Source organism: Gopherus flavomarginatus, chromosome 7, assembly GCF_025201925.1.
Source record: "Gopherus flavomarginatus isolate rGopFla2 chromosome 7, rGopFla2.mat.asm, whole genome shotgun sequence".
NCBI lineage: Eukaryota > Metazoa > Chordata > Testudines > Testudinidae > Gopherus > Gopherus flavomarginatus.
The window spans coordinates 41,027,012-41,097,253 of record NC_066623.1 but is presented as its reverse complement, the minus strand read 5'-3'; the positions used below and the strand labels follow the sequence as shown (position 1 = coordinate 41,097,253).

The following is a 70,242-nucleotide window of genomic DNA, read 5'->3' as shown; positions in this document are numbered from 1 at the left end:
GACTAGATGATCATAATGGTTCCTTCTGACCTTAAAGTCTATGAGTCTATGAGTCTACTCCTTCCCTTTCTGCCACCATCAGCCATTCTATACCTGGTGCTGCATCCAGTGGGGTCAAAAAAAATACGGCCATATCGGAAGAGTCAGTTGGGTTCTATGCGATTGCCCCTCCATTCCCCTCGGGCCTGATCTGCCCTCCAGCTTAGCCGCCACTGAAAATTGAAACACAAAAAAGTAGAGCCGTACAAGGCTTCAAAGCCCACCAGCCCCAACCCCCCTTCTAATACGGTAGAAAAGCTGCACTTCTCCTGACTAGGTAGGGGCGTCCAATTGCCCCACAAGAGGTGGAAGGCCATTGTATTCGGTCTCAGCAGCACTCATGGAGCAGGGGAAACACATGGCTGAGGAAATTCCCCACAGATGGGTCTTGAGCATCACAACCTTGTAGGTAATGACAAGGTCCACTTACGCCTCCGGCCAAACCATTCCTCACAGGCCAGCAACCATTTCTCCCAGTTTGCGTTCTCCACCTCATCCCTAACCGAATGGTAGAAGGCCCAGCTCATCAACCTGCCCACTCTTACAACCCTCCTCTTCCGCCCTGACTGATGGGGGGGTATTGTTCCTCCCTCCCTTAGGCCCTTCAGCATTCCTGGGGAACACCAACACTGCCCAGGTGACTTTGGGCCAGTAGGTCAACCAATAGGGCTTCCTCCTAGGCCAGGCTGCAGCCCAGCTTCAGGACTCAGAGGAAAAGCAGCTCGCATCCCTACCTACAGGACTCCAGGCACGATCAGGCTTCTGGACCAGATGTCCCCTCTTGTGCTCAAGTCACAACAGCTAGCGGGCAAAAGACAGGCTTTCATGGCCTTTGAGAAAGCAAGACAGAGCCTTGGAAGACCCAGCAGGGTTTGTGGCACAGGAATTGTCCTAAGATCCCACCAAGACTTCAATTCAGATTGCAAGATTCAAAGTCCCGAGTGCTGGCCCTTACACCATTGGACCAATAGGGAACACCCAGACCTCTGCTGAGTACTGGTGTGGATGACCCTGTGTGGGCAGCCCTGCATTTACTCACCAAGTTGGCATGCAGCAGTTTGCTGCAGCTCCCAGAGGCCTTTCTTAATCCAGACTGAGAGGCCAATGGGCATGTGAAGAAGTTGCCCCTTCAGTCCCAGGCAGTACACTGCCCTTCCTAGGAAATGCCAAGTCCTGGGGGAAAAAGGTGATGTCGAATAACACCTGGAGAGACGCCTTCTTTTTCCATTTTGAGGAGAATGGTTCCCTCTTTATTTGAGCAAGGACTTGAAACCTGGACCCTCAGATTAAAAGCTGGATGCTCTACCAACTGAGCTAGCCAGGCTCACATATGAGAGGAACAAATTTCATGCAGAATAGAAACTAGTCATGAAAATGAGGGCAGGAAATAATACAGAAAACCTGCTACTCTCCCTCTCTTAGCAGTCCTAGCCCCAGCCTGCTCTTCAATCCGGCGCCCTGAGGTCTTATTCTTCCTTTAGTTAAATATCAAATCCAGGAGAAAACACAGTTATACAAAGCAGAAAGAAATCACAAACAGAAATGTCATTGGAAATACAAAAATAAAAAAGGAAAATGCAATCCCCACCACTTTATCATGTCTGGGCCATTTCTGTATCGAGAGTACCCGCGAAGGTCCCTGTGTGCTTACGAGAAACCTGGAGGAACTCATACCACAGCCTGAACATGAAACTCAACTGCTCCCAGGTGCTGCAGTAAAACCCTTTCCCAGCTGTGAAGTTGCACGCTACAGGATTTTATGAAAATATGCTAATGAGTGTGAATATAATGTAACTGGATTATGCTCCATGCAAAAGGTCTCTTGTAAGGTATCATGACAAAGCTTATATTCTACTGAGTGTGTTCATCCTATTTGTATGAACCGATCATTCCTGTATCTGAAACTAGAAATAGGAAGTATAACTCTGAGGTCCTGTTGTAAAGATGCAAAGTGTGGGCCGTTAATAGTGGTTTGGACTCTTGATGGCTCCCATTAACCAGGACAATTGACTGCAGATGGCTCTGTCCTGCACCATCTGTGAGTCAGGCCAGGAAGAATGAAGGCTTGGGGTCTCACAGAACATGTGACCGTGTCACCTGGTACAGGAATCCATCTTAAACCTGGGGCTCTTCCCCAGGAGAGAGACAAAAGATTACTGCCTTGTACCAAAGTTTTGTAAGGGGGTGGAACAGAAGAAAGGTGGCTGCAGTCATGAGACATCCCCTAGCTACCACCTGAGCTGGAACAGGAACTATACCTGGCGAAAAGATTGGGCCCAGACAAGAAATAAGTCTAGTCTGCAAAAGAAGCTTATTGGAAGATCTCTGAGGGTGAAATTTGATCTGTATTGAGTTTCATCCTGTATTAGGCTTGGACTTGCATATTTTTGTTTTATTTTGCTCTGTGAAGAATACAAGCTCCATAAAGAAGGAAAAGGTAATGCCCTAGAAAAGTCTGTATGTGTGTAGAAACCACTCTCCTATAGTTTCTTTTCTCTGATTTCCTGTAGAAAACCTGAAGCAGGGAGTGAAACCCACTGTTTTCTTTGAGGCTTGAACTCAGGACCTTTGGAGTATGAGACTGATACACTGCTAACTGGGCTAAGAATGCTTGCATAAGCTTTAGGCTCAGTATATATAGGGCACTCCTACAGCAGTGACTGGGGCAGCAAAGGAGCCAGAGACGTGCTGGAAGAAGCAGGGAGCTCTGGTGACCAGAGACTTTTCCTGGCAGCTTTCACAGCAGCAAAGAAATCAATTCATGCTGCTAGTGAACAATCTAGTGGAACTAATGGCAGCACAGGGGGGATGTTTCCAAGCTATGCGCTTTTCGGAACTTACTCTCCTTTACCTAGTATGGCACTTTCCAGGTGAATTAAGCAAAGCAGGATGGGGAAATTACAGAAGGAATAGAAACCAGTGCTTCAGATAAGGGTTGAATTCATAACCCCAGCAGTATCCCCCTCTGCACTAACCAGTTGCACCACTGCAGGTGCTTCTTAGACAAAGCTGGGAAGCAGGAGGTTATCAGTCTCTGTGGGTCACACCTTTGCATGGTAATTGAAAGGCTGATGCATCAAATCTAACTCAAGATGCGGCTTTTCAGACATGAGACTCCAGTACATTTTAACAAGAAGAAAATCTCCTCTATTCTGGTTTAGCGCCATTTGACTCCTTCTGCTTGTCTTCTCTCACCCCTCCCCCAGTCTCTTTCCTTCCCCATTGGGGCTATGCAGAGAGGAGCCCCATTCAGTCTCTGTCACAGAGTCTGTATTCCATAAAGGGAGGGAGGCGTCACTCTAAAACACTGATATCGGGGAGGGGAGGGGTGTCTGTGATTAGGGGGAGAAAGGATGGAGAACTAACAGTGGGGCCCAGAGAGATTCCGCCAGACTGGGAAGATCCCCTGCTGCTCCCCATCAGCCAGCTGTGGGAAGAACAACTTGGGATTGCTTGGGGAAGCCACCTTTAAAAACACAAGTGAAACATGCTAGTTACATTTTAATAAGACCAAAGCCTCCTCAAACCCAGGGTCACGATCACTGGAATGATTTTCCTTTGATATTTTACTGGCTGCAGACACAAAGTGAGTCAAATTACAGTTTCTGTTTGGAGTCAGTGCACACACATGAATCCGGAGGCTTTTAATTCCTTAGGTTCTGCTACCATTTCATTTCTGCCCTGTTCCAAGATTTATTGTTGTGCAAAGCAATGTTAGGCCCTTGGGAGTGTCCCCTCTGGTCCCGCCTGCCACTCCTGGGCAATTTAAAAGGGCCCGGGGACCCCTGCCACCAGCAGCAGCAGCACAAGGGGACTAAGGCGGCATCCTGCCCATCCTTGCTCCATGTGGCACACCGCTCCCGGAAGCGGCTGGTACGTCCCTGCAGCCCCTAGGGTGGGGGGGTCTCCACGTGCTGCCCCCACCCCAAGTGCCAACTCTGCCAACTGTGCCAATGGGAGTTGCAAGGGTGGAGTCTGCGGGCAGCCATGCTCAGAGATGCCCTCAGCCCTCCTGCTTAGGGGCTGCTGCCAGAGGGGGGTGCAGGTTGCTTTCGGGAGATGCCCGAGGTAAATGCTGCACCCCTCACCCTCTCCTGCACTTCCAACCCCCTGCCCCAACCCAGACCCCAAACCTGCACCCAAACTCCCTCCAAGAGCCTGCCCTCCGCATCCCCTCCTGTACCTCCCTCCAAGAGCCTGCCCTCCCAACCCCCTGACTGAGCCCATACCCTGCACCCAAACTCTCCCAGAGCCCAACCCCTCTCCCTCCCACACCCAAACGTCCTCCCAGAGCCTTAGGCAGGGGTGGGTAGGTTGGGCAGGACTTGTTCCCATTCTGGACACCACCAAAAATTGTACAAACCTGCTGCCGATGCACCTCAGCCCACACTCGTGCAGGGTTTGAAGCTTCCATTGCTTAAATTCCAGGACACTGAGGGATTTCAGCTCCACTTTGCCCAGAGGGAACCTTCAACCCCACTCCCAACAAGGTTCTTGTCCATGGGATCACTGTAGGGGGGCTGGGTCCCTCATTGTCTTTTCTCTCTCTATGACAGGCCAGGGCACAATAATTGGGGCATTTGAGCGCCCAGGACCTTCTGTGGGGCTGCCATTCCCCTTCCCTGGTTTCATCTGTTATTGACTCCAACCTTTTTTCTGTCCATCACCAGCACCATCCCAAGCCAGTTGCACTTGCCTCAGAAAGGCAGTATCCCCTGGTGGGTGTAAATCACTGACCTCTCTCCTCTCCAAGCACTGACTGCCCCTCCTTTTCCTTGCCTCTCAGTCTGTGCAGATGGGACCTTTCCTTCCAGTGCTGGAGGATTCGCCCTTCTCATCTACCCTTGTCCCAAGCAGGTGGGAATCTTGAATGTACAGGTACAGAGGAGACTTAGGAACAGAATCCCCTCCCCCCAGACCTTCCCAGCAATTGGCACTTGCCCCTCACTCAGCAGGATTGAAGCTTCTGAAGGGCAACATCCCCCTCTGGGCATGAGCAAAGCAGCAGAGTGAAAAGAACCTGGAGATGCTAAGGATTGAACCCAGGACCTTCTACATGCAAAGCATGTGCTCTACCACTGAGCTACATCCCCTGACAGGAGGTAGGTGCTATAGGTTACACTCAGAGCCCTCCTGTTTCCAGAGCATCCAGTGGCCTAGGAGCAGCATGGGGGAACACATTCCCTCCTCTGAGGGCCAAACCTGCTTTCCTGGAGGCTGCTGGTTCTTAGGGTCACTTTGCAGCAGGGCCAGATTCTATGTGTGGGGCAGAGAGAGTGGGTGCCCTGGACTCAGAGAGCAGAGATACACTCAGCTCTCTCCCCTGCATTGGATGGGGGCTGCGGCCACCTCCTGCTGGAAGGTAATGGGAGGGGAGGGGCGCTGTGAGTCGCTCAACACCTGACCCTGGTGGCAGAATTGCTGTGGGGAGCTCCAAGTGTTTTCAGGATCTGCTATTTCCACCTGCCTGTAAAGTCCAGCTTTCCCCAGCACATTCACTGCAGTGCAATTGGGTCACTGTTTCCATGGCTGCACAGCAAAGAATCACTCCCAGTTTCCCTTCTAGCTGCAGCAGGATTAGCCTGTGTCAATTGTTAATGAAGTGGATCTAGTTGTAGATTGTTATTCATTCCCCACCTTGACAATTCACACAGTCCCTTTCCTACTCAAATCCCCAGCACCTCAGTGATCCTGGTAGCAGGGGTTGGGTCCTGAGACTTTGAGGGTCCTTTTTACCCTCCACCTGGAGTGAACTCAGCTTTTCCCCCATCCCAGACAATCCATGAAATAACAACAGGAGCATAAAGAAAGAGGGGAGGGAACATCTCACTGCCAGGGCTGGATGTGCCCAGGGCCCCAACTCATCCATTGTTTCCATGGAATTTGGCCCCCTGCTTTGCACAAGGGACAGAGAAAGATCTTGCTGTTCCTGTGGCTGTGCAAGGAAAATTGTGCTTCTGTATGAAAGAGAGGAGGGAAATGGCTCCATGATGGGACAATATCCTCAGGATTAAGACCTAAGGACTCAGGCTGAGAACTGATAGAACTCCACTCATCTGGGATTTAACAAATTGTCTCCATGGAGCAGGGCCAGATCTAGCATTTTTGCCATCCCAAGTGGGAAAAAAAAATAAAAAAGCTGCAATCAGCGGCAGCTCTACCTCTGCCACTTTTGGCGGCAAGTCTTTCCCTCCAAGAGGGAGTGAGAAGGCCCAACTGCCGCAGAAGCCTGCCCATTCCATTGGCCGTCCCAGGCACCTGCTTGCTGCGGTAGTGCCTGGAGCCAGCCCTGCCCTGGAGACACTGGGAAGATGGGGGAATCAGGAAAAAACCACAGGCTTGTTTACATTGCAAGTGAAAAATAACTGAAGCTTCTTTGGTTTAAAGTTACTTTTTCCTGACTGGGAATCAAACCCAGGCCATGGCAGTGAAAGTGTCAAATCCTAAACACTAGACCACTAATCTTTTTTTTTTTCCCATTTATACTACACTTTCTTAGGCTACTTTCTATCCACTTTCTGAAACCACTCCATTGTCCACTCCCTGAGGGGTTAAGAACAGAGAGTGCAGGAACCCCTGTACTCAGGATCACAACCTCAGCCCTACACAAGCCACTGAAACAAACTCTAATGATGCTTCCTCCAGCAGGATCACAGAAATACACAAAAAAAACCCCGTGAGGAACAATCCTCCTCTGCTTTCATTTACCCCATCGCAACCCTCTCAGCAGCTGACTCTTGCAGGAAAGACTCTGAGCTGATAGGAGCTCTGGCATAGAGACCAAGGAAAGGGTGTTGCTTCCCCTCGCTGTGAGCTGATCACAGTCTGACTCCATGTAATAGGGCTCTGAACTTTGCCATCTTGTGAATTCTGAGAGGAGAGCTCCCCGGACCCTTCTGCTGAGAGCATGGTGATTGCACAACAGCTGCAAGGCCTTTTTCCCTCTCCTTGGCTTCCCCAGACTTTCCCCACAAATGGTTCTATCAGGTGCTGGAGGGATCTAAGGACCTGCAGGTTTCCCTCACCCATCTCTTAAAGCAAACAGTGATTCTCTTCTCTGACGCTCCTGGCTCTGGGCTTCTTTTGAGTTTTTTCCCAAGGGGGGGCCTGATTCCCAGTGAAAATGTGTGTGTGGCACCAGCTTGTCTGTCCCCTCTCTGGGAACTGAGAAACTTTTTCAGACTCTCCCCCACTAGATGAGTCCAACAGCACCTCCCCTTGGTGGGAGAGTCCTAAATTCCGACCTCCCGCCCTGGTTACTCTGACCAGCTGATGGCAGCAGCATGCTAAATCAACCCCAGCTCTCTGGTCTAGAAAGCAGCATCTAACCAGCCTTGTGACAGCTCCAGTTTGCTCGCTGGAGACATAACAAACCAGGAAAGAAGACAAATGTCAGACAGGGAACCTCAGCTCACAAATAAACACCCTCAGGCTCCTTCTACACTGTAACTGGGCAATTGACTGACTTTAAATCTAGTTAGCTCTGTTGGTAGAGCATGATGCTCTTAATCTCACCATCATAAATTCAAGCCCCACGTGGGTGGTCGCAACAAACCTTAGGCATCACTCTTCTGCTAATAGTCACAGATCAAAATGAAACAAACTCTCTATTCTCTTCGGCAGGTCATGTTTTTTCCTCTCTCTGAGCTTCAGTAAAACATGAAGAGAGAACAAACTGACATTTGCATCCTCTGTTAAGAGGGTATTTTCTCCTCTTCCATTGTACCCTAGGCAAGAAGAGAGGATAGTAACCAGTTAACGGATGATTGCAGAGGGAAAAGTTTGGTCTTTATAAATAGGACAATGATCAATTGGTCTCCATGTCCACTGATGGTAGGACAAGAAGTAATGGGCTTAATCTGCAGCCAGGGAGATTCACATTAGATGTTGGGAACAGCTTTCTAACTCTGAGGGTCGTTAAGCTCTGGAATAGGCTCCCAAGGGTGTCTGTGGAGACTCTGTCCTAGGAGGCTTTTAAGAACAGGTTGAACAAACCTCTGTCAAGGATACTCTGCATATACTTGGTCCTATAGACAACCTGCTCTGGCTCTGGTTCCCTCCTTCTGCTCCCTGCCTGGGCCAACTGCTGTGGGCACTTGATCCCACATGCTCCCGATGCATCGTCTCTACTTGGCCCTGCCTCAGAAGAGAGGGCAGGATTTCATGACCTCTCCAGGGCCCTTGCAGCCATACAGCTCTATATTTCGATGCCATCACAATGTAATATAAACAAGAACAAAAGTGGAAACACCACAATCTAACATCTAACGATTCACTGTGAAATGACATTCCACAGCACAAAGAGACAACACGTAGGAGTGCAAAGCCTGGCAATTCAGCACCATGCAAATGAACGTCCCATAGGGCAAAATGACGCACTGCAAAAGAGCTCAGCTCAAACCAACGCAACACAAGCCAGTTAAAAAACCATACAACATGAAACAATGCATCAGAGTGCAAAGTGACACTGTGCAAAACAGCTCAGTGTGGGACAACAACACAGCACAAACCCACACAATAGAATCATATAGAAAGGTAGGGAAGGGAGGGACCCTGAGAGTCAGGACCAAGTCTCCCTAGGCCATCCCTGACAGGTGTTTGAAGAACAGGGAAACAAAGGGCACCACACACTTATGTTTTTTGGATGAGTCAAGAAAATGGAGTAGAATTGTCCTCCTCGGGTAGCCCCTGGTCAGAAAACAAAACTCTTCTGCAAGAATATCCAAAAAATGTTGTGTTTCACTTCACTTCATAAGTACAGTTGTGTGGCAATTAAATGATGACTCTAAAGTTTCATAACAGTGTGGGAAATACGGATGTATTTGAGAAAATGGCTTGGAATGAAGGAAGACAAAAAACTGATGGCTCGAGAGAACAAGCACTGTTTCTCCTGCTTTGGAGCTTCTCTCACAGCTACTGGAATAGAAAAGCTAAGCAAATGGTGTTCTATTGTTCCAAAGGAGACTGAAGTGAGGCCATATTCTCCAGATAGAATTAATGATAGTATCAGGAGTGGGATGTGAAACCACGTCTCCATGCAGAGACCAGAACACCCAAGGGATTAGGAAAAAAAAGAGTGTAATAACTAGCACTTTAGACCATTCCACCATCCTGATATTACAAAGAATATGACTTATCAACCCTAGTTTTCATTAATAGTTGATAAACTCTGCCAGGGGACGGGGGAGTGGCCGTGCCTGCGGGGGCAGAGTGCTGCCTTCCCTCCCCAGCTCTGAGGGGGGAATGGGGAGTGATCGTTCCTGCGGGGGCCAGGTGTTGTGTTCCCTCCCCAGCTCTGCCAGGAGACTGGGGAGCTGCCGTTCCTACAGGGGCAGGGCACTGGGTTCCCTCTCCAGTTCTGCGAGGGGACTGGGGAGCGGCCTTTCGTGCGGGAGCCAGGCGTTGTGTTCCCTCCCAAGCTTTGCCAGGAGACTGTGGAGTGGCCATTTCTGCAGGGGCAGGGTGCTGAGTTCCCTCTCCAGCTCTGCAAGGGGACTGGGCAGTGGCCGTTCCTGTGGTGGTGGGTCACTGCCTTCCCGCCCCTGCTGTGCGAGGGGACTGGGAAGCGGCTGTTCCAGTTGGGGCGGGGTGCTTCCTTCCCTCCCCAGCTCTGCCAGGGGAATTGGGAGCGGCCAATCCTGCGGGGACAGAGCGCTGCCTTCCTTCCCCAGCTCTGCGATGGGACTGGGAAGCGGCCGTTTCAGTGGGTGAGGGCCGCTGCCTTCCCACCCCAGCTCTGCCAGAGGTCTGGGGAGGGGCTGTTCCTGCAGGAGCGAGGCGCTGGGTTCCCTTCCTAGCTCTGCGAGGGGACTGGGGAGTGGCCGTTTCTGCGGGGGCGGGGTGCTGCCTTCCCTACCCAGCTCTGCGAGGGGACTGGGCAGCTGTTGTTCCTCTGGGGGTGGGGCACTGGGTTCCATTCCCAATTCTGGGATGGGACTGGGAAGTGACCGTTCCAGCGGGGGCTGGGTGCTGCCTTCTCTCCCCAGCTCTGCCAGGGAACTGGCCAGCGGCAGTTCAAATGGGGGCAGGACGCTGTTTTCCCTTTCCGGCTCTGCAAGGGTATGGGGAGCGGCCATTCCAGCAGGGGCGGGGCGCTGACTTCCCTCCCCAGCTCTGCCAGGGGACTGGGGAGTGGCCATTCTTGTGGGGGCTGGTTGCTGGGTTCCTTCCCAGCTCTGTCAGGTGACTGGGGAGCAGCCATTCCTGCTGGGGCGGGATGCTGCCTTCCCTTCCCAGCTCTGCGAGGGGACTGGGGAGCGGCCGTTCCAGCGGGGGTGGGGCACTGGGTTCCCTCCTCATCTCTGTGAAGGGACTGGGGTTCGGCCATTCCTGTAGGGGCAAGGCGCTGTGTTCCCTCCCCCGCTCTGTGAGGGGACTGGGCAGCTGTTGTTCCTCCGGGAGTGGGGTGCTGGGTTCCCTCTCTGGCTCTGCGAAGGGACTGGGGAGCTGCCATTCCAGGGGAGCGGGGCGCTGCCTTCCCTCCCCAGCTCTGCGAGGAATTAGGGAGGCAAAGGAATTATTTAGGGAGGGAGAGGAATTAATTAGGGAGGGAGATGAATTATTTAAGCTTAGTACCAATGTAGACACAAGTACAAATGGATATAAACTGGACACTAGGAAGTTTAGACTTGAAATTAGATGAAAGTTTCTAACCATTAGAGGAGTGAAGTTCTGGAACAGCCTTCCAAGGGGAGTAGTGGGGGCAAAAGACATATCTGGCTTTAAGACTAAGTTTGATATGTTTATGGAAGGGATGGTATGATAGGATAGCTTAATTTTGGCAATTGATCTTTGATTATCACCGGATAAGTATGCCCAGTGGTCTGTGATGGGATGTTGGATGGGATGGGATCTGAGTTACTGCAGAGAATTCTTTTCTGAGTGCTGGCTGGTGAGTCTTGCCCACATGCTCAGGGTTTAGCTGATCGCCATATTTGGGGTCGGGAAGGAATTTTCCTCTGGGGCAGATTGGCGGAAGCCCTGGAGGTTTTTCGTCTTCCTCTGCAGCATGAGGCATGGGTCACTTGCTAGTGGATTCTCTGCAGCTTGATATCTTCAAACCACAATTTGAAGACTTCAGTAACTCGGACATAGGTTAGGGGTTTGTTATAGAAGTGGATGAGTAGGGTTCTGTGGCCTGCTTTGTGCAGGAGGTCAGACTAGATGATCATATTGGTCCATTCTGACCCTAAAGTGTATGAGTCTATAAGATTGGAGAGCGGCCGTTCCTGGTCGGGCGGGGCTCTGGATTCCCTCCCAGCTCTGTGAGGGGAGTGAGGAGCGGCCGTTCCTGCGGGGACGGGGCGCTGCCTTCCCTCCCTACCTCTGCGAGGGGACTGGGGAGCGGCCACTCCTGTGGGGGTGGGGCATTGTGTTCCCTCCCCAGCTCTGACAGGAGAATGGGGAGCAGCCGTTCCTGTGGGGGCGGGGCGCTGGGCTCCCTTCCCAGCTCTGTGAGGGGACTGAGGAGCGCCAGTTCAAGCGAGGGAGAGGCGCAGCCTTCCCTGCCCAGCTCTGTGAGAGGACTGGGGAGTGGTCATTCTTGCAGGGGTGGGGCGCTGTGTTGCCTCCCCAGCTCTGTGAGGGGAATGGGGAGCAGCCGTTCCTGCGGGGGCGGGGTGCTGCCTTCCCTCCCCACTTCTGCAAGGGGACTGTGGGGCCGCCATTCCATGGGGGCGGGGTGCTGCTCTTCCCCCCCGAGCTCTGCGATGGGACCGGGGAATGGCCATTCCTGCAGGGATGGGGCACTGGGATCCCTCCCAGCTCTGAGAGGGGAGTGGGGAGCCACGGTTCCTGCGGGGGCGGAACGCTGGGTTCCCTCCCCAGCTCTGTGAGGGGACTGGATAGCGGCCATTCCTGCAGGGCAGGGCGCTGCTTTCCCTCTCCACCTCTGCCAGGGGACTGGGGAGCGGCCGTTTCTGCGGGAGCGGGGCGCTGGGTTCCGATTCCAGCTCTGAGGGGACTGGACAGCTGTCGTTCCTCCGGGGGTGGGGCGCTGGGTTCCCTTCCCAGCTCTGCGATGGAACTGGGGAGTGTCCGTTTGTCACTGAACTGAGCAGGGTCACTCTGCCCAGTGACCTGGGGAAGTTCAGGGCCCCCTTTCTGGGACAACGCGTCCACTATAAGGTTGGCACTTCCCTTCACATGGACCACGTCCATGTCATAGTCCTGCAGGAGAAGGATCCACCTCAGGAGCTTGGCGTTGGCTCCTTTCATCTGGTGCAGCCAGGTCAGGGGAGAGTGGTCGGTGTACACAGTGAAGTGTCACCCAAAGAGACATCGCTCCAGTTTCTTAAGGGCTCACACCATGGCCAGGCATTCCTTCTCGATGGCCACTTAGTTCTGCTCCCGGGGTAGCAACTTCTTGCTCAGGTACACGATGGGGTGTCTCTCCCCCTTTTCATCCTCCTGCATTAACACCGCCCCCAGTCCCATGTCTGAGTCGTCAGTGAACACCATAAAGGGCTTGTTAAAATCTGGGTTTGCCAGAACTGGGCCACTCACCAGAGCCTTCTTCAGCGCCCGGACAGCCTGCTTGCACTGCTCGGTCCAGACCAGCTTGTCTGGCTTCCCCTTCTTGCACAGCTCAGTGATGGGGGCGGTTATGGCGCTAAAGTGGGGCATGAACCTTCGATAGTACCCCGCCATCCCAATAAAGGCCTGGACCTGCTTTTTGGTTTGGGAAGCGGGCCAGTTTCTGATCCACCTCCACGTTGGCTGGTTCCGGCTTTAGGCAGCCACTCCCCACCCGATGGCCCAGGTAAGATACTTCAGCCATCCCCACCTTGCACTTCTCAGCCTTTACGGTTAACCCAGCCTCCTGGAGTCCCCCCAGCACTTGTTTAACCTGGGTCAAGTGGTCCTCTCAGGTCTGGCTGAAGACGCAGATGTCGTCAATATACGCCACTGCAAAACTCTCCATCCCCCTCAGTAGCTGGTCTACCAGGCACTGGAAGGTGGCTGGTGCTCCCTTGAGGCCGAAGGGCAGGGTCAGAAACTCGTAGAGCCCCAGAGCCTGTCATCTGCATCCAGCGGCACTTGCCAGTTGCCCTTTGTAAGATCCATGGTGGTCAGGTACCAAGCACCTCCCAGCTTGTCTAGGAGCTCGTCAGGCCTGGGCCTGAGGTAGGCATCAGATACGGTGATTGCATTGAGCTTTCGATAGTCCACACAGAACTGGATTGACCCGTCCTTTTTGGGGACTAGCAGCACTGGCAAGGCCAAAGGGCTGGCAGACGGCTGGATCACCCCCAAAGCCAGCATGTCCCTGACCTCTCTCTCTAGGTCCTGAGCAGTTTTCCTAGTGACCCGAAAAGGGGAGCATCTTATAGGAGGAAGTGGCCCAGTCTCCACCCGGTGGACAGTCAAATTAGTGCGTTCAGGCTGGTTGGAAAACAGCTGTTGGTATAGATGCAGCACCCCTCTCATCTCAGCGTGCTGGGCCAGGGTCAGCAGATCAGAGAGGGGAATCGCCTCCAGGGGGGAACCAGCTTTTGTCCCAGGGAATAGATCCACTAAAGGGTCATCTCCCTGTTCCTCCCAATGTCCACACACGGCCAACACCACATTCCCCCTGTCATAGTATGGCTTCATCATGTTCACATGGTACACTCGACGGTGATGTGACCTGGTCAACAGCTCCACCACATAGTTTACCTCATTTAGTTGCTTGATAACCTTGAAGGGCCCTTCCCAGGCAGCCTGAAGTTTGTTTTTCCTCACGGGGATGAGAACCATCACTTGATATCTGGTGGCGAAGGCGCGGGCCTGCGCCGTGCGGTCATACCAGACCTTCTGCTTCCTCTGGGCTCGGGCCAGATTCTCCTTGGCCAGGCCCATGAGCTCGACCAGTGTTTTCTGGAATGTCAGGACATACTCCACCACCAACTCTCCCTCAGGTGTGGCCTTCCCCTCCCATTCGTCTCTCATCAGGTCCAGGGGCCCCCTTACCCGCCTTCCATACAACAGTTTGGAAGGCGAAAACCCGGCAGATTTCTGGGGTACCTCCCTGTACGCGAACAGCAGGTGAGGTAAGTACTTGTCCCACTCCTTTGGGTGCTGGTTCGTAAATGTTTTTAGAATCATCTTCAGCGTCCCGTTGAATCTTTCCACCAGCCAGTTGGACTGGGGGTGATTTGCTGAGGCCCAGTTATGCCGGACCCCACATTTTTCCCACAAGCACTGGAGCAGGGCCGACATGAAGTTGGACCCGTGGTCCGTTAAGACTTCCTTGGGGAACCCCATCCGGCTGAAAATGGTCAGCAGCGCAGCTCCCACGGTGTCTGCTTTGATAGAGGACAAGGCCACCGCCTCAGGGTAGCGAGTGGCGAAATCCACCGCCACCAGGATGTATTTCTTCCCCGACCAGGTCGTCTTGCTGAGAGGTCTGACTATGTCCATGGTCACCTTCTGGAAAGGTTTTTCTGTGATGGGTAAAGGCCTCAAAGCCTTTCCCCTTGTCCTGGGCCTTCCCCATTCTCTGGCAGGGATCACAGGTTTGGCAGTACTGTCGGACCTGGGTAAAGACCCCAGGCCAGTAAAAGTTCTGTAGCAGCCTCTGCCTGGTGCGCCAGATTCCCTGTGCCCTGCAAGAGGGATGTCATGGGCCAGGTACAGTAGCTTGTGGCTAAACTTCTGGGGAACCACCAGCTGCCTCCAGATCCCCCATGACTCTACTTCCCCTGGGGGAGCCCATTCTCGGTACAGGAACCCCTTCTCCCACAGGAACATCTCCTTGCAACCTCTCCTCATGGTCTGTACCGCATTGAGATTAGCCCGGTCCCTGGGCTTCCGCAAGGAGGGATCTTTCTGCAACTCGGCCTGGAACTCAGCAGCTGGGACAGGGATGGGGACCTCCTCTCTCTCGCTGGCTGGGTCTGAGGCGGCAGCCTCTCTGAGCCGTGTCCCTGGGCGGTCCCTCCCCTAGGTTAGGGTCCTGCACCTCAGGCAGAGTCCCTTCCTTGTTGTTGGGGTGCAGTGCCCTTCGCTGACTCTGACTGCCAGTCACGACCAGGGCACTCTGGGTGTTACTTGGCCAGTCCTCGAGGTCCCCTCCCATTAACACATCCGTGGACAAATGTGGGTGTACCCTCACATCGTTGGGGCCCTCCCTGGCTCCCCACTTCAGGTGTACCCCCGCCACGGGCATCTTGAATGAGGTCCCGCCCACGCCCTTCAGGGTCAGGTAGGTGTCGGACACCATCCAATCTGAGGTCACCACCTCGGGCCGGGCGAGCGTCACCTCTGCGCCCATGTCCCAGTACCCAGTGACCTTACTCCCATCTACCTCCAGGGAAACAAGGCACTCTTTCCGGAGGCGCAGCCCTGCGCCCACCCTGAAAACCAAAAACCCAGAGCCTGGAGCATCCAGCCCCCCAGAGGGTCTGACTTGGGGACCTCCTCCCTCCTTCACAGGTTGCATGCTGCCAACCCCCCTTTCCTGGGAACGTTGCCCCTCCTCCGACTGGGTCTTTACTCAGTCAACCCTCTGCGGGTTGGGTCTGCTCGGTCTGTCCCTGAGCTTGGGGCACTGGGCCTGTATGTGGCCTCGTTGGCCACAGTGATAGCAGCCCATGTCTCGTGGTTCCCCTAGAGTGGGTCGGATGGACCTGACGCTGGATGTTCCCCTTTGGTGGGGGTTCTCCATAGGCCCCCACTGCGAGGTCCCATGGTGACTCTCTCTCTGCGTTGAGGCAGGCCTGCTCCTTCGAGACTCCTTCCTGTTGTCCCCTGCTCGACTGTCCACAAATTGGTCGGCCAGCTGGCCTGTGTGCTGCGGGTTCTCCGGCTTCTGGCCCATCAACCACAGCCTCAGGTCGGACGGGCACTGCTCTTACAGGTGCTCTAGTATGAATAGGTCAAGCAGGTCCTCTTTAGTTTGGGCCCCAGGTGTCCACTTGCGGGCATACCCCTGCTCCCGATTGACCAGTTGTAAGTATGTGACTTTACGGGTTTTACGCTGATTCTGGAACTTTTTCCGGTGCATCTCTGGAGTCATCCCAAACTCCCGGAGCAGGGCCTGTTTGAACAGCTCGTAGTCCCCTGCCTCCGCCCCTTTCAGTCAGCTGTACACTTCTACGGCTGTGGAGTCCAGTAAGGGGGTGAGAAATTAGATCCTGTCTGAAGGGTCAACCCTGTGCAGCTCACAGGCATTCTCAAAGGCCCTCAGGAAGGTATCTATGTCCTCTCCCTCCCTCCTTACGCTGGGCCAGCAAGCCTTTATCAAAGCTCTTTGTAGGCTTGGGTCCCCCTTCACTCACCGCAGCCGGGGCCCCACTGCTTGCCAGCCGGGCCAGCTCCAGCTCATGTTTACACTGTTTCTCCTTCTCCTCCAGCTCACACTGGCGCTGGTTCTCCTCACGCTGGCGCTGGTTCGCCTCATGTTTACGCTGGATCCCCCGTTCCTTCAGTTCTTGCCTCCATAACTCAAGCTCTTCCCGTCTCAGCTCCCTGTCATATTCCAGCCAAATCCGCTCCACGGATGCCGTGCGCCACTGGGAGGATCCCCTGCTGGCCGGGGGGGTCACGGTGCCCTCGGTATTCACTGGGCTCCTCCTGACCCTTCCCCTAGGCATAGGAATGGGGGGTCTCAGGAAGCCCTCAGCCGCCGGCTGACCACTCCCAGTGGGGACAGACACTGGTGCCTGTGCTGCATCTGCCCAGCTGCTTCCCTCCGAGACAGGGCTCCGTCCATTCAAGCGGTCTCCCTCCTCCAGCCGGGCAATCAGCTGGTCTTTCATGAGTCTCCCACTGCGCAGCCCCCTCTGCTTGCACAGCTCCACCAGGTCGCACTTGCGCCGCTGGACATACATCTACCTGCTGGCCACTCACAGGCCGGGGTGCTCGCCACTCCCTACAGTTTCCAGGGAGACCCCCAGTGCACCAGCCCTTCTTGAGGTCACCACCTCTCTGCCAGGGTCAAGCTGCAGACTCCTCCGCCCCTGGGACCACTCACTGCAATCCCCCGGGGGACCCTGTTACTGCAAAGTCCTTCTCACTGGGCACACACTCCCAGGGGTTAATCACCCCTAAAATAGTCCCTTCATTTTACTGCTCCCCAATCACTTACTGAAGAAAGCGCCGTCCAAGGGGGTGCAGTATCTCCCGCCGCTGCCACCAGTTGTCATGGAGTGTGGGGGAGTCCGTTCTGGCACCCCTCTTCCTGGGACCCACAGTGACTCTCAGCCAGCCAGTAAAACAGAAGGTTTATTGGATAACAGGAATGCAGGTTACAGCAGAGCTTGCAGCCACAGTCAGGACCTCTCATTCGAGTCATTCTGGAGTTTCAGGGTGCTTGGGTCCAGCATAGGATCCCCTGAATTCCCCTCACCCAGCCCAAAACCAAAACTGAACTACCCCTCCTCCAGCTGGCCGATTCCTTTGTTCAACTTCCCAGGCCAAGGTGCTAACCTCCTCCCTCCTACCTGGCTCAGGTTACAGGCTTTAAGATCCTTTCCCTCACCTAAAGACATCCTCGGCTCTCCCATCCCATCCCCCACACAGACAGGGGAATGGTGAGTGGCCGTTCCTTTGGAGGCGGGGCGCTGCTTTCCCTCATCAGCTCTGCGATGGGACTGGGGTGCAGCCGTTCCTGCGGGGGCATGGCGCTGGCTACCCTCCCCAGCTCTGCCAGGGGACTGGGGAGCGGCCGTTCCTGCAGGGATGGGGCGATGCCTTACCTCCCCAGCTCTGCGTGTGGACTGTAGGGCCGCCATACCAGCGGGGGCATGGCGCTTTGTTCCCTCCCCAGCTCTGAGAGGAAACTGGGGAGCGACCATTCCAGCGATGGTGGGGCACTGGGTTCCCTCCCCAACTCTGCCAGGGGACTGAAGAGTAGCCATTCCTGCAGGGATGGAGGGCTGCCTTCCCTCCCCACCTCTGCGAGGGGACTGGGGAGCGGCCATTCCAGCGGGGCGGTGCGCTGCCTTCCCTCCCCACCTCTGTGAGGGGACTGGGGAGCGGCCATTCCAGCGGGGCGGTGCACTGCCTTCCCTCCCCACCTCTGCGAGGGGACTGTCGGGCTGCTATTCCAGCGGGGGCGGGGCACTGCTTACCCTCTCCAGCTCTGCAAAGAGACTGGGGAGCGGCCGTTGCTCTGAGGGCAAGGCGCTGGGTTCCCTCCCTAGCTCTGCCAGGGGACTGGGAAGCGGCCGTTCCTGCGGGGATGGAGCTCTGGCATCCCACTCCACCTCTACGAGGGGACTGTGGGGCCGTTATTCCAGCGGGGGCGGGGCTCTGCTTTCCCTTCCCAGCTCTGTAAGGGGACTGGGGACCGACCATTCCTGCTGGGGCGGGGTGCTGGGTACTGTCCCCAGCTCTGCGAAGGGACTGGGGAGCGGCCGTTCCTTCGGGGTTAGGGCACTGCCTCCCTTCCCCACCTCTGCGAGGGGACTGGAGAGTGGCCGTTCCAGAGGGGTGGAACACTTGGTTCCCTCCCCAGCTCTGCGAGAAGCCTGGGGAGCGGACATTCCTGCGGGAGCAGGGTGCTGTGTTCCCTTCCCAGCTTTGCGAGGGGACTGGGGAGCAGCCGTTCCTGTGGAGGCGGAGCGCTGCCTTCCCTCTCCAGCTCTGGGAGGGAACTGGGGAGCGTCCACCCCTCCGGGGGTGGGGCACTACTTTCCCTCCCCAGCTCTGCCAAGGCACTGGGGAGCAGCCGTTTCTGCGGGGGTGGGGCACTGTGTTCCCTCCCCAGCTCTGCCAGGAGACTAGGGAGCGGCCGTTCATGCGGGAGTGGGGTGCTGGGTTTCCCTCCCAGCTCTGTGAAGGGACTGGACAGCTGACGTTTCTGCTGGGATGGGGCGCTGGGTTCCCTTCCCAGCTCTGCATTGGGACTGGGGAGTGGCTGTTCCTTTGGGAGTTGGTGCACTGCCTCCCCTCTTCAGCTCTGTGAGGGGACCAGAGAGTGGCCATTCCTGCGGGGGAAGGGCGCTGCTTTCCCTCCCCAGCTTTGAGAGCGGACTGGGGAGCGGATATTCCTGGGCGGGCGGGGCGCTGGGTTTCCTTCCTGCTCTTCGAGGGGACTGGGGAGTGGCCGTTACTGCAGTATCGAGGCGCTGGGTTTTCTCCCCAGCTCTGCGATTGGACTGGGGAGCCGCCGTTCCTGCTGGGGTGGGGCACTGCGTTCTCTCCCCAGCTCTACGAGGATACTGGGGAGTGGCAATTCCTGCGGGAACGGGGCGCTTTGTTCCCTCCCCACCTTTCCCAGGGGACTGGGGAGTGGCCGTTCCTGTGGGTGTGGGGCGCTGGGTTCCCTCCCCAGGTCTGCGTGGGGACTGGGGAGCTGCCGTTCCTGTGGTGGTGGGGCGCTGCCTTCACTCCCCAGCTCTGCCAGGGGACAGGGGAGTGGCCGTTCCAGCGGGGGCGGGGTGCTGCCTTCCCTCCACAGCTCTGCGAGAGGACTGTGGAGTGGCCGTTCCTGTGGGGGTAGAGCACTGCCTTCCCTACCCAGCTCTGCCAGGGGACCGGACAGCAGCCATTCCAGCAGGGTCGGGCACTGCCTTCCCTTCCCACCTTTGTGAGGGGAATGAAGAGCGGCTGTTCCTGCAGAGGCAGGGCCCTGCCTTCCCTCCCCAGCTCTGTGAGGGGACTTGGGAGCGGCCGTTCAAATGAGGGCGAAGTGCTGGGTTCCCTCCCTAGCTCTGCAAGGGGACTATGGAGCGGCTTTCCTGCGGGGGTGGGGCACTATTTTCCCTCCCCAGCTCTGCGAGGGGACTCAGGAGTGGCCGTAGCTGTGGGGTTGGGGCGCTGCCTCCCCTTCCCAGCTCTGCCAGGGAACTGGGGAGTGGCCGTTACTGCAGTATCGGGGCACTGGGTTTTCTCCCCAGCTCTGCGATTGGACTGGGGAGCCGCCGTTCCTGCTGGGGTGGGGCACTGCGTTCTCTCCCCAGCTCTACGAGGATACTGGGGAGCGGCAATTCCTGCGGGAACGGGGCGCTTTGTTCCCTCCCCACCTTTCCCAGGGGACTGGGGAGTGGCCGTTCCTGTGGGTGTGGGGCGCTGGGTTCCCTCCCCAGATCTGCGCGGGGACTGGGGAGCTGCTGTTCCTGTGGTGGTGGGGCGCTGCCTTCACTCCCCAGCTCTGCCAGGGCACTGGGGAGCTGCCGTTCCAGCGGGGGCTGGGCACTGCCGTCCCTCCACAGCTCTGCGAGAGGACTGTGGAGTGGCCGTTCCTGTGGGGGTAGAGCACTGCCTTCCCTACCCAGCTCTGCCAGGGGACCGGACAGCAGCCATTCCAGCAGGGTCGGGCACTGCCTTCCCTTCCCACCTTTGTGAGGGGAATGGAGAGCGGCCGTTCCTGCAGAGGCAGGGCCCTGCCTTCCCTCCCCAGCTCTGTGAGGGGCCTTGAGAGCGGCCGTTCAAATGAGGGCGAAGTGCTGGGTTCCCTCCCTAGTTCTGCAAGGGGACTATGGAGCGGCTTTCCTGCGGGGGTGGGGCACTATTTTCCCTCCCAGCTCTGCGAGGGGACTCAGGAGTGGCCGTAGCTGTGGGATTGGGGGGCTGCCTCCCCTTCCCAGCTCTGCCAGAGAACTGGGGAGGAACCATTCCAGCAGGGGTGGGGCGCTGCCTTTCCTCCCCAGCTCTTCGAGGGAACTGGGGAGCAGCCATTCCAGCGGGGGCGGGGCGCTGCCTTCCCTCCCCAGCTCTGCAAGGGGTACGGGGAGTGGTCGTTCGTGCGGGGGCATGGCACTGCGTTCCCTCCCCAGCTCTTCCAAGGGACTGGGCAGCGGCAGTTCAAGCGGGGGCGAGGCACTGGGTTCCCTCCCCAGCTCTGTTAGGAGACTGGGGAGCGCCCTTTCTTGCGGGGGCGGGGCGCTGCCTTCCCTCCCCAGCTCTGCAAGGGGTATGGGGAGTGGCCGTTCCTGCTGGGACGGGGCGCTAGGTTCCCTTTCCAGCTCTGCGAGGGGAATAGGGAGTAGCCGTTGCTGCAGGGGCGTGGCCCTGCCTTCCCTCCCCAACTGTGCAAGGGGATTGGGGAGCATCCGTTCCGACGGGGGCAGGGTGCTGCCTTCCCTCCCCAGCTCTGCTAGAGGACTGGGGAGCGACCATTCCAGTGGGGGCGGGGCGCTGGTTTCCGTCCCCAGCTCTGCGATGGGACTGAGGAGCATCCGTTCCTGCGGCAACGGGGCTCTGCATTCCCTCCCCAGCTCTTCCAGGGGAGTGGGGACTGTTCATTCCTATGAGGGCTGGGAGCTGCCTTCCCTCCCCGGCTCTGCGATGGGACTGGACAGTGGCTGTTCGAGCCAGGTGGGGCACTGGGTTCCCTCCCCACCTGTGCCAATGGACTGGGCACTAAGTTCCCAGACCATCTTTGCTAGGGGACTGTGGAGCCGCCTCTCCAGCGGGGTGGGGCGCTGCCTTCCCTCCCTGGCTCTGCAGGGGAATGAGGAGAGACCGTTCCAGCGGGGGCGGGGTGCTGCCTTCTCTCCCCAGCTCTGGGAGGGTACTAGGGTGCGGCCATTGCAGTGGGCTCTGGGTTCCCTCCCCAGCTCTGCCAATGGGGGCGGCGTGCTGCCTTCCCTCCCCAGCTCTGCGAGGGGACAGGGGATCGGCCGTTCCAGCAGGGGCGGGGCTCTGCCTTCACTGCCCGGCTCCGCGATGCGACTGGGGAGCCGTCATTCCTGCAGGAGCCGGGCGCTGGGTTTCCTCCCCTGCTCTGCGAGGGGACTGGGGAGCAGCAGAAGGTGCCCGGGGCAAGCAACAGTGGTTCATGCCCAGAGTGCGAAGCCCCAAAGAACACACACCTGGGTGGAGAAGCAAGCAAAGTTTATTTGAGATCTCAAAGCAGTGCAAGGAGACGAACGCCTCAAATCATGCACCACTACACATGCAGCTTGAACCTTTTTATAATTTTTTTCCTCTTTCTTCTTTCTTCCCCGCCCCTCCTCCTCCTCCTTCCTCCGCTGTAGCATTAGGTAAGCGCAGGTGCATTAAGTAATCTTGGCCGGGGCAGGTCGTTAGTAAGTTTTCCTTCTGCAAGTTACCTTGTCCTTCTACTAAAGGTGCACAGGCCTTATCACTACTGCTTTAGACTAGTTTTAGCTGTGCTGCAACTGATAACTTACTGTTACACATTTCATTTCACAGCTGCTAGCTTTCTAGATTCATAGATTCATAGATTCTAGGGTCAGAAGGGACCAATGTGATCATCTAGTCCGACCCCATGCACAAAGCAGGCCACAGAACCCTACCCATTCACTTCTATAACAAACCCCTAACCTATGCCTGAGTTATTGAAGTCTTCAAATTGTGGTTTGAAGACCTCAAGCTGCAGAGAATCCACCAGCAAATGACCCATGCCCCATGCTGCAGAGGAAGGCGAAAAGCCTCCAGGGCCTCTGCCAATCTGCCCTGGAGGAAAATTCCTTCCTGACCCCAAATATGGTGATCAGCTAAACCCTGAGCATGTGGTCAAGACTCACCAGCCAGCACTCAGAAAAGAATTCTCTGCAGTAACTCAGATCCCATCCCATCCAACATCCCATCACCAACCACTGGGCATACTTATCCGGCGATAATCAAAGATCAATTGCCAAAATTAGGCTCTCCCATCATACCATCCCTTCCAGAAACTTATCAAGCTTAATCTTAAAGCCAGATATGTCTTTTGCCCCCACTACTCCCCTTGGAAGGCTGTTCCAGAACTTCACTCCTCTAATGGTTAGAAACTTTCATCTAATTTCAAGTCTAAACTTCCTAGTGTCCAGTTTATACCCATTTGTTCTTGTATCTACATTGGTACTAAACTTAAATAATTCCTCTCCCTCCCTAATATTAATCCCTCTGATATATTTATAAAGAGCAAGCAAACCCCCCCTCAGCCTTCTTTTGGCTAGACTAAATAAGCCAAGCTCTTTGAGTCTCCTTTCATATGACAGGTTTTCCATTCCTCGGATCATCCTAGTGTCCGTCCCTAATGCAGGTTCGGTGAATTGTTTAATCGAGGGAGGAAAATTAAAACCAGACAAATGTAAACTTCAAAACACCACGTGGCCGTTTATTAACAGGGAAAAAAATCACAACTTGGGCTGGGGAGGAGCACTTTTATCAACTAACAGTACTATTGGAACCAGAAACCTTTAGATAACCTGAAGCAATCTATTTACATTCATCAACAAGGAACCAAATGATTCAAAATTAAATGCCCTTTAGAAAAAGGTAAACGAATACACCAAATAAAATAAACTGTGTGCACACTAACCAAGTACTACTATGAAATACACCAATTAACTTCAATAACAGTCAATACAATAACTCAGTTCTTACATATCATATATATACAACTTCACATTAGATAGCAATATATGCAGTTCTGTACCAAACAAGAGAGGGGAAAGGAGAAGAGACTAAGCAAAGCACAGAAAGGAAAAATTAGAAAGCAAGTACCATATTCCAGGCGCAGCTGACCAGCAGAACAGACACCAGGAGCATACCGAATCCGTAGAAGATGACGTTGAAAAACAATAAAACGACACGTCTCGAGCTGGCAATATCCGGAGGAGACCCCTGGCCAAAGGGTTGATCAGGTCCTTCAGTCAGTACATGGATACTCCTGCAGATCCTGGCACGAGGCATGGTTTTATTCAAAGGCCCTTTTTACACTTGTCAGGATCTGATTGGTCCCTAGCTCCTACGCCCTCCAGGTTCCGAGCTGTTGCCCCCTACGTAGATGGAATTTGCACACGGCACACTAGAAGCTGCTAGAAGCTGCACTCAGCACACTAGCATAGTTTTGCACACAACCCTAATCTGACCATTTGAACTGAATTATGATTGGTCAGATTGGGTCCCTTTGCCCACAGCACGCTGGTGTTATGCACACAGCACTAACCTGACCTTCGGGTTACCAGGCAGAAGAGCAGGAGACTGCACACGACACCAGCCTGACCCCTAGGTGACCAGGAAAAAGAGCGGAAAAATGCACACGGCACTCTAATGTGCACAATGCACCACGGTGTTGCACACAGTACCAGTGTGACCTCTAGATGACCGGCAATTGGCCATACAGACACCATGTTGGGAAAAGACCTTAGGGCTGCGACACCTAGTAGCCCGTCTCTGAACCTGTTCCAGTTTGAATTCATCCTTCGTAAACATGGGAGACCAGAACTGCACACAGTATTCCAGGTGGGGTCTCACCAGTGCCTTATATAACGGTACTAACACCTCCTTATCTTTGCAGGAAATACCTCTCCTGATGCATCCTAAAACCGCATTAGCTTTTTTCAGGGCCATATCACATTGGCGGCTCATAGTCATCCTGTGATCTACCAATACCCCAAGGTCCTTCTCCTCTTCTGTTGCTTCCAACTGATGCATCCCCAATCTATATCTAAAGTTCTTATTATTAATCCCTAAGTGCATGACCTTGCACTTTTCACTATTAAATTTCATCCTATTACTATTACTCCAGTTTACAAGGTCATCCAGATCTTTCTGTATGATATCCCGGTCCTTCTCTGTGTTAGCAATACACCCCAGCTTGGTGTCATCTGCGAACTTTATTAGCACATTCCCGCTTTTTGTGCCAAGGTCGGTAATAAAAAGGTTAAATAAGATTGGTCCCAGAACCGATCCTTGAGGAACTCCACTAGTAACCTCCTTCCAGCCTGATAGTTCACCCTTCAGTACAACTCGTTGTAGTCTCCCCTTTAACCAGTTCCTTATCCACCTTTCAATTTTCATATTGATCCCCATCTTTTCCAATTTGACTAATAATTTCACATGTGGAACCGTGTCAAATGCCTTACTGAAATCGAGGTAAATTAGGTCTACTGCATTTCCTTTGTCTAAATAGTCTGTCACCTTCTCAAAGAAGGAGATTAGGTTGGTTTGGCACAATCTACCTTTAGTAAAACCATGTTGAACTTTGTCCCAATTACCATTGACCTCAATGTCCTTAACTACTTTCTCCTTCAAAATTTTTTCCAAGACCTTACATACTACAGATGTCAAACTAACAGGCCTATAGTTACTCGGATCACTCTTTCTCCCTTTCTTAAAGATAGGAACTACATTAGCAATTCCCCAGTTGTACGGTACAACCCCTGAGTTTACTGATTCATTAAAAATTCTTGCTAACGGGCTTGCAATTTCATGTGCCAGTTCCTTTAATATTCTCGGATGAAGAGTGTCCGGGCCCTCTGATTTTGTCCCATTAAGCTGTTCAAGTATGGCTTCTCCCTCAGATGTGGTAATATCCACCTCCATATCCTCATTTCCGTTTGTCATCCTTCCATTACCCCTAAGCTCCCCATTAGCCTTATTAAAGACAGAGGCAAAGTACTTATTTAGATATTGGGCCATGCCTAGGTTATCCTTAACCTCCTTTCCATCCTCAGTGTGTAGCGGTCCCACTTCTTCTTTCTTCATTTTCTTCTTATTTATATGGCTATAGAACCTTTTACTATTGGTTTTAATTCCCTTTGCAAGGTTCAACTCTACTTGACTTTTAGCCTTTCTCACTTTATCCCTACATGTTCTGACCTCACTAAGATAGCTTCCCGTGCTAATCCCACCCTTCTTCCACTCCTTGTAGGCTTTCTGCTTTTTCTTAATCACCTCTCTGAGATGCTTGCTCATCCAGCTTGGTTTATAACTCCTGCCTATGGTTTTTTTCCCCTTTCTTGGGATGCAGGCTTCCGATAGTTTCTGCAGCTGCGACTTAAAGTAATTCCAGGCCTCTTCTGCATTTAGATCCACAAGTTCTTCAGTCCAATCCACTTCCCTAACTAATTTCCTTAATTCTTTAAAGTTAGCCCTTTTGAAATAAAAAACCCTAGTCCCAGATCTATTTTTGTTTATCCTTCCATCTAGTTTGAATTGAATTAGCTCATGATCACTCGAACCAAGGTTGTCTCCTACAACCATTTCTTCTATGAGGTCCTCACTGCTCACCAAAACCAAATCTAAAATGGCATCCCCTCTTGTCAGTTTTTCAACTACTTGGTGAAGGAATCCATCAGCTATCATATCCAGAAGAATCTGAGCCCTACTATTCTTGCTAGCACTTGTACTCCAGTCTATATCTGGGAAGTTAAAGTCTCCCATGATCACACATTTCCCATTAGTGTTTACTTCCTTAAAAACAGTAAAGAGGTCTCTATCCATACCCAAATCAGATCCCGGCGGTCTGTAGCACACCCCAAGCACTATCTGAGGGGAGGCTCTGGTAGCTTTCTTTCCCAGTGTGATTTTTGCCCAGACAGACTCTGTCTTGTCCATTCCATCACTTCTTATTTCTTTACAGTTAACCTCCTCATTGATGTACAATGCTACTCCACCACCTTTGCCTTTATTTCTATCTTTCTTAAACAGCACATAGCCTTCAATACCTTTACTCCAGTCATGACTACTATTCCACCACGTTTCTGTTATCCCTGTAATATCTGGTTTCATTTCCTGCACCAGTAGGTATAGTTCCTCCATTTTGTTCCCTAGGCTCCTCGCAGTAGTGTACAGACATCTTAATTTTTACCGTTTGGCTTCACTCACATTCTGTACCCTGTTAGGCACAGACATTCCACCACCAACATCACCTGTTAGTCTGTTATCTACACTACCCTTCCTCCTTATGCCAATTCTTCTGTCCATGGCTGTATCCCCTCTTACTTTGTTTACTTCCCTCTCAAGGTTAAATTCCGGCGTGGAGATCTCCTGAACATCTCCCAACCATCTCCCCCAAATTTCTAGTTTAAAGCTCTCTTAATCAGGTCGGCGAGCCTCCATCCTAGAAGTCTATTTCCCTCCTTGCTCAGGTGAAGCCCATCCCGAGAGAACAGTCTTCTGTCCTTAAATGCTTCCCAGTGGCCGTACATCCCAAAGCCCTCCTTATAGCACCACTGCCTGAGCCATCTGTTGATCTCCATAATCTTGTCACACCTTTGTCGCCCTTCTCTAGGAACCGGCAGGATCCCACTGAAGATCACCTCAGCCTCGATTTCCTTAAGCGTCTTCCCCAGTCTGGCATAGTCTCCCTTGATACATTCCAGAGAGTATCTAGCCGTATCATTCGTTCCCACATGAAGGACAATCAACGGATTCTTCCCTGCTCCCGCTAGTATCCTTTTCAGCTGCAGGTCCACATCCTGTATCTTAGCTCCCGGCATACAGCACACCCTTCTGTTCCCCCATCAGCTCTAGTCACAGGCCTGTCTATTCTTCTCAGTAAGGAGTCTCCAATCACGTAGACCTGCCTATTCCTGGTGACAATGCGCTTCTCCGGTCTATCTCCCGCACCCACCGGCTGCAAGTCCTCTCGATTCCTATTCCCCCTTGCAATCCTCTTGGGGCTTATATTTGGTGTTGCCTCCATTGACTCCACCCCTCCTCTTGCAGGACTATCAGCTCTTCTATTTTTCCTTGCCCTCTCTCCTTCAGCGACCACCTGCTGTGCACCTTCTTCATTTTCCAACTCCGCAAACCTGTTCCTGAGTTCTATTTCTCCTTTACTGGCCCGTCTTTTCCTCTGCCTGGTTCTCTTAGTCACATGTTTCCACCGTCCACTTTCCTCACCCAGCAGTCTCTCCTCTGAATTCTTTGATCTTGCTTCCATCTGCACATCTGAGCTTATCCCTTCAGCCCCCTCGTGTCTGTGCTCCACCATCTGCTCAAACCCCCTTCTGAACTCAACCAGAGTTTGCACCTGCATCTCCAGTCCTCGGATCTTCTCTTCCATCAGCTCTATTAGGCGGCACTTCATGCAGACAAAGCTCTTCTCAGGCGCCCCCTCCAGGATCATGTACATGCCGCAGCTCCCACACCCAGTCATCCTCATTGTGTCTTTCACTGCTGCCTCTGTATCAGTCATGGCCTTCCAACCTGACGCCTGGTAGTCAACACAACACAAGCCCCCAGCAGGCACCAGACCACCACCCTATCCCTTGACTTGCTTGTCGGTTCCTCTGTCTTAGTCTCTCCTGCAACCTGCCCCTGGAAACTCCCACTGAAACTCCCCTGTTTACAGCTCTGTTTGCTGGCTCCTGTGCTGCTGCAGATCAAGTAGAGTTCAACATGGAGGAGCTTTGGTTCACTAAGGCTTAGATTTACGCCTAGTGACACCAACACTGGGGAGCGGCTGTTCCTGCAGGAGTGGGGCACTGCCTTCCCTCTCCAACTCTGCGAGGGGAATGGGGAGTGACCGTTCCTGCAGGGGTGGGGCGCTGCCTTCCTTCCCCAGCTCTGTGAGGGGACCTTGGAGTGGCTGTATCTGCGGGGGCGGGGCGCTGCCTTCCCTCCCCAGGTCTGTGAGGGGACCAGGAAGCGGCCTTTCCTGCAGGGGCGAGGCTCTGGGTTCCCTCCCTATCTCTGTGAGGGGACTGGGGAGCGGTCGTTCCTGCGGAGGCGAGGCACTGGGTTCCCTCCTCAGCTCTGCCAGGAGACTGAGGAGCGGCTGTCCCTGCGGGGGTTGGGCGCTGGGTTCCCTTTCCAGTTCTGCAAGGGGACTAGGGAGTGGCCGTTCCTGCGGGGGTGGGGCGCTTTATTCCCTCCCCAGCTCTACCAGGGGACTGGGGAGCGGCCGTTCCTGCGGAGGCAGGGCACTGAGTTCCCCTTCCAGCTCTGCAAGGGGACTTGGACGTTGTTTTTCCTGCGGAGGCGGGGCGCTGGGTTCCCTTCACAGCTCTGCCAGGGGACTGGGGAGTGGCCGTTCCAGCAGCAGTGGGGCGTTGCCTTCCCTTCCCAGCTCTGTGAGGGGACCGGGAAGAGTCCATTCCAGCAGTGGTGGGGTGCTGCTTTCCCTCCCCAGCTATGTGAGGGAAAAGAGGAGAGGCCATTCCTGCGGGGGTGAGGCACTGCCTTCCCTCCCCAGCTGTGAGAGGGGACTGGGGAGTGGCCGTTCCTGCGGGGGTGAGGTGCTCCCTTCCCTTCCCAACTCTGCAAGGGGACTGGGAAGCGTCCGTTCCAGCCGCGGAGGGGAGCTGCATTCCCTGCCCAGCTATGCAAGGGGAAAGGGAAATGGCCATTCCTGCGAGGGCGGGGAGCTGCCTTCCCTCCTCAGCTCTGCGAGGGGACTGAGGAGCGGCCGTTCCAGCAGGGGCGGGGCGCTGCCTTCCCTCCGCAGCTCTACAAGGCCACTGGGGATCGGACGTTCGTGCGGGGGTGGAGCGCATTCTTTTCTCTCCAGCTCTGCCAGGGGTCTGGGAAGCGTCCATTCCTACGAGGCGGGGTGCTGTCTATCCTCCCCAGCTCTGCAAGGGGAATGGGGAGCGGCTGTTCCTGAGGGGGCAGGGGGCTGGATTCCCTTCTCAGCTGTGCCAGGTGACTAGGGAGCTGTCGTTCCTGCGGGGGTGGGGCTCTGCCTTCCCTCCCCATCTCTGTGAGGGGAATGGGTAGCGGCCGTTCCTGAGGGGGAGTGGCACTGGGTTCCCCTCCCAGCTCTGTGAGGAGACTGGGTAGCAGCTGTTCCTGCGGGGGTGGGGTGCTGCCTTCCCTCCCCAGCTCTGCCAGGAGACTGCAGAGCGGCCTTTCCTGTGGGGGCGGGGTGCTGCCTTCCCTCCCTAGCTCTGCCAGGGGACTGAGAAGCAGCCTTTCCTGTGGGGGCGGGGCACTGGGTTACCTCCCCAGATCTGTGAGGGGACTAGAGAGCAGCCGTTCCAGTGGCAGAGGGGTGCTGCCTTCCTTCAGCAGCTCTGCGAGGGGGAATGGGGAGCGGCTTTCCTGCAGGGGCGGGGCGCTAGGTTCCCTCCCCAGCTCTGCAAGTGGACTGGGGAGCAGCTGTTGAAGCGGGGGCGAGCCGCTGCCTTCCCTCCCCAGCTCTGACAGGGGACTGAATAGCAGCCTTTCCTGTGGGGGGCAGGGCACTGGGTTATCTCCTCAGCTCTGCAAGGGGACTGGGCAGCGGCCGTTTTTGCAGGAGAGGGGCGCTGGGTTCCCTCCCAAGCTCTGTGAGGGAACTTGGACATTGTCTTTCCTGCAGGGGCGGGGTGCTGGGTTCCCTCCCCAGCTCTGCAAGGGGACGGGGAAGCGGCCGTTCCTGCGGGGCTGGGGCACTGCCTTCCATCCCCAGCTCTGCGAGGGGACTGGGTCACGGCCAATCTGTGGAGAAGATACTATCAAATCTTGGTGGAGGGAAGTCTTTGTTGTGCTGTTTGTTTTGTTCTTTGTTCACTCTTGGGGCTAAGAGGGACCAGACGTGCAACCAGGTTTTCTCCAATCTTTCTGAATCAGTCTTTCATGTTTCAAAGTAGTAGGTATAGCCAGGAAACGTGGATCAATCTTATGTTTGTTTTCTTTACTTGTAAATGTGGCTTTTGCTGGAAGGATTTTTACCTCTGTTTGCTGTAACTTTGAATCTCAGGCTAAGTGAGGCAGGGAGGTCCCTCTAGGCTATATAAATCTGAATACCCTGTAAAACGTTTTCCATCCTGATTTTAAAGAGATAATTTTTACCTTTTCTTTCTTTAATTAAAAGCTTTCTATTTTAAGAATCTGATTGATTTTTTTCCTTCTTTTAAGACCCAAGGGGATTGGGTCCGAACGCACCAGAGATTGGTGGGGTGTAAAGGACGGGGGGGGGGAGGTTAATTCCTCTTTGTTTTAAGATCCAAGGAGTTTGGATCAGTGTAGCCTCTCAGGGTAAACCAGGGAGGGGAAAGTCTCGGGGGAAAAAGAGGGGAGGGAAGGCTAATTTCTCCTTGTGTTCAGATCCAAGGGGTTTGAGTCTTGGATTCCCCAGGGAAGGCTTTGGGGGAACAGGAAGTGTGCCAAACACTATATTTTTGGCTGGTGGCAGCATACCAAATTTAAGCTGGTAATAAAGATTAAAAGTGATCATGCAGATCCCCACTTTTTGGACGTTAAATTTCAAAGTGGGGAAAAACCTTGATACTCCGCCAGAATGGACCTTGCGTGGGCGGACTCCCTGTGGGAAGTGCACGAAGGGTCAGAGGATGCTGAATGCTCCAAGGAGAGACCCAGGAGGTAAAGACTTGTGAGCCTCTTGCCCTAAAAACTTCTGCTTCAAGGGAGAGGAGGCTCCTCAAAGTCCTGACTGGTTTTGTGGGGAGCAGTTCCAGAGCATTGCCCATGGTCTCCGTGACACCTGGTGGTAGAAGTGGGATATACTGCACCCCGTGAATGGCACTGCTTGCAGTAAGTGACTGGGGAGCAGTAAAACAAAGGAGGGATAATGAGAACCAGGCGTGCTGAAGGCTCAGAGAGGGACAGTTTCAGGGAGCGGTTAACCTCTGGGAGTGTGTGACCAGCAAGAAGGACTGTTGGAGTAACAGGGTCCCCCTGAGGACTGCAGCCAGCAGTCTCAGGGACGGAGAAGCTTGCCGCTTGCCCTGGGAGAGAGGATTTTTGCAGTAGCAGGTTCCCCTGGGGATGGCAGCTCGACCCTGGCAAAGAGGTGGTGACCACGAGAAGGGGCTGCCACACCAGGGGTTCTTCCTGAAAACCATGGGGGAGCCAAGAGCACACAGGCCTGTCAGTCCAGAGCCACTTGGGAATGGTGAAATGATGGCCTATCACCATCTCCTTGAGAAGGACATTGTGATCCTGTGTACAAAGAGGGTTACGCACGGGGAAGTTCACCAAGGCACAGTTAATCATGAGTGGGAAGAGAAGGACACGTCTGAGGAGCAGATTCCTGACCCAGATGGGGCTACAAAAGTAGCTGGGAGCAGCTGGAGCAGCAGCCAGACATCCCCGAGAGTCTGGTCTCCAAATAGATGATGGTTTTCACGATCGGGTTCCCCATCAGGGGATCGAAGACATATGGGATGGGAGCAGAGCCTGAGAGTGCAAGAGGATTGTGAGACCAAGAGCCTGAGGAAAAGCTGCAGGAGAAGCAGCACCAGCATGGACTGGGATGGTGGAGCAGAGAGACATAGGGGGCTGCTCAAGGGTCAGTGGGGAAACATGCATGTGGTGGCAAGACCCTGGGACAGAGAGAACTGTGGTGGTGCAGCCGCAGATGCTGAGGGGCTGTGGGACCTAGGTGAAGGTCCCCAGGGTGAAGCCCCCTGTCCTGCATATGGCTTGGATCCGTGTGCAGACCAAGGAGGGCTCTGGCTGGCTGGTCGTTGGGGTTCTCCAGGATATTGGCTGGGAGGCCCTGTTGGGAGGTGACTGTGTCTCTTTGGGACAGGATCCAGGCCCTGCTCCAGTAACGGCCGAGGATTTGAATTCAAATCCAGGGAACCAATTGGGTAAGACGGAAATGATCTGTGAAAATGCAAATGACGTGGCTGGCAGGGGGGAGGGGCTGTTGGGCTCAGGGTACCTGCCTACCTGTAACCAGCCCTCTGGGGCTGAGTGGGAGGGAGAGATGCTCCCCACCCCCCCTGCACACCGGAGAGGGGCCTCACGCTGGCTCTGAGGCTGTGACTAAAGCAAGGAGCTCGCTGCCTGCCCCCACTCGAACCGCCACTCCCCAGGCCCCTCCCACAGCTGGGGAGGGAAGCCAGCGCCCTGCCCCCGCTTGAGCAGCCACACCCCACGCCCCTCTCAGAGCTGGGGAGGGAAGCCAGTGCCGCGCCCCCGCTCGAGCGGCGCACCCCACGCCTCTCCCAGGGCTGGGGAGGGAGGCCACTGCCCCGTCCTCACTTGAACGGCCACTCCCCAGTCCCCATCCAAAGCTGGGGAGCGAAGCTAGCGCCCCACCCTTGCTGGAACCGCCACTCCCCAGGCCCCTCCCAGAGCTGGGGAGGGAAGGCAACGCCCCTCCCCCGCTCGAACCGCCACTCCCTGCTCCCCTCCCAGAGCTGGGGAGGGAAGCCCCGCGCCCGCACGAACGGCCACTCCTCAGTCCCCTGGCGGAGCTGGGAAGGGAACCTAGCGCCCCGCCCCCGCAGGAAAGACTGTGTCCCAGTCCCCTCTCAGAGCTGGGGAGGGGAGGTAGCACCCTGCCCCCGCAGGAACTGCCGCTCCCCTGTCGCCTCGCAGAGCTGGGGAGAGAACACAGTGCCCCACCCGCGCAGGAATGGCCTCTCCCCAGTTACCTGGCAGAGCTGGGAAGGGAACCCAGCGCCCCAACCCCACAGGAACAGCTGCTCCCCACTCCCGTCGCAGAGCTAGGAAGGAACCTAGCGCCCCACGCGCCCAGGAACGGCCGCTCTCCAGTCCCCTCGCAGAGCCGGGGAGACAACCAAGCGCCCTGCCCCTGCTAATACTGCCGCTGCCCAGTCCTCTGGCAGAGCTAGGGAGGGATGGCAGCGCCTTACTCCCGCAGGAATGGCTGCTCCCCATTCCCCTCGCAGAGCTGAGGATGGAAGGCAGGACCCCAACCCCGTTGGAACAGCCGTTCCCCAATCTCCTGGCAGAGGTGGAGAGTAAAGCAGCGGCCCGTTCCCGCTGGAATGGTGTCTCCACTGTCCCCTCGCAGAGGTGACGAGGGAAGGCAGCGCCCCGCCCCCGCAGGAACAGCCGCTCCCCAGTTCCCTGGCATAGCAGAAGAGGGAACCCAGTGCCCCGCCCCCACAGGAACAGCTGCTCCCCACTCCCACTGCAGAGCTGGGAGGGCCCCCAGTACCCCAGTACCCTCGCAGAGCCGGGGAGGGAACCCAGCTCCCCACCCCCTCAGGAACAGCCACTTCACATTCCCTTTGCAGACCTGGAGAGGGAAGGCAGCGCCCCTCCCCCGCAGGTTTGCACACTGGCCATGGCCATGGCCAGGAGCGCAGCGCGGAAGCTGCTCCAGCCCTCCAGCCCTGCGGGGAAGCGTAGTGGAGCTGGGGGCAGCACAGAGCAGGCAGGGCCCAGGTGGGCGGGGGGCGGAGAGACAAGTGGGGTGGACACACTCCTGCCAGGAGCTGCCTGATTCACCCCTTGACCGGGAGCTGCAGGAGGAGCCCGGATCATGGCTCGGCTGCAGAGCTTGGAGCCCAAGCTGGGCCCAGGAGTGAGAGGATGGAGGAGCTGGGTGTGTAGAATCATAGAATCATAGACTATTAGGGTTGGAAGGGACCTCAGGAGGTCATCTAGTCCAACTCCCTGCTCCAAGCAGGACCAATCCCCAGATTTTTACCCCAGTTCCCTTAATGGCCCCCTCAGGGATTGAACTCACAACCCTGGGTTTAGTAGGCCAATGCTCAAACCCCTGAGCTATCCCTCCCCCCAGAGGAGTGTAGCAGAGAGTGTAGCAGAGGTTGGAGCCGAGAATTGGTTGGAGATGGGGTTGTACCACTTCCGCTTGGCGGCAGGGGGGGCCCTCCGCCTTATTTTTCTTTGCTCCGCCCCCCACATCCCAATATTTCATCTTGACATCTGGTCACCCTAGCCTGATATGAAGGAGGATGTCTGGACCAAGGGGCCAGGGACTGGCCTTTGCTAGAGAAACCACTGTCAAGTTTTAACCAATTAGGACAAGTCAGCAAATAAGAACAACTTCAGGTATCAGTAACTGCTACAGGTTGCAAATTCCTACATGCAGCAGTTTCTGGCACTACACCTGCACAGCTCTGCTCCCCGGCTCTTCTCGGGCTCCTGCTCTCTCCTTGGCTCTGCCCCACTCTCGCCCAGGCAGTTCCAGCTCACATGGAGGATGGGACCCCCTGGCCTGGTGACTCTCTCATTACACTGCCTGGCTTGTCAGTGCGGCTAACTTGGAGCTTTGGCCTCTCTCCATTGTCCCTGGGGACTGTCAGTCTCAGGGTTCTGATTTCCCATTGATCCTTAAGCCTTCTATTGGTGCTGGGAACTAGCCAACCAACCCCCTCCCACACACACTAAGTTTTAGTAAAGGTCCAAGAGCCCCCTTACACAAGCCAGCCCCATGAGGGTCACTGATGTGCAGAGAAGGCAGCCTAAGCTGGTCCCATGGTGTAATGGGCAGCACTCAGGACTCTGAATCCCGTAATCTGAGTTCAAATCTCAGTGGGATCTTGTGTTGGCTTGTGGTCATAGGCAGCAGGTTATATACATGTGTGATGCTCGGGCTCCAGGAATATTCAGGGATGGGGGCCCTGCTCCAGGAATATTTGGAGTTGGGTCTTTTCCCCTGGGCCCTGGCACCCCTCCCCCTGCCTGACAAAAAGCAGCATGGGCCTTGCTCCTGCTGCTGGAGTAGAGAGATTCTGGGCAGAACTGCTGCCCCAGAGTCCTACTGCAGGCTGCCCTGAGCCTCTCCAACACCCCCAACCCTGAGCTCCCTCTGAACCCTGATACTCTGCCCCAGTCCTGAGTCCCCTCCTGCATCATGAATCCCTCATCCTCAGCCCTACGCTCCCTCCCAGAGGGTGCACTCCTTCCCACCCTCAGAGCCTGCACCTCTCACCCCTTCCTACAACCTTGCCAGAGAATGCAACCAGCACCCAAACTCCATCCTAAAGCCTGAACCTTGCACCCCTCCTGCACCCTAATCCCCAGCCCAGGATCTGAAGCCTAGACCTCCCCCCTAAATCCCCTCCCAGAGCCTTAGGCAGGTGGGGGTGGAGTTTGGGAGGCGGAGTTGGGGGTCGGGTTTAGGGCACAACCAAAATTTCTTCAAACTTGCTACCGATGCTTATGGTAATGCCCCAGAGCTCAACTTCCCTGCCTCCAGCTGTGTAAGAGTGAATCTTTCCCCTCCTGCTGGGTGAGTCACACCTCCTAGAGCCAGGTCTTTGGCTGGGATGGCCACAATGGGTTAGGGCTCTAGAACTTGCTACCCTGATAGTTGGGATTCTTGCTGCTGCACCTGATGTTCACAAGCTTGGCCCTTGTGCTTCCTACCACACTTTTCCTCTGGCCCACATGGCGCTTGAAGAAAGGAGTGCCAGGGCTGGGATTAATAGTCAGGGATTGGCAGGAGGGAGGAAGAGTCCCAGGCTGGAGCCCCACACACCTTCCCTCCTCCATGCACCTAGAGCAGAGGCAGCCCAGCTCTGTCCGCTGGATACCTCAGCAGAGTAGGTGAGTTCATGTAAATACAGTCTGGTCCCAAAGCCTCCTCCCAACCCTAGTCCTCAGTAGCTGTCAGGGGAGAGTACATTCACACCTCGCTTACAAATCATCATTTGAATTTCTAAGGTTGGCCAATACTGCCGAAGCCAATGCACCGACATTGTCAGCAAACACAATAGCTGGGTGAAGAAACCCGGCTTTGTCCAGACTTTCCAAACCTATTTTACTTTCTCAGGTACAAGTAGTTTTCATACGTTGTATCTGCTTTTAAAGTGTGTGTTAACGTTTCAATTTCCTTTCAAATTTGCAACCAATGACAATATTGGCAACGCTGCATGTAACTACCTGACCACTGAGGGAGGGGGTGTTGGGGAAATTCGGGGAAGGGGGTGCACAGCCCCCCGATTGGGGAGGCGTATAGGGAATGCCCAGTTTCACTGAATTGTCTCCTACTGCAGCACCTGAGTAGGTTACATCAGAGAGGAGCTGCAGTGTCTAGGCAGTGGGATGCCTGTGCCTTTAAGAGCCTAGCCCTGGTAAGCCCATGCTGAGAGGTGCTGCCTGTGGGAGGGGAAATAAAAAAGCCCTCTGCTCCCCCCACCCATGTTTGCAAACACTGGAGTCTCAGCCCACTGGGATAACTGTTACCCCTCTGCCCCGCCTGTGCCAGGGTTTAACCCTCTGGCAGGGCCTCCCTCCGGGCTTAACTCCGGTTCCTTCCCCCCTCCCTGACTTTGCCTTCAGTCCCTCTCCTAACTCTGCCTCCAGCTGCTTGACCCCGCGACCAGTCAATTTCCACCCCCTGCTCAGACCCTGGCCACCCACTCCTCTGATTTGCCCTCCTTTGCCCCTTTTTAATCCCTGTAAAAAGTAGGGAGTGCTGGGTCCCATTCTCTGGAGGGAGGGCTGGGCGCCTGGCCTCTGCCTGCCCAGTGCTCAAAGTGCCCTATGATCTTGTGGATGTTTGCTGAGTGCTGCAGGGTCACCCGAAGGGGGAGAGAGACGTGGTTAGGAGGTGATGCAGCCAAGCGTGAGATGCAGCCACCTCTGGGTTACATGGTGGGGCTGTTTACAGGACAGTGGGGAGAGCCCCCCTGTTCCAGGAAATAGGGGAAAGTCCAGTGTTCGGGGCAGAGCGCTCCACCTGCTATTGAACTGTGATGCTCTGACCACCTTTCCCCTGCATGAAGAAGACCCTGTGTGACTCCAAAGCTGGTCCAGTAACAGGTATCACCTCACCTGCCTTGTCTCTCTGGTACTCTGGCCAGTGTCCAACTTCCCCTTCACTGTTGGTCTTCAAACCTCCTCCAAGGCCTCCCCCCACAGTCCCTTAAGATGCCAAACCTCCCCTGGAGCCCAACCCGGGGGGGGCACCCCACCTGAAAACCCTACAGCACCATGGCAGTGGTAGTGTCCACTGCCTCCATTTCCCACCAGCCAGGACGGACCCCACAGCACAACGGGAGTGGTCATGTCTCCTGCTTCCATTTTCTGACAGCTGCTGCCAGGCCTGGCCCAGACTTCCCATTTCTGGTGCGAGTCTGGAAGCAGATGCTGCCATGAGGCGGTGCCGGGAAGGGTGGTGCTGGTGTCAGGAGAAAGCAGGAGGAGTAGGTGGCTCTGTGCTACTGCGGGGAGGTGCTGCCCTTGCTGTGAAAGGGTCCCGCTATTAGCCGAGATGTCATCTCCCTGCCCTGCCATGCTCTGCACCAGCCCCTGCTTGTCACGGGAGCAGGGCTGGCTCCAGGCACCAGCATGGCAAGCAGGTGCCTGGAGCAGCCAATTCAAAGGGACAGCCCGTCCGGTATTGGGGCAGCATGTCTGGGTCTTTAGCGGAAATTCAGCGGCAGGTCCCCCATTCCCTGTCTTACTCCTTGAGCTGCTGCCAAATGTCTACCAAAGAGGAAGGGAGGGAGGACTCACCGCTGAACTGCCGCAGAAGAAGCAGTGTGGTTGAGCTGCCGCCAAAGAGCCACAGCTTTTTTTTCTTTCTTATTTACTTACTCTACATCCTCTGGCAAAGAGTTCCACAGATTGACTGTGTGGTGCATGAAGAAATACTTCCTTCTGTTTGTTTTAAACCTGCTGCCTATTAATTTCATTGGGTGACCCCCTAGTTCATGTGTTATGAGAAGGAGTACATAACTCTTCCTTATTTACTTTTTCCACACCGGTCATAGTTTTATAGACCTCCGTCGTATCCCCCTTTAGTCGTCTCTTTTCCAAGATGAAAAGTCCGAATCTTAAGAATCTCTTCTTAGACGGAAGCTGGTACATATCCCCTCATCATCTTTGTTGTCCTTTTAGGAATCTTTCCCATTCCAACAGATCTTTTTTGAGATTGAGTCGACTGCATCAGCACACAGTATTCAAGATGTGGGCGTACCATGGATTGATATTGAGGCGATATGATAGTTTCTATCTTCTTACCTATCCCTGTCTTAATGATTCCCAACACTCCACTGCACATTGAGTGGATGTTTTCAGAGAACTATCCACAACGACTCCCAGATCTCTTTCTCGAGTGGTAACAGCAAATTTAGACCCCATCGTTTTATAGGGATAGCTGGGATTATGTTTTCCAACGTGCATTACTTTGCACTTAACAGCACCGATGTTCATCTGCCATTTGGTTGTCCCGTCACCCAGTTTTGTCAGATCTCTTTGCGGCTCTTCGCAGTCTGCCTGGGACTTAACTATCTTGAGCAATTTTGTATCATATGCAAATTTTGCCACCTCACTGTTTTCCCCTTTCCCCAGATCATTTATGAATAAGTTGAACAGTACTGCTCCCAGTACAGACACCTGGGGATAAGAGAGGGAAGATCCTCTTCTGACACTGGCAGACCAGGTGCCAACTCACGCCAAGGCCCCTAGGCCTTACTGAAAAATGACAAACGCATGGCTGGAATCTAGTCTTGCTCACCTGTTTGTTACTGTTGTTAAAACAGGCATTAGATTCGTAAAAATGTGTTTGGAGTTTATGACTAGCTCGTGAGTTGCTGCATGCATTCTTCTCACCTATAATAGCCATAGCCCATGTTGTAAGGTGATATATAAGCGTTGGCACTAAAGCTGTAAACCCCTTTGCTGCCACCCCACCACCAGTCAGGAGAGAAGCATTACCAAGTGTGAAACGCTAGTTTACCAGACGACATGTCATCTCCTTTCCAACAAGAGAAGGCCCTGACTGAGACATGAGACAGGCCACTGTGGATCATCCGTGGACAAAAGACCTGGTTGATTGCTCCCCCTCACACATCCACAAGGGGGCGGAGACCTGCACAAATACTTGCCCCCATCAGCTTGAGCTCTGGGGAAATGGAATAAAAATCTCTGTCAGGAAGAAACTGTTGTCCCCACTCCCGATGCTGCTTGGACTTCAGGGAGACGGCACGCCTTCTAAGCATAAGCAAGGGATCCCGGCTGTTTGGCTAGGGTTAGCCCTAAAGGACATACAGAGTTTGCGTGTTACAGCAGCTTCTACTACACCTGGGTGGCAAGCTAGAGTCAGGGTGCCCAAGGGGGCTGTCTGTGACTCCATGTTAAGGCTGTTCTAGTGCCTGAGGAGATCACACTTGATGCTTGGTGGGTGAGATCAAAGTGTGGAATACACAACCGTGAGGAACCCCACTGCCTGCCCGCCCCAGGCGCCGGGGGCTCCTGCTCTCTGGGGCTCTTGCTGCACTAGAAAGGTAAGTTTCTAGCTTGCCTGGTTCAGAAAACCGGAAGGGAAAGATAGAGAACCCACATTACATTTTTTAAACAAAGAATTCTCATGATTTGTAAGTCACTGTTGTGATTTTGGGGATTTTCCAATAGTGAGGGTGGCAATAATGAGAAGTTAAGGGTTATTATTTAGCATTTAGATTACAGTCGGTTTGGGGGGAAAAAAATCAGGCTTGGGGCCCCTGTGTGCCGGGTGCAGCACGACACCTAGTGCCTTGTCTCGATCTTACGAACCAAGATACATAGAACGTCGGTCGGGTAGGGAGAAGTCTGTGTAACTCATGCAGTTGTTGATGTACACGTAATCTCAAATATTACCAAGCCCCCACCCCAAGAAAAACAAAAACAAAAAAACAACCATCTCCCCAACAGACCCAGAGTCTGGAAAGCATTTGTCCCTCATACTGTTGAAAAGACTCACAGCAGAAAGAAGGAGTCCAGACTCTTAAATAATTCTCTAGCAAGACAAAGAAGAACCTCTCACATCTGCAGACTCACAAAACACTTCCAAGAAAGCATAAGTGTTTTGTGTTTATCATAAAGAAACAAAAACACTAAAGACACCAGATTTTTCTGCTATTTCAAAAAAATCTGCTTGAAAGAAAGATCATCACAGTTTAATTCTTTTCTGTTTTTCTAACCAGAAGGTTCTCCCCTAAAGAAGATATACCCTTCCTGGAGGCACTGCAATACCAGATCCATGCATGGGGTAGACAAAGCAAGCTTCTCTTCTAACTAATCCTCTTCTTTCAAAAATCAAGCTAATATACAGTTCTCACATCAAAGACATATCACAGATTGTACTGAGAAGAACAGACACTATGTTTTGATCTCAGCTCCAGGGAGCCAAAAAATAATGCTGACTGTCTGCCACGCACACCCCCCCCCCCTGCGCCCACCCATATCTACCTCACCAGGACCAGCTCCCAGACACGCAACAAACACCATAACTAGGGAACTCTACGGGAGACTGATTCAGTTCCCCGAAATGACTCCAGTAGAAGAATTCAAAGCAAGAACCCTTAACACACAATTCTGTTCAAAGACAGGCAAGTCTTGCAGATGCCTTCCTCTCGCTGGTTTCCCCTCTAGACGACTAATTTCCATAAACCCACCCACTGACCTGTGACTACCAATCTCTCACTGTTAACTTTTACAGCAAACCAGGGAAAAGAAAGCCTATGCAAGCGCTATTCCGCAGCCCCGATGCTCTTTTCTGCTCCTTTCCACGCAACTATCTCAAACATACAGTCAATTGCATCAAAGCAGTTCCTCGCTATTTGGGGCATTGGTGCCCCTTAGTCCCTCTGAGGTGATCGGCTGGTTCCTTTTGGCCTTAAACGCTAGGTAGGAATCTGACTCAAAGGGCCACAACCGTCCTCCTCTTCTGCTCCTATGAACTATCCCTCATCTGGGCAAAACCTTTGAAAAAACTGCTGTTTTCGCAACAGGAAAGGGATGGACAATTTCTCTTCTGTGGGGAGACGAGGGAAACCATGCAATCACCTTCTGGAAGGTATATTAAGGAGGGCGGCGTAAGAATCCTCATGGACTAGATTAAGAAAGCAGCTCTTTAACTGACCTTCCAACAATGACAAACTGAAATCTGCAAGAGCAGCCTTTCAACTTAGGGACCCAAAAATAAGCTGTTGACAATAACTAACCCAAGAGTTACAAATGACTCCAAACCATACACTCTTAGGACAGACCAAACGTTAACACAAACAACAACGCAATTCTTTGCTGCTCTTCAGCTGTGATAACCAAAAACTTATGAAACCAAAGAGCCAGCAGAATACACATCACAAAACAGTCCCCTGCTAGCTAGGAAGCCATCTCACTAACACAATGAGCTCAAAAAAAAAAGGCAAAAAAACCCACACAGTTATTTTCAGAGCTCTCAGTTGTTTTCATACACTAATAGAAAAGCTTGAGCTACTGACACCAGTTGAGGTAGTATCCTTCTGTTTTTTTCACAACAGGGAATACCCTTGCCAAACAAAGCCTCAAAAAAATTGAGTACAAACTCATAAATGCTCCTCTCCACAGAAATCTGTAGTAAAAGGCAAAATATTTATACGAAAAGAAAATAAAAGAAGAGTTTCTGCCAGGACAGCCGCCTAGGCTACCACAAGTCAGGGTGACTACTCTCACAGCCCGCTAAAATGCTAGCTTTTAGAGGAAATGGAATTGAACCGATTGACAGCCTGAGTTGGATCATGGGAACCAGAGACACATGGAGCAAAACCAGCCCCTTGACCAGGGACTCGCTTCGCTTCCAGCAAAGCACTGTGTTTTTGCAAATAAGATGCTCCAGCCGTCTCCTGCAGTCAGGGGACAGGCAGCGGTTGGATAGGCATGGGAGTCCCAGAGGTTTGTTAGGGGACAGGTAGGGGGTGGGGTCCTGGGGGGGAAGTTAGGGGGGTGTCAGGAGGGGGCTGTTGGGGACAAGGAGAAGGGAGGCTTAGATAGTGGCTGAGGTTCCAAGGGACAGTTAGGAGCAGGGGTTCCGGGAGGGGGCAATCAGGGGACAAGGACCAGTGGTGCTTAGATAGGGGTGGGGTTCCTGGGGGGCAGTTAGGGGCAGGGGTCCTGGGAGGGGGCAATCAGGGGACAAGGACCAGTGGCGCTTAAATAGGGGGTGGGGTCCTGGTGGGCAGTTGGGGCAAGGCTCCCAGGAGGGGGTGATCAAGGGACAGGGAGCAGGGGGAGGCGGAGTCTTTTCTCCGGGCTGCCTCTACTCCTTCCCCAGCTGGGCGGAGATTGGGATGCGGCAGGGGTGGGGAAGCTGCTCTCCTGAGACAGTCCCGCTGATGGCCAGGCGCATGGAGGATGGAGCCCGGACGAGAAGTCAGAGGCACTTGGCCCACAGCTCAAATCCGGAGCAAAAGCACACACTTTGCAAAGGAACAGGAGCCAGGATCTCGGACATGAGATTCTATCTGCCGGCCGGGGTGCGACCCCGCATTGTACCTGCTGCTTAGTCTGCCTCTGCTGCAAAGTAGCTCAGGAGGTCATCTAGTCCAACCCAATCCCCAACTAAATCATCCCAGCCAGGGCTTTGTCAAGCCTGACCTTAAAAATCTCTAAAGAAGGAGATTCCAGCACCTCCCTAGGGAACCCATTCCAATGCTTCACCACCCTCCTCGGTGAAAAAGAGTTTCCCTAATATCCAACCTAAACTTCCCCATCGAACTTGGGACCATTGCTCCTTGTTCTGTCATCTGTTACCACGGAGAACAGTCTAGATCCATCCTCTTTGGAACCCCCTTTCAGGTAGTTGAAAGCAGCGATCAAATCCCCCCTCATTTTTCTCTTCTGCAGACTAAACAATCCCAGTTCCCTCAGCCTCTCCTCATAAGTCATGTCTTCCAGCCCCCTAATCAAGGGGTCAGGGCCGGCTCTAGGTTTTTTGCCTCCCCAAGCAAAAAAAAGTCTGCCCCCCCGTCCCAGCCCTAGGTTCCCCCCACCCCGCACCTGCCTGCTGCCCCAGGCCTGGGCTTCCACCTTTCCCCTCCACCAGTGCCCTCCCCCCACCCCGCTGCTGCCCCAGCCCTGGGCTCCTCCCCAGCAGTGCCCCCCCAACTTCCTGCCACCCCAGCCCTAGGCTCTCCCCCATCTCCACCTGCACCCTCCTTCCGCCACAGCCCTGGATCACTGGTAATTCGCTCCCAGGGCAGGTCATTCAGCAGGAATTTTGGATGTGCAAAAACACAGACAGGATTGGTTCCCACATGGTTATAGAAGTGCAGTAAAGTGGAACAATTTTCACCTTGTGTGACTGGAAGATATCTGGATGCATATTATAAGACTATCCTCCACAAACGAGGAAAAGTTGAGATGCCTTTATTATTCTTTTGTTCCACTCTTTCTTTCTACGGGGAATTTCCCAATGCAATATCACTGTCTTCCTTTTAAACAAACAAACAAACAAAAAAAGGCAATGGCTGTTGAAAATAGCAATTCCAGTCCTAATAATCACTGGGAAGCATTTCTTGCTCAATTTTATCCTACTTTTTCTACAGTAAGTTACAGTGGATCAGTATATTTGATTTGGGAGAAATGAAGTACCAGCTGCCCAAACTGAGCTTGAGCATTTCTGATTTTTGAGGTGTTCAAATCTGGAAGGCAGGTGCTGGGTGTGTGTGTGTCGGGGGGGGGGTGCTGTGGGCTCTGCGGGGGAGAATGGCAGAAGGTAGGCAGCAGCGTGTCTGGAGCTGCATGGAGCCAGACAAGCTGGTCTGAGTGGCACAGTAAGGGGGCTAGGGTGTTGGAGAAGCGGTATGAGGTTCCAGGGGAGCAGTCAAGGAGCAGGGGGTGTTGGATGGGGCAGAGGTTCCGGGGGGCAGTCAGGGGCAGGGAGAAAGGGGGGTTAGATGGGTCAGAGCTTTGGTGGGGCAGTCAGGGGACAGGTCGGTTGGATAGGCATGGGAGTCCCAGAGGTTTGTTAGGGGACAGGTAGGGGGTGGGGTCCTGGGAGGGAAGTTAGGAGGCTCTCAGGAGGGGGCTGTTGGGGACAAGGAGAAGGGAGGCTTAGATAGGGGCTGAGGTTCCAAGGGACAGTTAGGGGCAGGGGTCCCGGGAGGGGGCAATCAGGGGACAAGGACCAGTGGCGCTTAGATAAGGGGTGGGGTCCTGGTGAGCAGCTGGGGCAAGGCTCCCAGGAGGGGGTGATCAGGGGACAGGGAGCAGGGGGATTGGATGGGTTGGGGTTTCTGGGGGGGGGCAGTCGGAGGGAGTGGATGGTGGCAGGATGGGACTTCCCTCCCCCTGGAGTGTCCTGTTTTTGGAATGTTAAAATATGGTCTTCCTACCATTCACAGTGCAACTCTCCACTCACAGCACGCTGCCGCATGAGGCCCCCGCTCCTTCTTTTCCAGTTGGTAGTGGCCAAGGGAATGCTGGGAAATGTAGTTCTTTTCCTGCTCCAGGGCTTGCTCTATAGGCAGGGAGTTAACCAAAGAACTACAGCTCCCAGAGCCCCCTATTGATTCTCAGCTCCCATGCTGCCCTTGCAAATGGGCTGCCCCAAGCAGGTGCTTGCTTTGCTGGTGCCTGGAGCTGCCCTGCGAGGGATGACGCTCCGGCTCTCCATCGGCAGGGCAGCCTGAACTGCTGTCCAGCCTGTGCACCTCAGGATGCCGTGAGCGCCATCTTGCTACTGAAGCCAGAATTGCAGGGTCAGTTCCAGCTCAGCCTGAAAGCCTCAGCTGACAGGGACCATCTTGGTTCAGGGCTGGCTCCTGGGTTTTTGTGCGCCCCCCCCTCCAAAAAAAGGGGAGGCAGGGGCTGGAGTGCCACCCCTTGGAAAGTGCTGCCCCAAGCATATGCTTGGAGCGCTGGTGCCTGATCCCAGCACTGGAAATGGAACCTAGGAGTCCTGGCTCCCAGCCTCCCTTCCTCTAACCACTAGACCCCACTCCCCCTGCTTTTGGGGAGCCAGGACTCCTGGGTTCTAGCCCCATCTCTAGAAGCAGAGTGGGGTCTAGTGGTTAGAGCAAGAGGAGCCAGAACTCCTGGGTTCTACTTTCAGTGCTGCTGTGTGACCCTGGGCCTCTGTTTCTCCTCCCACTTTTTGTGTATGGAGCCTTTAAATTCTCTGGGGCATGCCCTATCTCTCGCTGTGTCTGGGCAGTGCCTGGCCCAACAGGGGTTTGACTCTGCCCCGCTCTCTGTAGGTGCTGCTGTTGTACAGATAAATAGTCACAATACTAAAAGGCGTGGCAGTGCGTGAGTGCACCACCATTACCATGCAAGGGGAAAGCCGGTACAAATTACCGGGGCCCGGTGGTCCAGAAGAGGGCCCAAGGCCAAGTTTCCCTGGCTTCATTGCCCTCTTTAGCTAGTCCACCTTGCTGGGGGTCCTTAAAAAATTTTCACCGGGCCTGAACCCACTTTCAGTGGCCCTGAGGGTATGGGGGGGCCTTGCCCCCCTCCACGGAGCATGGGGGTGCCAATAGGCACCTATGCATGGTCCCCCGAAGCAGGCCCAAGATGGAAATAGGGGGCCTGTGCCCCCAACATGGAGAATCTGGGGTGCAACCTTGCTTAACGGGTCAGTCTGTCCTTTCTCTGACTCTCCCATTCCACCTTCAACTAGCACTTGTGGTTCATTCGTTCTTTTTCATTCCTTTCCTTCTCTTGCTTGTATGTTCTTGCTTTCTTTTTCCCCCTCTACCTTTCATGCTCTTGCTTTCTTTCCTTCTTTTTCTATTTTTTCTCTCCCTTTATTTCTTTCTCTGCCTTCCATGTTCTTTTTGCTCTCGCTCTCTCCTGGTTATTTTTTTCACTCGCTCTTTTTTCTCACTCCCTTCCAAGCCAAGCAAGTTCTCCTCACACACACATTTTGACAGGTTTTCCTCCTGATCACTGAGTGTATTAAGCACGTCTTCAGTGGGTGTTTGGCATGCCAGGAAGCAGGCTGACCGGGTGTCTTTGTGGCTGTCTGCTGGCCACACATAAGCATGGTCCTCCCCTCCTCTTGCCCCTCCCTCAGTTGCTCTCTAGCTTTTAAGCCTTCCCTTGGAGCTGTCAGCACCAGCCGCCTCTGCTTTAGGTGTCCAGAGCAGGAAAAGTGTGTTGGGCTCCAGCCTGAGACTCTTCCACCGTCCTGCCTAGCCGTCCAGCCTGGCCCTGGCACTCGTTCCTTCAAGCGCCATGTGGACAAGAGGCAACATGTGGCTGCAAGCAAAATGGCCAAACTTGTGGGCAGCAGGAGAAGTTGTGAAAACCCCAAGCAGCTGGTCAAACCACAGGACTGCAGGTATCAGCAACCAGGGTAGGAAGTTCTAGAGCCCCAATCCATTATGACCTTCACAACTGGGCTCTAGAGGGCAAGTCACCCAGCAGGAGGAGAAAGATTTGCTCTTACCCAGCTGGAAACAGGGAAGTTGAGCACTGTGAGTTCCAGGGGTTTGCCACAAGGTCCCACTGAGATTTGAACTCATATTGCAGGATTCAGAGTCCTGAGTGCTGCCCATTACTCCATGGTACCAGCTTATGCTGCTGTCTCTGCACATCGGTGACCCTCACGGGGCCAGCTCATGTAAGGGACTGTTGGCCCCTTACTAAAGCTCAGTGGGTTTTTGGTTGGCTAGTTCCCAGTACCAATAGAAGAGGGAAGGATCAATAGGAAATCAGGACCCTAAGACTGACAGTCCCCAGGAGCAATGGGGAGAGGCCAAAGCTCCAAAGTTAGCCCGACTGACAGGGCAGGCAGTGTAATGAGGAAATCACCAGGGCAGGGGATCCCATCATCTGTGTGAGCTGGAACTACCTGGGCCAGAGTGGGACCCAGCTAAGGAGAAAGCAGGAGCCGGAGAAGAGGCGGGGAGAAGAGCTGCGCCAGCCAGGGAGAACCAGAGCAGACCCATGCTAGGAACTGAGCTGGAGCAGCATGAGCCACAGAAGCTGCCCAGAGAGCAGATCTGTGCTGGGAGAAGAGCTGCAGCAAGCGGAGCCAGAGAGGCCAGAGGAGCAGCCCAGGGAGATGGAGGCAGAGCCACAGCAGCACTGGGGCTGGAGGTGGGTGCAGTGAGCAGCTTGGGAGAGTGAGAGGGACCCTGGGCAGAAGGCCTAGCACAAGGAGATGCCACGAATCAAGAGGCCTTGCAGGCCAGACCTTTGGGGGTGGGGGGATCATATCCCCTACATGGGGGCTGACACTGGGAACAAGGGTCCTGTCACCTAGAGCATGTGGCCACTTCCAGAGCAAGTGTCCGGCCCGTGGTGTCCCTGCACACAGCCAGGACCTGGGAAGGAGGCCTGGGACAGGTGAGGGAAAGACTGTGACCTGCCCTGACACTCCAGAGATGCTAGCTGTGCTCTCCCTGCACCACAGAACAGGGTGATGTGTTTTCCTTTAATCTTTCCTTATGTTTTACATTAATTGCTGTGTAATAAATTGTATTTGCTTGAAGCAATGCAATGCAATGATGAGTGGGTCAGGGAAGTGCCCATAGTGGAGAGAGTACCCCAGAGTGGGGACACTGTTGCCCTTTTCAAGTGAGCACGGCCTGATTGGGGGTCAAGCCCCAAAGGATTCCTGGGCCCAGCCTTGTTGGGGTTACGAGGACTCTGCCACACGTGAGAGTAGAAAGAGCATCCTTGGGGTCAGACAGCCCTCTGGGTAACGAGGTGGGGACTCAGATCCTTTCTCTGGCCAGTTATGCCAGGGTCATGTATAAACCAGGGAAGTTCCCCACAATAGCCGGACCTGAACCCCCTGTACACTTGCCCTCTGTACTCATTGCTTCTCTGTCTCTCTTCCCTTCATCTCTGCTGGTTTCCCTCTGAGCTTTCTCAGCACCTGGCCCCACAGCACTTCCTGCCAGCCAGAGACTGCTTGTTCTAGGCCTGCTCCTGTGGATGTGGCCTCTCTCCAGATTCCTGTGGAAAGGAACCTTTCCAGGAAATGGCCATGGATTCTGGGAATCCGCATGTGGCTGGTGGACAGCACCAGGCATCATTTGGCTCCTGGCACACAAGGCCACTTAAAAGCTGAGTGCCTAGACAGGGGCTTAAACGCTGGATCTTCAGATTAAGAGCCTGATGTTCTACCAACTGAGTTAGTTGAGACCATTTTCACCGTTCAGCCCAACAGCTAGCAGGTAGGCAAAAGAGAGGCAAAAAAAGTCCCAGGAACCTCTCCTCTTTTTCTGCACATCTACTGCCTGTCAGAAGGAATCCTTCTCTTCCTCCCTCCTGTGCCTCAGTGTGACTAAATCTCGACACCTAGACAGCTGGTCCATCCGCTGCATCCCAATCCCCCCATGCCTGAGCCTCCCTGCCAAAGCCCTGCACCTGGCTCCATAGAATTCTCACGTGTTGCTGGGAACTCGACTTCTTGTGCCCAGAGAGTCTCGGCCCCCCTCAGTAGATGACCTGAGAAACACAATGTCCGACTTTTCCACAGAAGGGCTTGGAGGGGTTTCTTTTGGTGTTACCATGTGTCCTAATGGATAAGGTGTCTGAATGTGGATCAGAAGATTGAGGGCTTGAGTCCCTTGGTGGTTGTGTTTCTGCAGTTCTACCATTGTGCTGAAAGTTCTGCTCCCTTCAGAGCTGAAACCTCGTCTTGGCTGCTGAGGCCAATCCTCTGGCTTCAGCTAGAGCCCTGGGATAGAGTTGGGAGGTAGGCATCACAAAGGCTGGGACATGAGACCCAGGTGCTTCCAGTCTAGCCTTTGCCCTTCCTGGTTTGCCAAAGAAAATGGGCGGCTGCCCGGGGTAACGTGTGCGCCTTTCCCTGTGCTGGAGGATGCTTGCTACATACGGTCTTCAGAGCCTGGGTGTTTCTCTACTTCTTGCCAGTTCAGGAAAAGCCTCTTGGGGTAAAATCTCCTGCCCCACTGCAAAAGTGAGCACCCTGATTGGGAGCAGTCAGAGGCCCCACCATGGGCGCTGGCCCTGCTTTCCTACCCACTTGTGATGTTATCCACAGCGCATCAGCAGCTGCCCTGCATGCTGGTGACCTTCAGTGGGTGTTTGGCATGGCAGGAAGCAGCCTGGCTGGGTGTTTTTGTGCCTGTCTGAAGACCACACTTAGGCATGGTCCTGCCCTCCTCTAGCCCTGACCTCAGTTGCTCTGTGGCTTTTAAGCCTTCACTTGGAGCCGTAAGCACCAGCTGCCTCTGCTCTAGATGCCCAGAGGAGGAGAGGTGTGCTGGGTCACTTTTACAGATGCCCCTTCCCTGGTACTGCCCTTGCTGAGCTGCACAGAGGAACTTCCATCCCCAATCCCTGCCTGTCACTGCCCAGCAGCCCTCTGGCACCATTCCTGAGGACTACTCTGCCTCACTTTCTTCCTACCATGTTGGGAAAGACAGTTCTCATTATTAAAGGTTAGGTGGGCCAACTAGGGGCAGAAGCCTGTTCTATGTTTTCCTATTGCAGAGCCCAACCGCAGGAACTCACCTTGGGTGCAGGCACTGTTGTGCTCCCAGAAAACAAGCCACCCCTGCACAAAGAGGGATGACAGAGCCTGCCAAAGCCTTGGATTGAACCAGGGACCTTTATATTTTCAGTCTAACGCTCTCCCAACTGAGCTACTTTGGCAATTGCATGAGAACGTTTTGGCCTGTTGCTTCTCTGTCTGGGATGTTTTTGTCAACAGTTGCAGACAAAAAGGACAGGAAAACAAAAGGCTGCTCCACACCCACACTGGAGGAATCTGGCACCGTTAGCTGTGGTGAGTAAGAAGTGTCTGTTGGCTGACAGGGCCTGTCCCACAGGAGCTGGAACAGCAGCTGCCACCTCCCCCTCGGCTCCAGGCTGTGGGAAATGCTCATTGCCTGGCTGCATAGGTGGATGCTGCTCCGTGCTCTGGAGAGCATCTGTATTGGTCTGTCAACCCCCCATCTTCACTGAGCCAGTCTGGTAAGGTCCCAAGTGCCCCCTCCGGCCTGGCAGCTGAGAGTCTGTGCAGACATCAACCCCCCTGCCAGCCCCAGAGCCAGCAGAAGCACCAGACCCCCCAGCACCACAGGGGCACTCAATGAACTTCTTGTGGGGAAATGTTTCCTTGGCGTCCTGCTGCTAGAGTGAGAGCCAGGAGAGAGCAGTGTCTGGCTCACCGTGGGGAAGAGAAGAGACCTGATGAGTGTGGATCTCCCTCAGCCTCCTCTGCAATGCTGATCAGTTGTATTGTCACTGTGATAGTCAATGCTTCCCTTCAGGGCCGGCCCTAGAGGGGTCTGGGACAAATCCACCCCTTTCCTCCTCAGGCCCTGCCCCCACTCCACCCCTTCCCCCAAATCCCCACCCCATCCCATCTCATTTCTTCCCTTCCTGCACCTTCCTGCCCCATTCCTCTCCCACCCCCACCTCTTCCCGCCCCTGATCCTTCCCCTCCCCACCCAGTGCCTCTTGCACCCCACTGAACAGCTGATCACTGGCAAGTGGGAGGCACTGAAAGGGAAGAGGAGGAGCTTGTCAGGAAGGCCTGTAGTGTGTGTTGGGGGGAGCTGGCTGCCAGTGGGCGCTGAGCACCTATTTTTTATCTGTTGGTTCTGCAGCCCCATAGCTCCCATGGAGCCGCTGACTTGGCTTTCTTCATACTCTAGAGAGAGGAGCAGAACCAGGGCTATGGCTGATCTATGGGGCACCAGGTGAGTGGCAGAGGCTTCAGGTGCAGAGAGTTTGCCTGACCCCTCAGGGACACAGTGTGAGATGGTGTACCCGGGATCTCTATGAAAGGAGCAGAACAGGATTTCATTGGGGTGGGGAGAGAATTGAGAGTGTCTCAGGGGGTTGCCCAGAGGTGTTGCCCAGGTGAGAGACTGGCTAAAACACAGGCCTCACTGTGAGCAGGATTCAAACCCACACAGGGAAACTCTATTAGATTTTAACTCCTACATATTAACTACTCAGCCATCACAGCTGAGAGTGACAAACTTCCCCAATGCCAGAGAAACTGGTAAAGAATCCCAGTGCCCAGGCTTGAAGTCGTCTGAACTACAGAATTCCCACAACAAACCTAGCTCCGAAAGCACAGGGGCGATTTGGGGTTTGTTCTCTTTGCTTAGCCATGTGCAGTCGCACAGAGAGCGCGTTTAAAAGTCTCCCCTCCCACAGAGCGGGAACGGGAAATGATTCTTAACTTGAAGCCTGATGTAGTGTGATCAGACCTCCCGATTTTATCAGGACTGTCCTGATATTTGCTTGTTTGTCCCGCGTCCCGACCGATGTTTGGTCGGGACCCTGGACAAACAAATAACTTTGTCCTCTTCTCGGGCACACAGGCATAGTCTGGAGGGATACTTGCCCCACCCAAACTCCGCCCCCTCATTCCCCCATTGGATCCCTCCCCAAATCCTCGCCCTGGCTCTGCCTCTTCCCCAAGCATGCAGCATTCTTCCTCCCTCCCAGGTTTGCACACGGGCCGTGGCCATGGCCGGGAGCGCGGAAGCTGCTCCATCCCTGAAGCCTGCAGGGCAGCGCAGTGGTGCTGGGGGCAGCATGAAGCAGGCAGAGCCCAGGTGGGCAGGGGGCGGAGACACACGTGGGGTGGACACGCTCCTGCCGGGAGCTGCCTGGTTCACCCCTTGCCCGGGAGCTGCAGGAGGGGCCCGGATCATGGCTCAGCTGCAGAAATCGGAGCCCAGGCTTGGCCCAGGAGCGAGGGGATGGGGGAACTGGGGGTGCAGCAGGGGTTGGAGCCGAGAGTTGGTTGGAGATGGGGCTGTGCCACTGCCGCTTGGCGGTGGGGGGGCCCTCCGGCTTATTTTTTTGCTCCTCTCCCCGCATCCCGATATTTCATCTTTGACATCTGGTCACCCTAGCCTGATATGAAGGAGGATGTCTGGACTGTCAGTCTCAGGGTTCTGATTTCCCATTGATCCTTCCTCCTTCTATTGTTGCTGGGAACTAGCCAACCAACACCCCCCCGCACACACACACTAAGGTGGAGAGAGACGCAGTTAGGAGGTGATGCAGCCAAGGGTGCCTCACCCAACACTGAGATGCAGCCACCTCTGGGGTGAGTTACACAAGTCAGCAAATGAATTTGGAACAAGAAACACACTGAAAGGACCGAGGCAGCTGCAGGAGGTGGAGAAAACCAGAAAAAGCAGTATCCCTGGATCCCAGCCCTGCCCCTCCCTCACTCTACCCCCTAATCTCCACTCCCCTCCCACATTTGAGGGGAGAACCCAGGAGTCCTGGTCCCCAGCCTTCCCCACTCCCATATTTTGATATGACTCCATCCAACAGCTGCCCCACAATTGCAGAGCAGTGCCATGGGGCACACCAGGGTCTGCCTGTTTGCACAGGATGAGCAATGCCAGTGCCGCAGGATGGGGAGAGAGGATGCTAAGGGAGAAGCAGGCAGCAGACAGCTCCCATGAGAGAGAAAGAAACGCTAGGGGGTGCTATTCTGCAAGGAGTGAAGGGGGTTGGCAGGGAATGGGAGGATCTTCCCTCACACCAGGTGTGTCTGTCTCCCTCTCAGTTCCTCCCCAGCCCTACCTTAGCCCAGGCTAATCCCAGCCCAGCTACCAGGGTTAAATTTGGCCTGGATTCCCCAGCTGCTGGGGGTGGGGCATGCGGCTGGGAAGAATGAGACTCTACTTCCCCTTCCCCAGACACAGTTGCATGGGCACAGACCAAAGAAGCCTGCAGCACTGCTGCCTAGAGGAAACTGAGGCACCAGCCACTGACAGACACATCATGGCTCTCCTCATCCTCATCCTCTTTTCCATATACAACCTGGCCAGCGGACGGTGGGGGTAAACTCAGGGAAGTTGCATAGTTAACCTGTGGAACTCCTTGCAAGAGCATGTTGTGAAGGCCAAGACTATAACAGGGTTCAAAAAAGAACTAGATAAGTTTACGGTGGATAGATCCATCAAGGGCTATTAGCCAGGGTGGGCAGGGATGGTGCCTGTAGCCTCTGTTTGCCAGAAGCTGGGAATGGGCAACAGGGGATGGATCACTTGATGATTCCCTGCTCTGTTCATTTCCTCTGGTACACCTGGCACTGGCCACTGTCAGAAGACAGGAGGATACTGGGCTAGATGGACTTTGCATCTGAACCAGTCTGGCCATTCTTCTGTCTCCCTTGGAGCAGCAGTGACACCCAGTGTGCAGTCAGAGTAATGCACAGAAGGTGTTTTGCTTGGCGCAGCAGTGACACCACGTGGCCAATCAGGGTAGCACACAGAGTATGTATCCCTTGGAGCAGCAGTGACACCTCGTGGTCATTCAAGGTAATGCACAGAAGGTGTTTCCCTTGATACAGCAGTGACAACCACTGGTCAGGTGGTGTAATGCTCAGCATATGTCTGCGCTCTAGAAGCAGTGACATCCAGGGACCAGTCATGATAAGGCACAGAGTGTGTTTCCAACCAATCTGGGTAAGGCACAGAGCATGTTTCCCTTGGAGCAGCAGTGACACCCAGTGACCAGCAGGGGTGGCATCAGACTCTTCTCCTTTAGTGGGGGACTGAGATGGGCTAGACAAAAAAATTGGGGGACTGTGCCCCCCATCACCTGGCCCCACCCTTCATGGAGGCCATGACTCTGCTCCTTCTCAGTTAAAGGCCAGGCTCATCTCCTCTCCCCCGGGCTAGGGTTTACAGCAATACAAACTTTATTAAAATAAAATAGCAAGCAGGGTTTACTTTAAATATTCTAAATCTGTCCAAATTTTAGTACTGAATCCAAAGTTCTCTTAAAGATCCCATCAGTAACCAAAACCTAAATGGAAACCAAAAACAAGGCTTAATTTAAAACCCAAACATTAAGAAAAACTTTGTTTGTAAAAATAAAAACTGACAAATGCTGTAAATTAATAATTTCAGTATTTTATCAAAAAAGTGTGCTGCAGCAGAATGATAAAATAACATCAGATAAATAAGCATGACCACTAAAACCTCCTATAAAGGAACTGAATCCTTGAATACTGGTCAAATCTGTATAAAATATGCAGAACTATGTCAAAACTGGTGTTGCAGGACAGCCATTCGATCCAGCAAATGTCAATTAAAAGCTCCAGTCCAACTAAAAAAACCAAAACAACCCAATAAACCAAAATGGTCACAGCCTGAAACAAACCTACACAGAAGCAAAATTAAACCTGTACCAACACAGGAACAATCGATGTAAATTTCTAATTATAACTTCTTGTTTCTCCCAGGAGGAAGGTGTTTTGCACCCCAGTAACCAGGCTGTCACTGCAGCTTTCCTTTCACTAAATAAGATTTTTACCAAATATAAATTGCCCTCCAATTTCTCTAAGAGAAATTGAAATTGTATCTTTGCACTAATAGCCCAAGTGTGCAAGTCCATCCCCTCAGAGCAGCCCCACACCCTGAGGCCAGGGGAGAATCCCAACTGGTTTGTGCGTTTGTAACCCTGGGGCCTGAAGCTGATGAGAGAAAGGGAAGTGAGCCATCTTGGAGCTTTCCCATACCACCTGCGGGGAGCACAGGGATTTGACTGAGTGACATCCTGGCTAATTTTCACCTTGTTCTCCACCAGCAGGATCCACTGTAGAGCTCGGGAGTGACTTGACCATGGAAGCACCATATTTACATATTAAAAGCTGGCATTTTGGAGACAATGGGGAGAAATGTGTGTACTTTTGGGGTTGGGACCCGCATGAGAAGGGATGTGGACAAACTGGAGAGAGTCCAGAAGAGGGCAATAAAAATGATTAGGGGACTGAGACACATGACTTACGAGAACCTACAGGCCATATCCTGTATGTTAAGCTAAGGCAAAGTTAGCATACCTATATTGTGACCTTTTACTCAGAGAGGAAAATCGACCTTTATCATGTTACTTAAATAGATAAGTACCCATGCCTGTCCAAGACCTTTACCTAGACGAATCGACAATGGAGAATGGAATAGGGTTTTTTTCAGTGTTGTACCCACAGATTTAACAGGTACACCACAAGGTAACTTATGTGCATATGTACATGTCATCAACAAGCACAAACATACTAGCCTATGAAGTAAATGTACCCTAATGTTTTGTGGGTGAGGAATGAAATTTGGGCATAGGAGAAAGGATTTCCGGCCCTTGTGCCCTATAAAAGAGGGAACCCACCTCGCTAGTGCACTTTGCTCTATCATTCTGACTTACTTCCTCCACTCTCTCTCTATGTACTATCAGTAGGCTGTACTTGTTCTTAAACTTTAAGTTTCAAGGGAACTAGGCTAAGTTCGGTTTCCCTACGTTTTTAGTCTTTATTAGGTTTTGATTTTAAGTTTAACATATTCAAGTAAACTCTAAGTAACACTAGCTTTTTCTAAGCACTGCATCTTTCACTTAAGAATTGAGAAACCTGAACTGCAAGGCTGGTACTGTGTCTCTTACCACCAGGTTATCAAGGAAGGCTGTGAGTATATTAACCAAATCTTTGTTGCATATAATGCCATATGTATCTTTTGAATAGCAGTAATGCAACTGTAACTTTGTAACTCAATTAAATTAAATTAAATGTAAGCTAATCAATTAAATTTTCATCAAATTATCCAAATTAATATTATTAGTACACCCTAAATCAGGCTACATGGGACAGAGAGTTGGAGTGCAGAGGGATGAAGGCACTGGCTCTGGGGGTGCAGATTGTGGGGTGGGGTTAGAATGAGACATTCAGGGTGCAGTAGAGGACTCAGAGTTAGGATAGAGAATTGGGCTGTGAATGCTCTGGAATGAGGCCAGGAAAGAGAAAATTGAGATGCAAGAGAGAAATCAAGCTAGAGCAAAAAGCAGAGAAGAAATGTATGATTCGAGCTGCAGAGGAAAGAAAAAACCTTTCCCTGTCCCCTCTCATCAAAGCATCTAAGAACCAGATGAGAGACATCTCTCCCCCACTGCAACAACAATTCAAGTTGACCTAGACTGAGAAAGGAAACCTTCTCCTTTGCAGCACTAGCAGACCTGGACTGAGTCATGAACATCGCATCGCATCGCATCGCATCCCCTCCCCTGACCCTCTCTAATCTGGTGTTCCTGGCCTGGGACATGGGAGGAGCTCCTCTCTTCTCCATTTGGGACATGGCGGGATGAGAGAAGTGACAGGGCTTTATGGGAAATAATTATTTGCCTGATTCATGTGCAAGCCCTAGTCCTTGTTAACCCAAACAAACCGTTTATCCTGCATGTTGATGCCAGTTTGGAGAGTCTGGGAGCAGTCCCGTACCAGGAAGTGGAAGGAAATGTAAATCTGTAGGCTTTGCCAGCTGAGGACTGTCTGATAGGGAAACTCATTATCCCATCCACCAGCAGCAGTTCTTGGTATTGAAATGGGCCATCACTGAGAAATTTCGAGACTACTTGTGTTGTGCTCAGTTTCAGGTGTGGACAGAGAACAATCCACTGACTTATGTGTTAACAAGGGCTAAGCTGGATGCTACAAGGCAGAGGTGGGTGGCTACTTTTGCTAGCCATAACTTTTCATTCAATACCAATGAGTTGGTATAATAGAGAATGTGATTTATCAGGACCACCAATTCTTGGCTGTGGGTAAGGATGTAAGCAGGGTCGCTATGAACCCTACCCTGCCATCTGTTGGTGATCTGTTGTAAAGGCCTTTTGAGGCTGATGTCATTTGCATGGTTCCACCCACCCCAGATTGCATGATGGGGGTGCCTGTCCAAAGGGTCATTTTGGCTGCTGTGGGATCCCCAGTCTCTTTCTTATTAGGGCAGGGGTAATAATAAAGTGCAGTTATTCCGGTGACATAAATCAAGGACAGTAGAATGGTACTTAGCAGTTCATGATTTTGGAACTCACACGAACCTACAGAAATCTCGTTAGGCAAGGGACATGGGTTCCAAAGCATAGTGAAATAAAAGAAGTTGAAAAAGGATGTTTGTATTTATTAATACAGATTTCTTGTGAAATTTTTAAGTGCAAGTTTTAGGTCTTATGTATCTCTGTAGTTTAAAAATAAAGTTTTTATAGTTCTAATACATATTTGTATCTATACCACAGATAAAAAGTCATTAATGACTAAATGTCCTTTTTAGACATACATAAACTGCTGGGCGGGTATCTTATTTCCATGCTAAAAGTTGTAAACAACTCCATAGATGGGTAAAATGCTCCTTACGGCTCAAATGGTGAGGAAATTTTGCAGATTGCGCCCTGGGAGATCAGGTGTAGGACACTTTTGTGACATAGGAACTAACTCTGCAACCAATTTCTTACTCACAGGTCAGCAGGAGGGTTTATGCAAATTCTGGACTCTGGGACCAGAGCTGGGGTTGGCAGGGGGAATTTTTGTGGCACATGCACCCCCTCTACAACACCAACCTTTGCTACCTCACTCCATAACACCACACATGCAGCAGACTTTTACTGCTCAGGAACCAAAGCATACCCTGAAAGAAATTGAGTGGTATAAGTTTAAAGCAAACAACTGCAGCACTAACAACAACTCAAGGAGATTAAAAAACATCTCTGTCTTTACACACCAGGGAAAAAACCTACAGGTACAAGTACAGACCACCAAGAACCAAACAAACATCTACCCAAACCTGCCACAAGCATTGGGTCTTTGGAACCCAGACCCCTTAATGGGTGAGTACTGTTCAGGCGAGGGAGAAGCTCTCAGGCCTCAAATGCCAGGTACAGTTACTCTCTCCTTGATCCAGAACGAACAGGAAAATACACTGCATTACTCCTGCCCCAATTACAAAGAGACTGGGGTCCCACAGTAGCTGAAATGACCATTTGGACAAGTACTCCCATCATGCAATCCGGAGTGGGTGGAACCATGCAAATGACATTAGCCTCAAAAGGCCTTTAAAACAGATCACCAAAAGATGGCAGGCTAGAGTTCATAGCGATCCTGCTTAACCTACGGTGGGAAGGAGCAGAAAAGAGCATCGGGGCTGCAGAATAGCGCTTGCATAGGCTTTCTTTGCCCTGGTTTGCTGTAAGAGTTAACAGTGAGAGATTGGTAGTCACAGGTCAGCATAATCTCCCCAAATGGAAGGGCACTGTTCCTGGAGAAGGGTCCTGGAGAGGGTTTTCCTCGTTGGTGCAGGCCATCCACCTCCCCGAAAGGCGGGAGCTAGGTTGACGGAAGAATTCTTCCCACCAAGGCGTGGACTGACGTAGCCACGCCGATTTACGTTCCCCGTGCAGACCAGGCCCGAGGGTTGGAGCGTCCCGAAGAGTTAAGTCAAAACAGCTCCGTCCGTCAGGGGTGCGCAAAAGGGAACCCCGCTCCTGGGCGACGCGGCCACGCCGCCCTAACCCCCAGCGTAGCGAAGGGCATTCGGGGAGGCGGTGGGCCTAAAGCGATGGAAAGACCTCCTCCAGCACAGGGTTGTGACAACCTGGTCATCGTAGCACAGACAGGGAGGCCACCAAGAGACAGGAACAGACAGCAAAAGCCAAAGCGGCCCCAGGGCAGGGGGCGAGGCTGCCTGGTGGACGAGGGGACCGGGCAGGACAGGCCTTTTGGACAGGCCGTCCTCCCATCAAAAGAGGAAGACCCCAAGAAGGAGGGCTGGGCAAGAAACTACAAGCAGGGAAAGAAGCAGAGCAGGCAGGCGGGCAGCTCCCCTTAGAGCAAAAGAAGGCATTGGTCCAAGCCCCCCCTGCAAAAGCAAACTAGAGAGCAAATCAGCTGCAAAAGACCAGGGAAGGTCAAGAAAGCACAGAGCCTTGGAAGCCACAAGTAAAGTTTCAGAAGTGAGCTTTGCTTTCTCTCCCTTGGCCCCATTATCAGCAGCAATGACAAAGGTGCTAAGAGCTACAGGGCCTAAAGAAGAGAACAGTCACAAAGACAGGAGAGCAAAACTGCTTTTGTCAAAACCAACCAAGCACACAGCTACACGCTGGACCAAGCATCCCCAGCCCACTGAGCAGCAGTCCCCAAGGCATCTCATTTTCCTGTCTTTTCAACCAATCACCAGAGAAAAGCGCAGACACAGTCCCCCACTACCACAAATTACACAGTCAAGTTGGCTGCATTTGGGGAAATTGCAGGGGTCAGCACACCTGCAGTGCAATGGATGAGCCTTACCCTGGAAAAACCATCTCTCTGATCATGGTATCACCCCTGCTAGATAAGTATGAGGTCCTACTGCCCAGCTGCCACCCACCCTCGCTCTCCCCAGACTTATAAGACACGGGACGGACTGCCACGCCCCGAGCCCCCGGGCTCGCCCACACCGGCCCCTACTGCCGACAGCTGCCCCCCCGGCATCCCCGAGGCGCCTCCCTTCTCCATGCTGAGCTCGCGGGGCCAAAGTCGGGCCCTGCCGGGCAGCCTGTCTCTGTTCCCACAATGCTCTGCTCGCACACAGATCTGCATCCACGCTCACGCGGCTCTGCCCCTCCGCTCAGGCCCCTCACCCTGCCTGCCCGGGCCAGGGCTCTTGCGTGCCCTGGAGTTGAAGCCGGGTCCCGTCCCAGGCATCCAGGCTATCAGAGAGACGACACGGACCAGCTGCTGCTGGGGAAAGAGTGCAGCTTGCATTTTGCTGCTCTCTCTCCTCACCGGAAGTTGGTCCAATACAAGAACGACCTCCCCTGCCTTGTCTCACGTCAGTTTTTCCTCAGTGCAGAAGGTCGGGTGTTGTCAGCCACTCTCCAGAAACTGGAAGGCCACTCCATCCCTTTTGTTACCTGCCAAGTGAGGCTGAGTGCACTGGCAGGCAGCGCCGTCGGAAGAAGTGGAAGATTGGATAAATGACCAGGGAGGAGTATAAAACTATTGCTCGGGCAGGCAGGAGCGAAATCAGGAAGGGCAACTCAGGCTTGGAGTGGCAGCTAGCAAGAGATGTTAAGAGTAACAAGAAGAAGGGTTTCTTCAGGTATGTTAGCAAGAAGAAGAAAGTCAAGGAAACTGTGGGCCCCTTACTGAATGAGAGAGGCAACCTAGTGACAGAGGATGTGGAAAAAGCTAAGGTACTCAATGCTTTCCCTCACCCCGCCCCCGTCTTCACGAACAAAATCAGCTCCCAGACTGCTGCACTGGGCAGCACAGCATGGAGAGGAGGTGACCAGCCCCCTGTGGAGAAATAAGTGGTTTGAGATTATTTAGAAAAGCTGGAGGAGCACGAATCCATGGGGCTGGATGCGCTGCATCCGAGGGTGCTAAAGGAGTTGGCGGGTGTAATTGCAGGGCCATTGGCTATTATCTTTGAAAACTCATGGTGATCGGGGGAGGTCCCGGATGACTGGAAAAAGGCTAATGTAGTGCCCATCGTTAAAAAAGGGAAGAAAGAAGGAGGATGCGGGGAACTACAGGCCAGTCAGCCTCACCTCAGTCCCTGGAAAAATCATGGAGCAGGTCCTCGAGGAATCATTTCTGAAGCACTCAGAGGAGAGGCAAGTGATCAGCAGCAGTCAGCATGGATTCAGCAAGGGCAAGTCACGCCTGACTAACCGAATTGCCTTCTGTGAAGAGATAACTGGGTCTGGGGCTGAGGGGAAAGCAATGGACGTGTTATTCCTTGATTTTATCAAAGCTTTTGATACAATCATCTCCCACAGTATTATTGTCGGCAAGTTCAAGAAGTATGGGCTGGATGAATGGACTATAAGGTGGAGAGAAAGCTGGCTAGGTCGTCGGGTAGTGATCGATGGCTCCATGTCTAATTGGCAGCCGATATCAAGTGGCGTGCCCCAGGGGTCGGTCCTGGGGCCGGTTGTATTCAATATCTTCATTAATGTTCTGGAGGATGGCGTGGACTGCCCTCTCAGCAAGTTTGCAGATGACACTAAACTGGGAGGAGCGGTCGATACGCCGGAGGGTAGGGATAGGATACAGAGGGACCTAGACAAATTAGAGGATTGGGCCAAAAGACACCTGATGAGGTTCAACAAGGACAAGTGCCCAGTCCTACACTTAGGATGGAAGAATCCCACGCACTGCTCCAGACTAGGGACAGAATGGCTAGGCAGCAGTTCTGCAGAAAAGGACCCAGGGATTACAGTGGACGAGAAGCTGCCTATGAGTCGACAGTGTGCCGTTGTTGCCAAGAAGGCTAACGGCATTTTGGACTGCATACGTAGGGGCATTACCAGCAGATGGGGGGACGTGATCGTTCCCTTCTATTCGACATTGGTGAGGCCTCATCTGGAGTACCGTGTCCAGTTTTGGCCCCCACACTACAAGAAGGATGTGGAAAAACTGAAAAGAGTCCAGCCTAGGGCAAGAAAAATGATTGTGGAGGGGGGGTGCGGGGGCTGGAAGACATGACTTATGAGGAGAGGCTGAGGGAACTGGGATTGTTTAGTCTGCAGAAGAGAAGAATGAGGGGGGATTGATCGCTGCTTCCAACTACCTGAAAGGGGGTTCCAAAGAGGATGGATCTAAACTGCTCTCAGTGGTACCAGATGACAGAACAAGGAGCAATGGTCCCAAGTTGTGGTTGGGAAGGTGGCGGTTGGATATTAGGAAAACCCTTTTTCACGAGGAGGGTGGTGAAGCATTGGAATGGGTTCCCTATTCCAATGGAGGTGGTGGAATCTCCTTCCTTAGAGGGTTTCAAGGTCAGGCTGGCCGGGATGATTTAGTTGGGGATTGGGATGGACTAGATGACCTCCTGAGGTCCCTTCCAACCCTGAGGCCTGGTCCACACTACAGCGTTAAATCGATTTAAACAGCGTTAAATCGATTTAACGTTGTACCTGTCCACACTACAAGGCACTTTAAATCGATTTTAAGGGCTCTTAAAATCGATTTCTGTACTCCTTCCCAACGAGAGGAGTAACCCTAAAATCGATATTACTATATCGATGTAGGGTTAGTGTGGACGGAAATCAAAGATATTGGTCTCATTCTTTTACTGTAGCTACCCAGAGTGCACCGCTCCAGAAATCGATGGTAGCCTAGGACCATGGATGTACATCACCGAATTAATGTGCCCTAGTGTGGACGCGTAAAACCGATTTTATAAAACCGGTTTTAATAATTTCGATTTTATGCTGTAGTGTAGACGTAGCCTGAGAGTCCATGATTTTTAAGCTGTTCCCGTGCATCAGGGCGAGCTGCAGCCCCAGACCCCCACCGTCAGAGAGTCCGACGCGGCCCCTACAGGCACCAGCCCACTCTCTGCCAATAGAAGACCACCCACTCCCACAGCGACCCCTCGGGCGATGACCACACGCGAAAGACCGGACACTGACGCTGCACCCGCCGAACCAAGCCGGGCTCCACCAACCAACAATGCCACTATTCCACCGACGCCTATGCCTCGGGGACCAACCGAAAGATCCCCCGAGCCGCAAGGGAGACGACCCGCCGGCCAAACCGCAAACCCACTACCCGCGCGGACCGAGGAACCAGAGGACCGGCAGCCGACGATTAAGCCAGCCACGCCCTGGCAGGCTGCCTGGATCGAGATGCTCCGAGCGACAGCCTCCTTTGAAGAATTCGACCAGCTCATCAATGAGCTCACCTGCGAACTCTCCACAGAGATAGTCTCAAAGAGGACGCCAAACCAGGAGGCCGCACGGCCTACCTCCAGAAGGCCCGCTCCAAACCGCGACGCCACCACCCGAGGAGCTGGACGAAGAAACTCCAGCCGCCGCTACGACCCGGCAGCAGCCTCCCAGATCCAGAAGCTATATAGAACCAACCGCCTCAAGGCCATGAGAAAGGTCCTCGACGGTCCCTCATCCTACTGCACGATCCCGCCCGAGCGCCTATACCGCTACTTCCTGGAAGTATTCGCTGACAAGCCCAGGAACGACGTGCAGCGCCCAGAGTGCCTTCACCCGCTGCCCCGCATCACCAACGCAGATGGCCTAGAGGCTGATTTCACGCCCAAAGAGGTAATGGCCAGGCTCTCCAGGACCAAAAACACTGCACCCGGAAAAGACGGCATCCCCTACAGCCTCCTCAAAAAGCGGGACCCCGGCTGCCATGTGCTCTCTGGCATCTTTAACCTATGCCGGTGCTTTGGCCGGCCACCCACCTCCTGGAAGAAGGCCATGATGGTCCTGATCTACAAGAAGGGTGAACGAGACGACCCCAGCAACTGGAGACCCATCTCCCTCTGCTCCACAATGTACAAGCTATACGCCAGCTGCCTGGCAGCCAGAATCACGGAGTGGGCTACGACCGGGGGAGCCATCAGCCCGGCCCAAAAGGGCTTCATGCCATCTGAGGGGTGCTACGAGCACAACTTCCTGCTCCAGACCGTCCTCCAGACGACCAGGAGGGCCCACAACCAGTGCGCAATAGCGTGGCTGGATCTGGCCAACGCCTTCGGGTCCATCCCCCACCATCACATCTTCAGCACCCTACGGGAGTTCGGGATGCCGGAGACCTTTCTCCGCCTGATCCGGGAACTCTACAAGGGCTGCAGCACCACCATCCGTTCGGTAGAAGGCGAAACAGCCGAGATCCCGATCCGCAGCGGCGTGAAGCAGGGCTGCCCCCTCAGCCCGATCATCTTCAACCTCGCCATGGAGCCACTCCTGCGGGCAATCTCCGATGGCGCCGACGGCTTCGACCTGCACGGCGAGAGAGTGAACGTGTTGGCCTACGCAGATGACCTAGTCCTGATTGCAGACGACCCCGAGAGGTTCCAGGGCATGCTCAACACCATCGGGAGAGTCGCAGAATGGACGGGACTCCGCTTTAACGCCAAAAAGTGCGCGTCCCTCCACGTCAACTGCAGCAAGAAGAACTCAGTGCAGGCTACGGACTTCCTCATCCAGGGTGAATCCGTCGTCCCCCTGGCCGAGGGGCAGGCGTACCAACACCTCGGCACGCCGACGGGCTTCCGTGTCCGGCAGACCCCCGAGGACACCATCCAGGAAATCCTGCAGGACGCCGCCAGGATCGACGTTTCCCTGCTGGCTACGTGGCAGAAAATCGATGCCCTCAACACGTTCCTAATCCCCCGCATCGCCTTCGTCCTGAGAGGATCCGCCGTAGCAAAGGTGCCCCTCAACAAGGCGGACAACGTCATCCGGCAACTGGTGAAGAAGTGGCTGTCCCTGCCCCAGAGAGCAAGCAACGAGCTGGTCTATATCGCTCACCGGCACGGTGGCACCAACGTCCCCCGCATGGGAGACCTCTGCGATATCGCGGTCGTCACACATGCCTTTCGCCTCCTGACGTGCCCGGACGCCGTGGTAAAGAACGTCGCGACGACCGCCCTGCGCTCCACCACCGCAAAGCGAATCGACAGAGCTGCCTCTGGCCAAGATATAGCCAACTTCCTGAGCGGCTCCATGGACGGTGACTTCGCCCGAGACAGAGGCGACATAGCCTCACTGTGGACCCGTGCCCGCAATGCCACGCACCGACTGGGGAAACGACTAGGCTGCCGCTGGGTATGGAGCGAGGACCGACGGGAGCTGGGAATCCTGATACCGCGGACCGAGACGGAGGACAACACCGTCATCAGCCCTGGAGCCAGAGGCACACTGGAGAGGTCGCTGAAGGCCGCCGTACGCGCGCTCTACTTGGGCACGCTGAAGAAAAAACCAGACCAGGGCAAGGTTTTCGAGGTCACCAGCAAGTGGGACTCCAGCAACCACTTCCTCCACTCAGGCAGCTTCACCTGCTTTGCTGACTGGCGCTTCATACACCGCGCCCGACTGAACTGCGTCCCGCTCAACGGAGCAGTCCGCCATGGGAACCGAGACAAGCGCTGCAGGAAGTGTGGGTACGCCATGGAGACCCTGCCCCACGTCCTGTGCAGCTGCAAGCCCCACGCCAGAGCCTGGCAGCTGCGTCACAACGCCATCCAGGACCGTCTGGTAAAGGCCATCGCTCCGCACCTGGGAGAAAAAGCCACCAACCGCACCATCCCTGGCACCGACAGCCCACTGCGCCCGGACATCGTCGTCACGGACGAGGCTCGAGAAAAGATCATCCTCGTTGACGTGACGGTTCCTTTCGAGAACAGGACCCTGGCCTTCCGCGAGGCCCGAGCCCGAAAGCTCGAAAAATACACCCCCTTGGCGGACACTCTGAGGTCAAAGGGCTACGAGGTCTATACCGACGCCCTGATCGTTGGGGCCCTGGGCGCCTGGGACCCTTGTAATGAACGCGTGCTTCGGGCTTGCGGGGTAGGCCATCACTACGCGCAGCTCATGAGACGCCTGATGGTCTCGGACACTATCAGATGGTCCAGAGACATCTACACGGAGCACGTCACCGGTCACCGCCAATACCAGGAGTAAGCGGGCGTGACTCCGTGCACCCGAAGGGGGGAGGAGATCTTCACACTCCCCCGTTGGACTCTATCCCCTGAGCCCTGAACCCACCAAACCAAACTCCACTATGTGAGGGTCGCCCTATCCTCATCACCCAGCTCGCTCCTTTATTCCCACGACTATCTGTAACCTGTTTGTATGAGCGACGTACCCTCACTGCCTCTCGACTGTATCTTGATCTCACCCAGCGTTCACCCCACATTGGGGACATGACAGACTGTATATGGTATATGCTGCCCAATACCAAAATACTGAACCCCCCCCCCCGTAGTCTGTATGTTATCCCCGATGAAACAATAACTGATGCTTTAAACTCTCTGTATCGTTTATTTTCAAATATTCACTAATAAACATTAAAATCTGTTCTTATCAATTTAATCTCTGATAGGTCCTTGATGTGAGGACTGTATATTAACTTGGTTTTTCAAAAAGATAGGGGTTAAAGAAGAAGCTTGTTTTGTCTGCCCCATGCATTGACCTGGTATTGCAGTGTGTCCAGGAACAGTGTATCTCCTTTAGGGGATAGCCTTCTGGTTAGAGAAAAACAGAAAAGAGTTGAACTATGGTGATGGTTTTTTCAAGCAGGTCTTTTTTCAATAGTAGCAAAATCTGGTGTTTTTAGCATTTTTGTTTCTTTATGATAAACACCAATACAGTTATGGTTTCTTGGAAGTGTTTTTTGAGTCTGCAGATGTGAGAGGTTCTTCTTTCTCTGGCTAGAGAATTACTTAAGAAGCTGGATTCCTTTTTTCTGCTGTGAGTCTTTTCCACAGTATGAGGGACAAATGCTTTCCAGACTCTGGGTCTCTTGGGGAGATGGTTTTTTTTTGTTTTTGTTTTTCTTGGGGTGGGGGATTGGTAATATTTGAGATTAGGTGTATATCAACAACTGCATGACTTACACAGGCTTCTCCCCACCCGACCTACATTCTCTGTATCTTGGTTGGTAAGATCGAGACAAGGCTCTAGATGTCGTGCTGCACCCGGCACACAGGGGCCCCAATCCTGATTCCCCCCCTCCTGAACCTACTGTAATCTAAATGCTAAATAATAACCCTGAACTTCTCATTGCCACCCTCACTATTGGAAAATCCGCAAAATCACGACAGTGGCTTACAAATCATCAGGATTTTAAAAAAAAATGTAATGTGGGTTCTCTATCTTTCCCTTCCAGTTTTCTGAACCAGGCAAGCTAGAAACTTACCTTTCTAGTGCAGCCAGAGCCCCAGAGAGCAGGAGCCCCCGGCACCTGGGGCTGGCATGCAGTGGAGTTCCTCACGGTTGTGTATTCCACACTTTGATCTCACCCACCAAGTATCAAGTGTGATCTCCTCAGGCACTAGAACAGCCTAACCATTTAGTCACAGACAGCCCCCTTGGGCACCCTGACTCTATCTTGCCACCCAGGTGTAGTAGATGCTGCTGTAACATGCAAACTCTGTATGTCCTTTAGGGCTAACCCTAGCCCAAGAGCCGGGATCCCTTGCTTATGCTTAGAAGGCGTGCCATCTCCCTGAAGTCCAAGCAGCATTGTGGGTGGGGACAACAGTTTCTTCCTGACAGGGTTTTTTATTCCATTCCCCCAGAGCTCAAGCTCATGGGGGCAAGTGTCTGTGCAGGTCTCTGCCTCCTCGTGGGTGTGTGAGGGGGAGCAATCAGCCGAGTCTTTTGTCCATGGATGATCCACAGCGGCTTGTCTGATGTCTCAGTCAAGGCTTTCTCTTGTTGGAAAGGAGATGATGCTTCTCCTGGTAAGGAAGCATTTCACACTTGGTATTGCTTCGCTCCTTACTGGTGGCGGCAAGGAGGTTTACAGCTTTAGTGCCAACGCTTATAGATCACCTTACAACATGGGCTATGGCTATTATAGGTGAGAAGAATGCATGCAGCAACTCACGAGCTTGTCATAAACTCTAAACATACTTTTATAAATCTAATGCCTGTTTTAACAGCACTAACAAACAGCTGAGCAAGACTAGTTACCAGCCATGCATTTGTTTGTCACTTTTCAGTAAGGCCTAGGGGCCTTGGCATGAGCTGGCACTTGGTCTGCCAGTGTCAGAAGAGAATCTTCCCTCTCTTAGCCTCAGGTGTCTGTACTGGGAGCAGTACTTTTCAAATTACTCATAAATGATCTGGGGAAAGGGGTAAACAGTGAGGTGGCAAAATTTGCGGATGATACGAAATTGCTCAGGATAGTTAAGTCCCAGGTAGACTGCAAAGAGCCACAAAGAGATCTCACAAAACTGGGTGACAGGACAAGCAAATGGCAGATGAACGTCGGTGCTGTTAAATGCAAAGTAATGCACACTGGAAAACATAATCCCAACTCTCCCTATAAAACGACGGGGTCTAAATTAGCTGTTACCACGCGAGAAAGAGATCTGGGAAGCATTGTGGATAGGTCTCTGAAAACATCCACTCAGTGTGCAGCGGAGTCTTGGAAATCATTAAGAAAGGGATAGGTAAGAAGACAGAAACTGTCATATCACCTCAATATTAATCCATGCTACTCCCACACCTTGAATTCTGTGCGCTGATACGGTCGCCCCAATCTCAAAAAAGATATATTGGAATGGGAAAGATTCTAAAAAGGACAACAAAGATGATGAGGGGATATGGACCAGCTTCCGACTAAGAAGGGATTAATAAGATTGGGACTTTTCATCTTGGAAAAGAGACGACTATAGAGGGATACGACGGAGGTCTATAAAACCGTGACCGGTGTGGAAAAAGTAAATAAGAAAGAGTTATTTACTCCTTCTCATAAGGCACGAGCTGGGGGGGGGTGTCACCCAATGAAATTAATAGGCAGCAGCTTTAAAACAAACAGAAGGAAGTATTTCTTCATGCACCACACAGTCAACCTGTGGAACTCTTTGCCAGAGGATGTCGCGAAGGCCAAGACTATAACAGGGTTCCAAAAAGCACTAGATAACTTCATGGAGGATAGGTCCATCTATAGCGCTTCGCCAGCAGTATCTCTAGCTAACCCCTGTTTGCCAGAAGCTGGGCATGGGCGTCAGGTGATGGAGCGCTTGAGGATTCCCCGTTCTGGTGTAGAACTGATAAATGAAATTGTTTTCAATTGTTCACTTTATTAAGGTAACTTCTGTTCACCATTCACTACACTTGCCTATACTGTAACTTCTGTTCCATATTGTAATTCAAACCCCATTTTAAAACACTCATTCCATTTTGTAAAAGCTTCCTCCAACCTTCATTTTTGCAAACCCTGCTGTAATCTTATTAGTTTAGTTTAGATGTGTGAATGAGGTATGTATGAATGATGGAATCAACCTCCAGCCCCAGCCTGTGAGATAAATGAGATAAAGTTCAAATACCAAAGGCTGAAGACCTAGACAACAGCCCTAAACAAGGTAAGAAGCATCCACCCTAAAAAGAAAAGGACAACAGAACAACAGAAGGAAGATCAAAGCCAGGTCCAAGGCTGAAAGTCACATCTGCAATTGATGGGTGATCAGCCTAAACCCAGAGGCAGTGTGACACAGCAAGACCTATAGACTTTGAATCCAAACTAAAAGCCTATAAAAAAGAAGGGTGAGATGAGAGACTCTGGGTAACATTCTGCTGCCAACATGGAAGGATATCAGTGCCTGCCCAACAAAGATCCAGCTTATCCTTGTGCCCGGCTTTCCTGGCCAGTTAGCTGCCACAAGCTATGAACCCAAGCTGCAAAATCAAGCCATGAACTTCAGGACTGGTAACTATGCAGCAGCTGCAGAACACCTGATGAATGTGGGAGTGTGTGTGTGTGAATGTGTGTATGTGTGTGTGTATAGGTATTAGGTATAATGTGAATGTGTGTGTATGTTTGTGTGTGTGTGTATAGGTAATAGGTATAATGTGTGTGTATAAGAATTAAGATATTAGTTATTAGTCATAAATTGTTATCATAATAAATGTGGCATCTTTGTCTTGTCTCCTTTAAAAAGATCCTGCTGGGTTTTTTTTACTGGTCTAATATAATTGATATATAAGTGACCAGATAGAAAGTGTAACCTAGCTGTGTCTTCCATACCTGGCACAGGGGTAGAGGGGGTAGGGTGACCAGATGTCCCGATTTTATAGGGTCAGTCCCGATATTCGGGGCCTTTTTCTTATGTAGGTGCCTATTATCCTAAACCCCGTCCCAATTCTTCACACTTCCTATCTGGTCACCCTGCGGGGGGGGGGGGGGGGGAAGGGGGCTACACAAAGGGCACTGCCATACTTGTCCACCAGTGCACATCCCTAGTGGGGGAGTGATACACACCAGAAGCAGGGCTCACTGCCACAAAGGGGTTGGAAGATACCCAGGGCACTGCTTGATACAGCCACCCAGGCACCCTGCCACCTTGGGGGAGGTGAAGAATACACCTTGGGCACTGACTCCTCTGGCTACCAGTGGTCACAGGCCCAATGCAGGGGTTGGGGGGAGTAAATACACACAGAGGACTGCCCCACCTGGTCAACACGAGTGACCGAGATGAGAGTGGGATATGCAGAGAGCTCTGCTCCAATGGCTGATATACATACAATGCCCTGCCTCACCTACCCACCAGCACTCACAGGCACAGTGGCAGTAGTGGGGTCACATAGACAACTAACCTCAGTTGCCACCAGGGGTCACTGCAGCAATGCTAGGGGGGATACATGCCAGGCATTGCTGCCCCTCGCCACCAGGAGTCACTGCTCTTACAAGAAGGCACCTACAGGACACTCCCATGCCTGGCCAGCAGAGGTCAATATCACTGGGGAGGGGCTATGGGGAAGCAGAGAAAGGGCAACTAACTGCAGTGAGGAAAATCATAATCTACCGGGGAGAAAGAACGGACTCCACTAGGACATCGCACCAACTCCGGCCAGGCTGGATACCAGCAATTCAGGGCTGGAGCAGCTCCAGCTAGAGGCTGGGTGGAGACAGGTGACCTCGGTTTCTGCGCTGAGCAGGCTGTTTTGGCAGCGAGGAGGGACAGGGAACCCGCAGGCCAGGGTCTTGCT

General features: G+C 53.3%; 6 non-coding genes across 6 annotated transcripts; 2 read left to right on the top strand and 4 right to left on the bottom strand.

Moving 5' to 3' along the window:
- The first annotated feature begins 34,788 nt into the window (after positions 1-34,788).
- Positions 34,789-34,860, top strand: TRNAQ-CUG (transfer RNA glutamine (anticodon CUG)). Its single transcript has one exon. It is a non-coding gene; the product is annotated as a tRNA-Gln (tRNA).
- A 5,387-nt stretch (positions 34,861-40,247) lies between these two features.
- Positions 40,248-40,446, bottom strand: LOC127056087 (U2 spliceosomal RNA). The gene has a single exon (XR_007775730.1). It is a non-coding gene; the product is annotated as a U2 spliceosomal RNA (small nuclear RNA).
- A 1,128-nt stretch (positions 40,447-41,574) lies between these two features.
- LOC127056100 (U5 spliceosomal RNA) lies at positions 41,575-41,692 on the bottom strand. Its single transcript, XR_007775742.1, has one exon. It is a non-coding gene; the product is annotated as a U5 spliceosomal RNA (small nuclear RNA).
- Positions 41,693-49,571: 7,879 nt separating this feature from the next.
- On the bottom strand, positions 49,572-49,644 carry TRNAF-GAA (transfer RNA phenylalanine (anticodon GAA)). The gene has a single exon. It is a non-coding gene; the product is annotated as a tRNA-Phe (tRNA).
- Positions 49,645-58,964: 9,320 nt separating this feature from the next.
- Positions 58,965-59,128, bottom strand: LOC127056077 (U1 spliceosomal RNA). Its single transcript, XR_007775720.1, has one exon. It is a non-coding gene; the product is annotated as a U1 spliceosomal RNA (small nuclear RNA).
- Positions 59,129-65,559: 6,431 nt separating this feature from the next.
- On the top strand, positions 65,560-65,753 carry LOC127056083 (U2 spliceosomal RNA). The gene has a single exon (XR_007775726.1). It is a non-coding gene; the product is annotated as a U2 spliceosomal RNA (small nuclear RNA).
- The last annotated feature ends 4,489 nt before the right edge of the window (positions 65,754-70,242 follow it).